This window comes from Corvus hawaiiensis, chromosome 7, assembly GCF_020740725.1.
Source record: "Corvus hawaiiensis isolate bCorHaw1 chromosome 7, bCorHaw1.pri.cur, whole genome shotgun sequence".
Taxonomy (NCBI): Eukaryota; Metazoa; Chordata; class Aves; order Passeriformes; family Corvidae; genus Corvus; species Corvus hawaiiensis.
The window spans coordinates 13,669,313-13,730,260 of record NC_063219.1 but is presented as its reverse complement, the minus strand read 5'-3'; the positions used below and the strand labels follow the sequence as shown (position 1 = coordinate 13,730,260).

Sequence of the window (60,948 nt, the reverse complement as noted above, 5' to 3'; positions counted from 1 at the left end):
TGCCAAAGCTTTCACAAATATAATCTGTTGACTCTACCTTGAAAAAGTCTATAACAATTGATTGCTTATAATTGTTGCTGCTAGAAAGTTGCTTTTATTTTCTCTTAAGAAGTTACAGACAGACCTTCAGTGTCTGCCTCTGCACTCCTCTACAGTGAGTCTTCATCTTAATGCTAATTTAATTAGCAAGTAGCAGAGCAGGGAACTCTGGCTGATGTTTTAGCCTTTCAGGTGCAGCTGCAGTTACATGGAAATTAGAAGTTAGAGCAGCCTCAGGGCTCTTTTTCTCTCTGTATGAGGACCAGAGCTCTTAAGACAATAAATGTGGCCCACAGGTATAATTTCCCCATAGCTACAACTGCTATACAAATACTATCCTGAGACCTAAAATCCTCTTTACTCCATCTACCCATCATGGTACTCATGTTCAAAGTACATCCAAGAATATGGTCAACCTCAATAGTATGTGTTATAATAGTCTCGGCCTTTTTCATTCTAACTTCTAAAGCTAGGGAACAAATAAAAAGAAGGGGGAAAGGCTGATAGAATTAACAGGGAATCCAAGTAAATAAAAATGATGTGTTTGTTATAAACGAGGCTGAGACTTTCTGAAAAGAAAAGCCAACTTGTTTATTTATTAACAGCTGAGAGCAGGAACCCAGGATAAGCCCAGGCTCCGCATGACAAGCCAGAGTAAACCAACACACAGACAGTTGGGACAGTGCGACCCACTGGGTGCTCCCTTCGACCCCAAGTTCCGCAGGAGGACCCCGGATAAAGTCCCAGGTCCGTTTTTATGCCCTTGGTCCGTTCACAATGGGTGGATTTTGGATCCTTCTGGTTGGCTCACTTCCAGGGGTTCTATTGGCCTTTATCAAGATGCATTTTTGTCCAATCATTTCCCGAGGGCGCAGAATGATTGGATAATCCTTTATCCAGTAGCGGTCCAAGATGTTGACATCACCTGCATGAGGTAATTTTCTAGTCCATCACATCATCACATCCCCAATTGCGTCTCCACCTGGTGCTCACACTCTGATATTACACCCGGACAGTCTTGCAATATCCTCAGTTAACATGCCCATTTATTCAACTATCAACTCCCCTCTTTTATATCTCATCCAAACAGTAACAACCAACACCCCGAAACCAATTCATTTATTACATGTTGGTGTTCATGCAGATGAACCTCTTAGGTGATAAAGGAACATAAGTTTGCCTTAGGCAGAGGAGCCTCTACAGTGTCACCTCTAAGAGAGTAACAGCTGGTTTTTGTACTTACTGCATCCTGTAAGAGTAAAGCCCAAACAATCAAGCTTTATGCAACTGTGTCACAAGATACCAAGGAGAAAAACTTAGCCACTCTGTATCCGAGTATACCCTGAAGAGGGCTGAAGTATCTTCTATTCCACAAATCAGACTGAGCTGCAAATCATCAACACTTAATGCTGGGAAAACTGTAATAACTTGTGCATAGGTATCTATGAAGTCAGTGCCATTGTAATGCCATCCCATCTTCAGCCCTTTGCAAGAGCCCCCTTGTCTGGCTTCCTTAACAGGATCTATATCCAGCAGGACATCATGTTTCTGGCAGCAATATTCCACTGAAGTATTGTGACTTGCATTTGAGTGATTTTGTGTCGTATCTCATATCCGCCTGTCTATATGGACCTTCCTATCCGATATGTTACCTTTTCCCCACCATGGCTACTCTGCCGGAGCACGTGGCCGGGCATCACGGCCCTCTCCCGGGCAGAGCTGCCCCAACAAGAACGCCAAGCCCGGCTTGCCAAAGCTCTGCACAGCAAGTAAGATTGCTTTGCCTCAGGCACTGGAGCAGTGGGAATGTCCATTTGCTGTTGCCCTGACACTTAAAGTAACTCACCAAGCATTACAGTGACAGCTGAGCTACTTCTGAGGAATAATGATTTGCTGAAATACAACTAAACAGGATAGAGGTGGTGCTCACTAGGATTAGAGGTCCACATGTCAAGAACTCTGAATGTAGAAATAGATGTAATGTAAATTAAAATTTGCTCTGATTATGCAAAGTTAACTAATATATTTAAGCTAGGTCAGTTCAAGTGTGGCTGTATTTCAGCCTCCAAAGACCCCAAATTCTGGCTGCTAATGTGCTGTCAGCTGCACTGTTACAGTGACAGATCCCTAGTGCAAAACAACGAGATGGCAAAAGAGTCAGTCAATACGTTTCACGATGTTACCTTGTGTTTTCAAGCCTCCTCCTGGGTGCTTTGGAAAATTTTGCTTGGAATACTACTTTGTGTATATATATATACACACACATAGTAACACGAGTGCTCCCTGTGTTACAGTTCCCCTGTATTCACAGGGATACGAGAGACAACTTATTTCCTCAGAGGAACTTGGGAAGATAAATCCAGTCACAACAGAGAGCTGCTCAGATATAGAAGAAATTGCAGCTACAGCATTTCATCATCTGAGTGTCTCTGAAAGCCATGTGTAATTTCCTAAGCAGATACATTCAGCCCTTCTAATTTTGCCAGTGATGGAAAAAGGTGCATTACAGTCATCAACAGCACTTTACTTTCCATCTGTGTTTCCTCAAGAATTGTACAAGGTATAGTGATTGATTCTGACTGCTCAAGCCATGGGCTCCCTCTAGCATCCAAAAGGATTAATGCAGTTGGTACCTTTGTCATCCTAAAGGAACAGAGAGCAAATACAAGGAAATACCAGAAAGACGAAGGAAGCCTGACTCTTTTCTTCTTTTTTGACAAAAAATAAACCAAAAGAAAAAAACCCCAAAACAACAAAACCAAACCTCAAAAACCAAAAACCAAACACCAAACCAAAATCCTTTAAGTTATTTATGTGCACATAGCTAAACACTGTCACCCTCAGAACGATGAGGCAAACACACTCACAGGACAGAAAAAGGCAGGCTCTTAGTTTACATCCTAATCCATGAAATACAGGTACAGATTGTACAAGTCCACTCTGGTTCTCAGCTTTCACAGAAGTGTATAAACTGGCACGATGGTGATTCTGGCCTTGAAGATGTGTTCATTGCTTAAATAATCATTGTCACCAGAAAGGAAATAAAAAGAGAAAAGAGAACTAACTTGGATAATAAATGGATGAACTAATCCTTTAGAGTACCTCAGCCGACAGTATGCAGGTTGGGCATTTAGAGATTCTCTAGTCACTACTTCCATTTTATAGCATTTGGGAGCAAAACAGGATTGTTCCAGTGGTGTTAGAGCTCCTCTTCCCCAGGAATACCTAAATGGTGTTCCTTGAGAAAATTATGTGAGTGAGAAAGGCATCTAAGGGCTATGGTTTAAATCTTCCAGAGTGTGTTGGCAAGTTTCCTTCCCCAGATCCAGGGAAAGAAGAAGAGATGTAACCAACAACTTTTTTGGTGGCATTTGGGAGTGGTTTTAGAGGTGACAAGCACAAACATGCTAAAGCCTGTATGTCTCTGCTCCACTAACTATAGTATTTCTGTTGTGCCCGGGGCCAGGAAGCCCCTCTCTATGGCACAGCAATTCTCTCAAAACACAGAGGGAGCAAAGAATGTCAGAGTGAGGCAAAACTTCTGACGAGAGAGGAAAGGTCAAATGGATTTGTTGCTACACATAGTTGCTGGCCAAAACTGCAAGCCAAACTAGTACATAGAAGCAACACCAGCTTCTATGGCACTCTTCACAAGAGTGCTCAGTAGTTAAGAGAGCTCCTTCTCCCATGTTCAGAAGAAAGCCACAACTCTGTAGTATGGGCAGGCATTGCAGATTTCAGTTGTTTGTGACATTCCCAATGACTCTGCGCTAGCGTCTGGTGTCCTGTCTTTGACATCCAAGTCTTGTCCTTGATACACATCACATGTCCATCAGTGCCACCAATATTCCTGAAAGATCAAGCACCTAATTAAATTCACTGCAAGGCTTCAGTTTTGAAGAGGCTGTTAATGCAAGAAGAATCTTTCTCTCTGTTTAATCCAAACTGGTCCAGTCTTGCTGGGAGGACCACAGACTTCATTCCAAGTTGCAGAATACAAGTTGCAGAATACACAGCACTGAAAGTCCAGGAATCTCTCCTTCTCCCTTCATACAATCTGAGATGCTTTAACTTCATGCACTCATGTTGTGGCTGGAGAGTCCCAGTTACCCACACACAAAACAGATCTGTTGTGGCTATTCTTAGAAAAGAACAGCATTGTGCTGAGCAGAAACACTGCACCCTCTGCCACACATGCCTACTGCCCAGGGCAGGGGGAAAGACAGAAAGGGTGAAGTGCAGGGAAATCAGCTGATGTAGAAAACCAGGTCAGGCCAGGCTGAGATAAGCACATGTATATCAGTGCTGATGTTCCAGAAATGGTACCTAATTATGTTGGTAATTGCTTAGCGCTCATCTACATTTAGAACTTTGGCACTGCCTCTCCCTTCATTCAGTGCTACCTTTTCTGATGTCTTACATGCACCGTCTCACAGACCCCCTGTCTATGACTGCAGGGGCCTCCCCACTGCAATCCCTCTCTCTCCATTTGCAGAACAAAGCAATCCCTGGATGCTGGCTAATACAAGCTGAAAATGAATTTTTGATGTCAGTTGAAGAAAAGAGTCACTAATGATTCACAATCCAGACCCTTCCCAAGAGTTTGGCTTTACAATTCACTGAAGACTGTCATTGATTACAGCTGCTAGTGATTTTATTACATTTCTTAACTTTCAGTATCTAATTAGCATAAATCCTCTAATTCTCCTATAATGCCAGCTTGAAAACAGCTTGGAGACTCTATTCTCTAATCAAAGGTAAAAAAAATCAAATTTCTGCGTACGTAATTTTAATGTAGACTTCAGTGCCTGCTCAGCACAGAAGCAGTAATACATGGTAACAGCCATGCTAAATGTTTAAAATTCTTTTAACATGCAAGCAAACCACCTTACACTTCAGGAAATACGAATTTTTTAATCACTGTCTTTGTCAAACTGCTGTACATTCTATAGTTTCTAAGGCCTTATTGAGCTGTCACATGAAAACAAGCTATTTGCTTTTCATAGGATGACTGAAAGCAGCTTTCTGCCAAGCTCTTTGTAGCAGTTACTGTTAACAAATTATGACATAGTTACATGTGTATTGGATGTGTGTGTGCACTGCATGAGGCTACACACACACACACACACACACAAATCTCAGGGGTTTTGCAGCCTCCAGAAGTAGAGTTACTTCCTAAATTTGCCATCTCTCGATGTGTACAGAGCAACCTGCTGCAGAAAGAACTGGCAACATTTACAAGAACATCTACTAATGTTTGGTGTCTGAGCAGGGTGCACTTATCCAACATCCATCTCTTCCCATAACCTGTTGGCCTAACTGGCATCATCCCTCCCAAAGCCAAGAACTAGGGAATGGATAGCCTGGGTCAGAATATATTCCTTCCAAACAGCCTGAAGAAGACTGGGAAATTATCTTCTCACTTCTAATGCTACAGAAGTAGCTGGATGACTTTGTGGAGTTCAACCAGATGCCATCACCAACCTCCCACCTCTGCTTTCTCTTGCAGTGCTGCTCATGAATTCCCCTAGAAATCTTTTGATCTAACATGGTAACACCTAAAAGAAAAACAGGGCTCACATCCATCTTCTATTTCATTCCTTGTTCTCTCATCTGCTGGATATAGGGATGGTGGCTGTGTCCCCAGCCAACACTCAATAACTGCAGCCATTGTTTTCCAAACAGCAGCACCCTCAGCCTATCTCTTCTGCTTGATTTGGTAGATGACAAAAATTTTTCAGCAGGGCAAAGACCTTCCAAGGAAGGAGTGGGCTCTTAATTATTATTGTCAGTTATCTACTGCCACTCAAACAAAAATCTGATAAAAGCCAGCAGAAAGAGTTTTGGATGCCCCATTCTGTGCTAATTCTCTACTCCTGTCTGACACTGCTTGTCCCTGTGTTAGTGATAATGTTATAAATGTGGATTAGAATGTCAAGATGTGCATTAGCAATGAGAACCCACCATAAAAAATCAAATAATTGCCTGCTTTCCTCATACAATATATTAAAATATCAGTTTACATAAATATGATAGAAAATTTAAAAATAAAACAAATTAAAAATCCCCCAAAATGGTATTTTTTGTCCCAGTGGTTTAAGTCAATATGAGCACTCCTTTCTGGCACAAATTAATCAGACTATTACCTATTACACTAGGTAGAAATAGTCACGTAAATATTATTTTCCCTCTGTCTCCCTTCTAATGGAAAACAGGAACTACAGATTTGAACAGAGATTCAATTTTTCAGCTTCTACTTTTAAAAAATGGAGCTTCAATTTTTGACTGCATCGTTTTTAGACTGCTTTCTCAAGCAACCCATTTAAACTGGGATGCGGTAAAATGACACTAAAAATTACCTTTAACTGAGTATGTGGCCCAACTAGAGACTTCTTTTCTGGCTTGGGCTGAACAGGAACAAATTTGTGTGTGTGCTGCTGAGAAGGTTTTGGAGGTTTGTGATAGCATGTGCTCAGGTCCACAATGCCAGCTTGGCAGCTCATGCTCCAGGATTTAAGAACATGTTCCATGGGCTTCTCAAAAGCAAGAGTTAGTTTTGGTGCACATTTTCTTTGTGGTACAGACTTTCCTAGATCTTTCTTCAGTATTTTCCACTGCTTCTCTTTTAGAAATTTCTGACACAGCTCATTGTCACCTAGAAGAGAGCTAAAGTACTTGGTTGTGAAATTGCACTTCTCATGTAGCCCAAAGTTAACCATTCATTCTAAAACAGCAAGAAGGAATCAGAGTCAGTGCTGGTCAAATAGTCAAGAACCTAGTTCAGTTCTTCCTCTGTGGGCAAGGATGGTAAACTCTGGCTGACCTGTGCAAAGGAAGTTCTGCTTCAGATATCAGCCTTGGTGAATGCTATGCTTCAACTATGGTAACATCAAAAAATTGTTCCCCTCATTCCTCAAAACGTCAGTACTCATCATATTATGCCAGCTTTGCCTTCTCAGCAGCCTTAAATAAATCCATCTCCAGAAGACAAGGTTTTATCTAGACAGCCAACTCTACTAACCTTTCTGTAAATCACTTAAGTAATGGGAAAGAAAATTTTTTCTGACTAAGTTAGTAAACAATACTACTTCAACACAGTGGAAACAGCATGCTACTGGAATATACTGACAAAAATTCCCTGGAAAAATTAAGTGACAGAAACTGGAAATCTGAAAAAAGCATCCAAATTGTACTATTACCAATCTGTAATATTATTAGCACTACCTGATCCTGGATCCTATAAAACTCGGCAAATAAGCTTAACATTATCTTTTGTTACCAGACAATGCTATAGAGAGAGAGAAAAAACCCCAAACCAACAACTTTTTATTCCTCAAATATCTCAAGACACTTACCAGTGTAAAAATTTTAAACATGCCAGCTGTTGCCTCTGTTTCTGGGTTTAAATGAAACATTTATCATGGACTCTTCTTTTTATCATCTCACTGGTATGTCAGCAGCAAGACACTGAATAATGAACGAAGTATTCTAGGCATCTCATAACAGAGCAGGAAGCATCACTGCCTCACACCACATGGCTATGATGCCAGTCAGACTTCTCTGGAAACCTTGTTTATCTTTGTAACATTATGCCCAAAAAGTGTGTTTCTCTGAGTGCAGAGGTGGCTCCAGCATCTCTTCTTTTTGGAAATTCTGGCCATTCAAAATTAAATACAATCCTGGTTTCCCTACTTGAAACCATTTTAGCTGCAGTCAAGAACCTACAGTCCATTTCAAAATAGTCATTTTATTGCTAACAAATGCTGACAACTTCAAAGAAATGGTAATTCATCAATTCCGAAACACAGATAAAAAGAGTGAATACAATGTGAAGTCTCTCTGAAATGTCTTGGTAATTATCAAGAATATTCAACTTTTACTATTTGTTAGAAAATATATGAAATATCATATCTTGCAATGAAGTACTTGTGTCTTATGCTCTAAGTATTAACTATTAACTTATTTTAACTTACTCTGCATAGGAGATCAAATAAAACAGACCCTACACTGGATACACAAAGGAACGAACACCAAGTAAAAGCTTGACAAAGCCAACAGAAACCAAAACCACCACAGACTGACGTTTTACAAAGTGCTTTATTTCCCAGTTATTTCTGCAATGGCTCATAAACATTATTTTTGTTTGCAAGATCAGAATAAACATCAGTGCACGACCAAAAGTATTAGCCTGTGGTTAATCTCTGGAAGATCTTACCTTACTAATGTTAATGATGCTGGCTGACTTTATGGTACATTTTGTTAGCACCTGTCCACAGGGAAACTTTTCCATTTTTGCAGTTACTAGCTAATCTCACTAGTGATCCCTCATTCTGCAAAGGAGTTCAGAAGTCTGAAATAAGAGGAGACACTTTTGTTCATGGATTAAACTAGATGAATGAAAACATTTCACTATGAAAACATCAATCTTTTTACAATTGCAACTGATGAACCCTAGGTCACAGCTCCTAAAGATGCTAAATTTGGTTCCAGTGTAGTCTGCCTTTTTTTTTTTTTAAAGATGTCAGATTCACTCTGCCTGATCCAAGGAAAAATCACAAGATTATGGAGTACTTCAGCACAAAAGACTTTTTGGTAGTTATGGAACACGGATAATCATGGACTTTTCCAGAGCAGCTGGTGGCTAAATGCAAAATGAGGAATTCCTTTCCTTTTTATAAAACTTCCAGAGAAAAGAGAATTGCCATATGTATTATTTCTATTATTTCTTTTCTGACATGGCCAGAGAAGTTTAATGAATAAATTATACAGCAAATAAACAGTAAGACAATAATCAACAGTGAGTGATATCATTGGAAGAAATTACTTGATGAAGTTACAATGACAGTGCAATTCTTTCTGAAGCTCATCTAATTATCAAAGAAGTCCTTTTCGCCCAACTCTTCATAAACAGTTTTATGGACAACTAACAATTCACCATGTTCCTTTTTTTTCTTTATGGTGAGATGTGAAGAGAGCGGAAGAAAAAAAAAGAGATTAATTTAGCTAACGTTAGGAAGCTATCCATCAATTTTGTATTCCAAACAGAGCCCCCAGTATAAACCAGTGTGTCATGTCACCTAGTACCCTGTCTAGATGCCCTTGGTGTCCAGTGCCAGGTATTTTCCAAAGGTGGTGTAAGAACATAGATATAAAACTTACCCTCTCAAGGAAGTTCCCTTCTTATTCAGGAAAATAATCTCTGAAACGCACAAGAATATAAATCTCATTCCCAAACTCTGTGTATTTCTTTTCCCAAAGTTAACAGCACTTTCACCAAAGATGCCACTCACTGCAAACCTTGCCCCACTCTGAAGCACTGCAAGACGTAACACCAGGAAGATGCCACACCCTTAACACCTGTAAGAACAGCTTTACCAAAGTAGATAAAGTAGAATCTACTGCTACAGCACCCTTGCCTCAGAATAATTCTCCCATGCTCAAAGCTGTAAAGATATGGCTCGTATTCTTTTCCAGCTGAAATGTAATGGATTACACATGTTCCTGAGTTAATTCTCCAGCTCAGAGCTACTCTAGTGAAGAGGTGAGTAAGCTGAACTTGAAAGGCCTAACCAGAATACATCCAGAAATGCAACTCCTGATTCAGACATGGTAAACTACTTCCTACACACAGAATGAATTCTTAAAAATCAAAATTTGATCAATTTTTTGTCTTACTTAAAAAATTGAAGGCAATAGTGACTTGCAGTGATCAAACAGAAATCAGGATTTTCTACCATGACTTGCATCCAGATGTAAATTTCAGTATTTGAATCAATATGAGGAAAACTAATTTATTGCCAATTAAAACAGATTACATCACTGAGAAACAAAGGAAAATTAAAAAAGCACATTCCCTTCATGTTGCCTTCTTTCCTCAGACTCAGCTTCACACTTTGAACCCCCAAATTCTCTGTCTCCCCTTGTCCAAGGCAGCACAGGGCAAAGTAGGGTCAGTCTGTAACAGCTTCTTCCTATCGCTCCATCACGTGTCCTCTCCACAGGCCACAGTCCTTCAGCAGAAGCCTGTTCTGGCATGGCTCCTCTTCATGGACTGCAGTTCCTTCAGGAAAATCTGCACCTGCTCTGGCATGTGATCCTCTGTGGTCTGCAGGGAAAATACCTGCTCCAGCACCTGAGGCAACTCCTCCCTCTCCTTCTTCTCTGACTTTGGTGCTCAGAGGACTGTTTCACCTTCTTCCTCACTCCTCTCTGCCATGCAGCATTTTGCCCATTCATACAGACACCTCCACAGAGGTGCCCCCAGCATCACTGACATGCTCAGCTGTGTCCTGTTGTGGGTCCACTGCAGAGCTGCCTGGAACCAGCTGTGTCCTGCACAGGGCCACCCACACCAGGGCACCTGAACTCAATACAAAAGCACAAACTAAAAGCTGGACATTAAGAACTTCCTGGGGCCATCTCCTGTGCTCTCTTTCTTGTGCCCGAAGAGTCATTTGTGGGGACACAGTGGGGCAGACCCACAGACTGATCTGGATTCACAACAGTAACTTTGTACTGATAATGTGCTGGTACACAAAGTGCAAGACACTGCTCTCATCAGCACAGTTCTGCAGTTGTGCTGGCCTGTGTGGAGATGCAGGTGCAGGAGCAGAACCTGTGGCAGGTGCTTCCTCTGAGGACTTCTGGAGTGAAAGGGGCAGTGGAGCTCACCCCAGTATTTCCCACTCCTTAAGCAAAACACAATGATATCTTACAGTTCAGTCATGTAAGAAATCAAACTCCAGCACAATAAAGCAGAGAGGAAATTAAACTCCAAAACATGGGAAACTGAGGATAGAGAAGTTTTTTAAGATCAGAAATTTGTTTCTGTGCTGCTCTGGGTATGAGAAAGAAGCAACAGAAGAAAAGCAGAAAAGTGGAAAATGAGAACATGTTAAAACGATTTCCCCACTCCCAAAAAGCAATAAGCATGAGTACGAGTGGTACGAGACAACAAAAAATAAGGCTAGGCCAGTGAGAGGTAATTTTATGGCTTGTATTATATACAAAGTTAGACCTACACTAGCACCTAACATGAAAAACCTGCACACCCACCAAATTATTGTGAGGATATTGATTTTAAACTGGTAAAGCCCTCTTTCCACAGATTATCTGTTCTCAGTAGAAGTAAGGTCAAGAAGGTTCCCACTTCCTCCATCTCCTTCCATGTACAGAACACCTCAGATGTGATAACAGCTTTGTCAACAGCCAAAAACATGGAGTTGTCAGACCAGTTTGCATTCAGAAGATAACTAGTGCACTGAAGATAAAAGCAAACATACAAAATTACCATTCTAGCTTTTATTAGATGTGAGCTCAGAGCATAAACAATAACAAAATCAACAATTAAAAAGTAGTATATTAAAAAAACATTTACCATCTAAACTGAGCCATTTCAGCCATAAGAAATTGCAATCTTGAGCTGTAACTTTGAGAACTTTCTATCTCCTGCAAGCAGCTTTTTGCAAACTTCTCTTCCTCTTCTGCTCTCTGCTCTGGTCTCTTGACAGTTATCTGGAGTACTCTCAGAGGTAAGTGATCCTGAGAAAACAGCCAATACATAGTGAACTAAGAGCTAAAAGTGGAAGACAAGGAGGAAACACCTGCACATTTCAGAAAACTGAACAGTGTCGTGGAAGAAATAAATAATTTCCAATTCTCTCTCACATTTAATTTTAGCTTTAAGAGAAATAGCTACACAGAAAAGTTAAATTTATGTAACTTAACAGTGACCTGACAAAGCAAAACTGAATTTAGATCTAAGATAGATTTTTTAGGCCAAACTTGTGATTAATTTGCAGATGCACTATTGAACTGTAGGTTGGCAGTGGGGAGAAACAGATTTGTTTTCTTCTCGCTGCTGACCAGTGTTTGTCAAGAAACATGTTTAAGAAAACATATTGTGTAAGGGCAGTGCTATGTAAAGAGCAAGAATGCCTACTTTTACCATGATATTCTTCAGTTGCTTACTCCTTCTACCAGCTCCTATTCCTAAATTAAGCATGCTTGAGGGTGACTATTCTAGGTGCTTGAGGGTGACTGTTCTAGGTGCTCCCAACTCTCTATATACAGCGTCCATCAAGTTTTTATACACAGGGACTTTATCTTCCCTTAAGCTGGAAAGCAGAATTCCATGAACCATTTTTCAAGAGATTAATATGAGCAGCTTTGCATCAGGTAGAAACACAAATGCAGCTGTTCTTGCAAGCTGGAAGGTTTTTCTTCTGCTCAAGTACTGCAGAACACAGGGGCATAGCGTCAGAATTTGTCCCTAGCTCAGACAGAGCTCAGATTAAGATCAAATTCACAACAGAAGGCTCTCAGTTTGTGAGACAATTGTTTTTGACACCACTGGTTTCACCAAACCAATGCAAATTCCATGCACAAAGAAAATTCATCGCATCTAGAACTGATGTGATACAGATGTTAATAAACAAAATATGGTTTGCAGATATTTTAACTGACATGCTGTCAAGTGACCAGGTAGATGATGCAAATGAAAAAGTGTCCTCACATGATGGGATAGGTCTTAACTATGGATTCTGGTGTTATAGGCAAGACTGATCTTGCCTTGTAAATCACTGAACACAGTGATTTACAGCACAGCTGGAAGATCATCTACAAAGGAAGAAAAGTGCCAAACCTTTCAGGCTCTGGGCATGGTGGTTTTGAGGGGTAGTTTGGAATGCTTCATGTTCTGGATAAAAAGAAAAAAAAATTGAAAAGGCTTTGGTTAATTTAGGTTATTAAAGGGTTAGAAATATACAACATTAGTATGTTAAAGCTTACTCTGTAAAAAGTACATATCTGAAAGGACTCTAGATAAAAGCTCTCTACTGTTTCTTTATAAAACAAGCTTTCATTTACTTTAAGAAAATGCACACAGACAATAAAAACGATCAGGAGGTGCCACTGGCCTACAGTTTCAGTATGACATGCAAAGATGGCAAGGTATGAATTAGTATTCATTACCATTTTGGGACACACTCATAACACTGAGATCTGTCCAAACACTAGGCATCTTGTCGAGCAGGTCAGAGAGAGTCAGCAATAATACTAATATTCTGGAAAGGAAGATTTACTTTTATTCTCTATTGGAAAATCCTCTTCCTCCCACCAAAGAAAGTGTATTACATAGAAGTCATGTCATCAAACTTTAATCTCCTCTGTTCCATTCCTGCAGGTCCTCTCATAAAATCTTACACACCTTCATGCTCTCCATGTCCCTTGCAGGCTTGTAGAACTTCTTGAGTGGGCAAGCAGAAAGAACAGCTATGTCAGCACACAAAGACAATCACTGTTTCTCAAGGGTGCTTTCAGGACTAGCACAGAGAATGTTAGTCTGGCACAAGGACACTCTGCCAACACACACCTCTCTGTTTCTGGCTCTCCTACTACCATCTGATTGCCACACTTAATTACATTTTAAATAGTATCTACAGACAGAGACTGTTCTCCAAAGTGCAGAAGCATTCCTATGATCTTTCCTGGAGCCACTGAATTGTCAACATTTGACCAAGGATAGAGCTGAAATTTTAACATTATTTTAGTGGCAGTTTATGCTGTATTGACACTGTCCTGCTATAGAAATCCAAGTACATTAGAAAAATGTCCAAATGGCAGATCCAGTAGCACGTAAGCTTTTGCTCTCTAGTTCCTTCCTAGTGAGGACCCAGAAATCAACTCTTATGAAAGCACTATACTACAAACAGGTTTTCATGATGAGCCTTATCAATCCCTATTAGAAAAATGATGAGGAAGAGTGAGAAATTTAATTTGCTTAGAACAGCATGCTCTTGTTTAAACAGGCAGAATGTCATTAACAGAAGCCAGTACATGCCAAATGACCAACTGAGCTGTGCTGCAGAGATGGTTGTAGTAAGAACATGAATTCCAATTATCCACATTAAAAGATCTGATTACATGTGCCTGAAAATAGCTGCATCATTTAACCACAGCTAAGTGTAATTAAAACTGTATTAAAGAACTATGTGCAAACAATTATAGTCCTGTCTCCATATGATTTTGCAGTACATACATATATATATATGGATATGTATTTTAAAACTATTAAGTATCCAAAGGTAACTTGCATAAAGAGGGTATCATATACGTGCTTGTTGCAAGGTTTCTTCTATCTAGCAGAGGCTAACAGACTACTGATGAGAATTGCTCCCACAGCTCCTATTGTCCAGGGAAGAGTCCTTAGGACAAGGATGCTCAGTACTTGTCCTCATAAAGCTTTCCATGCTTCTAAAACCCCTTCTGTACAAGAATAGGAGGGGTCCTAGATGACAAACATGCACTATTACTTTGTATGATACAGCAGTACTATTTCTGCCCACTCCTTTGAAGACTGTCCAGAAAACACATCATTCAGAAAATAAACGTGTCATTTGTCACGTGCATCAGAAATGGAATGGAATACTAATGTAAGAGCTTATATTGGAAAAAAAAAAAAAAAGGCATGTACATACACTCTTGTTATTTGCTGCCCCCTCCTTCTCCCCACAATTCATACCTCAGTTGCTGTTGTTGGATAGACCAGCTGGATAGCTTCTGACCTAAAAAAATCAACACCACCTGTTTTACACAAGGCTTGTTTCATTCATTAATGAGGTGCACTGTTGCTGGGAGAAGATAATTGTTACTGATGGAATAGGCTCTGAAGTCTATTCTATGAAAGCTTTGCTCAGAAAGGCAGGGCAAATCAAAGATGATTTTCTCATCACAGACCCATAAAGAGCAGTAACTTTCCCCAGCACCATCCTCAGCTATATCACACTTTCTATCCCTAATGGAACAGATTCCTCCTACCTAAACATCTGAGAATGTATCTGCTTGAATAGGCTTAAGAGAGAAAACTGTACATTTGCCAGCAGACAGACAACTTAACAGGCAGCTACCATCCACAGCCAGAATCAGGAATTCAAGTGGTATGAAAGAGGCCAACCCTAACAGCTGTCAGAAACCATCCTTTCCTCCTTGTTTTATCAAATCTTTTCCGTTGCTGTGAATGTAAATGGCCTGTGAAATGGGGCTCCTTCATATTCATTCCAGTAATGGTGATAAACCCCTAAGCAAGCAAGTAAAAAACCTTCAATTTAAAGTAACATATCTACTTATGATAGTGGGTAAAGAGGGAGAAAAACTGATGGGGCAAGGCTCACCAGTGTTTACCTGTGCAGTGAACGTAGCAGCTCCTTCAACAGTCCAACACTGAAACACTGAGAACTGCAGGGCCTGAGGGCATGGGATTTCTGTGGAAGCCTTAATAAGTGTGAAGAAAGAGACATTTGGGCAGATGCTGAGCTGCAGTCAGTGGGATGAGGAGAGCAGCAAGGTAATTCAGTTGGGAAGAAAAGGCTTGTTTTCCTTGGTAACAGGTAAAGAAAAAGTCTCTGGCCCTGAGCTAAAGCTCCAAGAGGAGTTTCTTCTTCATATTAGAAGCTAAGAAGGGGCACCTCAGACTATGGGGAGTCATTTATCTGCCTCCAGTACTCACCAAAACTCAAGCAGCTTTTTTATTTTGAAGGGCAGGACAGGCTTCCCTTTTCTTCCATACCTTTAAATTCCTACCATGAACTCACACTATCCACTACTGGCATAGAGATAGACTCAGGAACTGCACTAAACCTTTGGGCTCTCAACCCCAAAGACCCCCCCCACAGCACAGTCCCCATCAGCATTCCCAGCAGGACCCTTGCTTTTCAGGAACTTCTTCCACCTGGTCTCCCTGCAGTTATCCTACTTGTCCTCCATCATCCCTAAAATCCACTGCCCTGAAGGAGCTCTTGGATTTCTCCCCACGGGCCCCCATAACCACAAAACAGACCATTACTTTAAAAGAACAAGTTGTTAACATTTGAATAGGAATATTATACATTAAGTTACTATAGAAAAAAAAATATATATACACATACATATGCAGACATTTGTGCCTCTAAATTTTGTAGAAACTGCAATAATTTTGTACCACAAAAAGCACTCATTACCAGTACCGGTTTCCATCCAAGAGGCCTCCAGCCTTGAACAAGAGCTATGGATGTGTACCTTCTTACATCTTCTCTACGTTTTACCAAAAGGTTATTTTTGCATGCACATACAGAAGCACAGCTCTTCTTGTAAAGCAACAAATCACTCTTACAGACAACCAACAACAGGGATAACTGGAGAATCAGTTGTTAATTTACAGTACTGTTGAAGGTCAGGAATTCTAGGTTTGCAAAATAAGTGCTTGCACACAACTACCACAAGGAAACAAAATAAACATCAGAAGAACATCTACAATTCCAACACAAAGTAATAACCAACTACTTTGCATCAAGCTACATAGCTTATGCTGAAAAATCAGCCTTGAGTATTCTGTTTAACAACTTTAACCATTGAAAGTGGTAGCATTTACTTCTGATTTTTCTCATATACATAGCAGTCTTCTCTGTAAAATTTAGATGGATATTAGTGAGCAAAGGCATTAAATTGAATACAGAGACTGGACATGGGGGATGAGTTCATGTTCCTCCTTTAGCAACATGCACAAAACAAATGTAAACATACTCTTTGAAAAAGAAAGATTACATTAAATTACAAAAAACCAACACAGTAATAAACCGAAGTATGTATTTGGAAGACAAAGAACTGAAATTCTGTGAAAATGAAGAAAACTGAGGACAAAAATGTGAGTATTGGCTGAAGAATCATCTAAAATAAATTTTTCAATAAACAGAACTGCAAGTCTAATCCCCAGCTTTTAAAAACAACTAATTCTTTATTGCTTCTTTAAAATTCTTCCAACTTTTTCTTCTATTGTTTTCAGACTACCATACAAATCAGGATTGAATACAAAATTCATTTCAGAGCCTGCAATTCAAGATGGACTAAAAGAGTGTTTTCTCCAGCTGTGTGCACTAGGTCAAAACCAGAAATACCATCAGAAATACTGTTCGGCACAGGATGAGACTGTAGCTCATGGTGGAAAGAACAGGGTTAAAACCCAGAACTGTTAATGAGGGAACTAAGCAAGAACTGATGGAAATGTAACTTGTCTTTCCCTAAGCTTTTACTCCAATCACAAATGTATTGTCTGCTTTGAAGAGAACTAAAATGGAAATAACCTCTTGCTGGTAATCTTTAGCTGTAATTTATTCTTTTGGAAAGAAGCATTCTCAACAATGAGGAAAAAATCTCAAAAAAAGAGCAATATAGGGAAAGAGAGTATCATTTGGAATGCACTCATTTAAACTTTCAGAAAACTGATGGTGATGGATTATTGAATACAGCAAGGAGGTACCCATTCTGGTATGCAGTTTTTGAGTTGGAAAAGAGAAGGGGACTGCTGGCTGAGTACTCCAGAACTAAGACTGCAGCAGAGAACATCCATTTGGGAGATATCTTCACAATTAGCAAAACAACCAACCAAAAAACCAATGAACAATCAAATAAAACAAAACTAAAAACCCCAACCAAATAAAAAAAACCCACAGGTAAGTCTTGGGGGATTTTTTTCTAGCCAGAAATGAGTAAAGTTTACCACAAAACAAGTCAGTGTTGATACCAAATATGAGAGGCTCCAAAAAACTGGAGACTTTTTTGCACTCTTGCATGATAAAATACTGGCTCTTATTTAGTAAGAGCATGGTCCTGTTGGAAAATTCTAATGGGACCTAACCCAGAAACATGAGCTTTAAACAAATAGTGTTTCCAATGTTACTTAACCTCAGAGAAGTTAATATATGTTAAGACTAAGATACAGGATCTAACTAACAGATTTTGCACATAAAGGCATTTGGAACACAAGTTTAATGTAAGATTTCTGAAAGCTTTAGCTTTAAATACTCAAAAGAAAATGAAAAAATCATTTTAAATGACCACTATTTAGAAGATGTTTGTGAATGCTTGATTGTAAGTTAAATGTAACAATTTAAAAATGTTAATATTTTGGTTCATATAATATTCACACCACTTTCTTCTCTACATAAACTAATAATTTTCCTGGGGTTCTTTGCTTATTTGTTTTCAAGTCTGAAAAACAGAAAAGTCCTCACACTGAATTCTTCCACAGCATGCAGGAAAAAACCCCTAATTTTATGATCAGGCTCTCAACCACTTAGTAGGAACTAGTAACAGAAAGGCTCCTACTGCTGTATACAAACTACTCTGAATGTTGCTCTAGGAATTCAACACCTGAAGCAAACAATGCAATTGCTTAACTTGGTATCTATGTTGGCATCGGTTTCATTTCATTTACAGCTTTAAATTGATTCCAAGTTATTTGTAGGTGCAATTTTTTTTCTTAAAGAAACGTCTGTCACACATTACACAGCTCAGTGCTTGTCACTTATTACGGCTTTGATTTAAGTATTTCTGAAAGATAATTTTTATCACATTCAATTTTCTGAAGATTCCTAGTAAATATTTTAATTGTATGGACAACATTAGTCCTAGAATATGTCACTTTTGAAAAAGATGAGTTTGTTTTCTGAGTGTTATGGTGACAGCACACTTGGATATATTGCTTTGATTACTTCCTTTGTTTTCTTAGGCTTCTCTTTGTTAGGAATGTATCCAAAAGCCCTACATCACAAACAGCAGCAGGTTAAATCACATTTATCTGAGCTGATAGCTTTAAGTGCACAAAGCAAGAGGCAGATAAGCTGAAATGGCAGCATCAATCATTTTCCACGAGAAAGACTCCTGCATTTAGTTGTTATGACCAACTGCAAAGGAAGGCTGCATGCATCAATGAACCTCATTATAAAGCCAGAACTTAAGTTCAAAGATGTCAAAGTCAAAAACATTCACCATTACAATTCACACACTTTTCTTTATCATACAACCTTATGTTCACCTACCAACCTCACCTTTCTCCTCTCCTTGATCTTCACACCATTAACATTATGATCAGGTCAAAGTTGCATTTTCTTAAGCATCCATGTCCTTTATCACTTTGAAGTTTAGCATCCTGGACCATCCTTTTGTCACAAAACCATGGCCATACTGATCCACTTTGCTGTTGGATTCTGTGATCTTGGAGCTGACAGATTCTATGGTCTCTGTAGTGCAATAAGAGTCAAGGGTCTCAAGGAGAAAATGCAATCCCAGCATTGTGATCCACATTCTAAAGCTAAGGAATTAAAATGTGGAAGACCTTCAGAAACAATGAACAAAATGGGCCATTTGGACAGAATCCAAATTACTCAAAACTTGAAACAGAAGAGAGAGGTGGTGTTCCACAGGGCAACTGAATGACCTGGAGTTGGCAGTGAGCCACATCAGTCAAACCAAAACAGCTTTCTGTCAGAACTACTATAAAATATGCTTAGTCTGAATGTCATAATACAATTAAAAAAGAATGGCAGTACTTTGAGAGCACCTGCATTTCCTTCCAAGACATTTAGAGTTCTCCAATTTGAAAAATCCTCCCAGGCTTCACAGGTGAAGGCGAGGAACTATGGTGAGGAACCGTGGCAGTCTCTGATTTTATCTATTTTCCATAGACAATGCTTTTTCTCTTGGTTCTTGTTTAACTTGGCTCACACAGGTAACAACACCCTCTGTATTTTCTTCAGCTTAAAAACAAAACAAAAATCAAACATTGAAGTTCAAACTCCATTGACAATGCTTCAGCCCTAATAACTGTGCATTTAAAAGAAAAGTATTTCAGGAACTCAAGCTAATAGGTAAGGCACATAGGAAGTTTACTGCTTTTTAGCTGGTCAGCCAGTTGTGTCACCTACTGTGCTCTAAGCCATTGCAAGTTGACATGAACTTACTGGAGTAAGGCCCCCCTCAAGTAACAATATTTAAACCAATTTATAAAAAAAAGTTTGGAGATATAAAATCACTTTCACACAAAAGGTCTTTCCTCTTTCCCATGGAAAAATAAAGCTGCCATCTTAATTCTTGTTTTTGTTATGAGAGCCTTTTTTTTTGAAGGGGAATGAAGAAATAGGGGTGCTATTGCTGAAAAAATTGGCTCTAAAGCACGCTGGTTTACAGAATGACTTACACTTCAGGCACAATTGGCCACTTCTTTTGAGTAAAACAGGATTTCTTTAAAAATTCACTTACAAGAAACATTTGATAGGTTCTCTGAAATTCTTTTACTCTGCAAAAAAAAGAATTTCTCAGGAGAGAAGTCAAATTCAATTATAAAATGGAAAGCAACCAGTTACACAAACTTTTGAGTACAAGTAGAAAATGCCTTAAATTTAACTTTGACAATACTGTCACAGCAAAAGAATCCATTACTACCTTAACACATATAAGTTTCAGTATATTTCCTCAACTACCCTTAATTTATACTAAATTCTGTAATATTCTGAAAATGAAAATCTAAGAATACATGAAGAAATAAAAAGGAATAAAGTTTTGCTGACCTGCAAAAGTCATTGGTACTTATCGAGATGGTAATTACTGCTATGTCATTATGAAGGTGTAGCTATGATCTAGAACATCTTTACCTACATGTTCCTGCAGAACTACTCAAGATCCATATTTTTAGAAGTCACAGATGACATGAGAAAATAATACAGAAATAACAAAGCATTGCACACAAATGTTTCAGACTCTGGGTAGGTAAAAGACCATGTTGTGCTGATTTCTATGTGCTCCATATCTAATAGGTCTTCTTCGTCAAGAATTAACAACCAATCTGTGAGAATGCAAGCACCCATTCCCAATCAGTTCCTATGGCTGAGAACTCAAAGACTGTATTTATATTTGATAGCAATGGTTTTAAAGAGCCTTCCATTTTCACATAAAGCTATTTATGGTGTTTATTGTGTAGTTTTTAAAAACTGTTTTCAAACAGAAGTTTGAAATTCCCAGGATTACATACAAATTTATCTGATCACTTCTAAAACATACTGATGACTACAGAATACTATTAAAACATTATTGAAAATTTTCAGAGATCTGCGGGGATTGTGTAAACAAAGAAGTCTTCAAACCCCCCATATTTCTTTCCAAAGAGTTCTAACTAGATTCAATATCCATTATTTTCTATTCTTATTTCTCCCTAAAGAAATAATTTTGAAGATCATAATTACAGCTAAATACTAGGATTTCTGGCAAAAATACTGTGCTTAACATAGGAGTTGGTATTTGGTCAAAGAAACTGACTAGCATCTTTTTACAGCAAAAAATAAGTTTGGGGTTTTTTTGTGGGTTTTGTTAATTTATTTTGGTTTGTCATTTTTTTCCTTTGTTTTAACAGTAATAACTAATTAGAATTGTCTGAAAGAAGTCTGTGTTGAGTTCTCCACTATCAACACATTTATCTCCTATCTTCAAGATACACAGAACAAAATCCACTGTATTTTCTATATTTACATATTATTGAGAAAACTGCAACTTACTAAGTGCTGGATGGCTGTCCACAATCTGTACTGGAATAGTCTGTACATCTCCTAAGAGAATCTGATGGACTCCTCCTTCGAGGTTTCTGGAGTCATCCACCCCTCCAGCTGGTACCAGCTGGCCCATGGCAACCAGACTCTGATCAGAGCCAGGCAGAGTCCCAAAAGCAGGAGCAGCAGCACTACGCTGTGTTAGGCCAGCACCTGCTTGCAGGCTGTGCCCCTGACTAAGTGCTAGAGAATGGCTGGTTATTGCACTCCCTAGGGAATCCAGGAAACTCGAAGGGCTGGGAGGGGAATGGTTATTTACAGCTATCAGGGCCGTTGATCCGTTTGTTGAGGTAAATGTTGACTGCAGCTGTAATCCCTGTGAAAGAGAAGGCAGAAGTACCAACATACCAGTATTTACAGCAGAAGCAGCTTGCATTTAACAGCATGTATTGTATTTATTGGAACTAGATAGCCTCTGACTTTCTACTTATTATCTCTTTTGAACACTCAATCCTAGCAACTCTAGGCTCAAAATGTGCTTGAAAACAATTAAGACAACAAAATCCAGCAGCATTTAGAAGACTGCTGATGACCATAAAGCTCTAATTTTGGATTCATATGCAGTTTCAGATCACTCCCCAGTACTGCCCATTCCCACAAGAGATGGGTATTATAAGCTAAGCACGCTGCTTTAAATAAACTGGTGTGAGGTAGAGCCAGGCTGTCCTCAAAAAGAGAGGGAAACAGCAAGTAGAACAGAATCTTACTACAGACTGTACTTCTAGCAAAAAGATCATGCATTTTATTGGGTTTCAGGAAATATGAAGGCAGCTTTTCAAAGCAGTTAAGGAAGAAGGATAAGAGAGCCAGCTTTGAAGGGAGATAAGCTTTAGAAGAAGCTCTTTTAGCATGACATTCTTATCCCTCTCTCTTCAGCCCTTCAACCTGCAAGTTTACAGCTCTGAGCTAGGAGCAGTTTCAGGATTTTAAGGTATTTTCTTGAGAGGCTGGAGAAGGATTTAAAAGGAATAAACAAGACTGTCTCATCTCCCCACTGTTTTGCAGCATTTTCATTATAAAATGACTGGACTGTGTGGAAAATGAATAGGTACTTGGTTTGAGGTAGAAACCCACTACCTTTATCCTCTTGGTTTTGCCTTCACAAGGGACCCTACCTTCGAAGTGTCAAAAGATAGTAGTGGGATCCCCTGTACCACAGCTCTGTGCTAAATGTGATGTGCAAGAGCGACCAGACTAAGAGCTGACAGCTACCTCAAAGTCCGTGTTACCCAGCTATTGTCTGGCATCAGGTGAGAGGGAACTTGCTGTTCTCAGCTCGCCTTCAGCACTTCCAGCACAGCATGGTTGATGTTCTGTAAATGACTTGACTGTACCTGAAGTTGTGCAAATATCTTGGGCTGAAGTGAAGAGAGTGAAGACAACAGCTGAGCTGTTTCTGGTGTCAAGGACTCCCCACTCTGGTTGGATTCTGCTTTGGTGATGACTGACTCCCCTCCTGAGCTCCCTACAGTGTCAAAGTGAGGAAGCACACAGTTATGACAAATCTCTTCTGTTTAATAAAAGCCACCCCTGTGAACCAAACAAACTCCCTTCAATCTCAATACAGATATCCAGAAGACACATATATACATATATATATATGCTGTTCTCTTTGCAGAACTTGATGCTAAAGAAAGAAGACTGGGTATGACAAAAAGACAATACTGCAGGAAGATTGTATGTATCTGTACAGACCAAAAACCAGAGGCACCAATAAATCTGTTCCTGAGAGCAAAGTAATTGCACCCTACACCGTGCTTTGAATTTGCAGTTGTAACATAAAAGCTGAAACATTTCTAGCAAAGCAGCAAATAATTTGACAGTATCTACACCTCAGTAAGGGCTTAATAACAGACAGGTATCAAAAGAAAGGATTGTCTTCCAAAATAAAAACCTACACAGGAAATTTTCTGTCTCACCACTCCCTTAATATCTTTGTGAAATTAGCATAACTTCTATGCAATATCATCCAAAGTCCATTTATCTGGAGGTCTTTCAGCCTACAGATTACATCATATCCTCAAAATTCTTATTTAATGCAAGAATGATGGACTTCATTTCCTGAAGGTTTGTGAAAACTGGGATTTGCTTGTAGCGATTTCTGCAAGAAAACTTCTCATGAGATCATTCCATTTCCTGTCTGAGCCACCCAGAACACTTTGGTTAAGATTTATACAGATGCAAGCAGACATTGCTCAGCTTCTTACTTCTCAGTTTCACTGTTATGGAGGTAAAAGAAGAACTTGTCCTGTGAATGCAGATTAGTCTAGTGAATGCAAAAGATTTGAGAATGGTCAATGGCAAACACTATCAGAAAATCATAGAGAAAGTTTCCAGCAGTCTGAGTGGAGGTAGATTTTTCAACATACATACTGATCTGCAGACTCTTAACAATTGTAACTGACCGGAAGATACATATAAATCTATAAATCTTCTTGAATGCAAGTACTTCAAATATTTACACTCTTTTTAATATTATACAGAGATCCCTTATTTATATGTGAATGTTCACATGCAGGAAGAGATAGTAGTTCTCTCCCTAGGTCGTACTCTACAGCAACAAGCCTAGGAAAAAAGGTAATAGTTCAACTCCTCCTCTACCCACTACAAAGAAAGTTGTATCACAAGGAGATAGGGAGTTCTGCACAAACAAGTTCTGTTCTTGCCTGATTTCTTAAATGTATAGTTGTCTCCATCTGGCACAAGTTGAAATTAAAAAAAAAAACATATACAAAGAGAAGTCTGAAAAGTTAATGCTGTTCTCCCTTGCTACCTCTTCACAAACATTAATGAGAGCTCATTTTTAGGAAGTCAGGCTTCTTTTTTGTAATACAATTATAAACATGTGTTGAAATGTCTACAAACACATACCCACACATATAAGGAGAGAAGAGACATGCTGCAATTAGAGTTTCTGTTTATATTCACTGAGCTGGTTCACATGTGCAGAAAACTAAACAAATCCCATTCTTTTGCTTCCTGTAAAATTCAGTATGTCACTGGATGGATGTTTACACATTTGATAGGCTACTTTGTCTTAGAAAATTATCTGTGTAAAACAAAGAAAGCAAGAATTGGTCTCTTTCTGAATGTTCTCCAGCACTCCGTTCATACCAAAAGTCACCCCTGCTGAGCTCTATCACTGTTGAAGCTGTTGAAGGCACAACTATTCTGTGTCTCTCCATAAAAACACAGTAATGCCAATATTAACACAGGCACGCAAGCTTACGCACAGTAAGTCTGTTCACATTGCAAATTTCTTTTTTTCCTAAAAAACAAGACTTCCTTAAAAAAGAAGGACACTGTTCAAGCTGAGTCTAAACCTCTTGTTCTCTCACAGTTGTAAACACTGGAATTCCTCCCTAAAGCACCAAGCATACATAATGCTTTTCAGTTCAAATTAATCCATTGCAGCAGCAGCCAAAATAAGAGTTAAAAAATCCCAAACAAAACAGAGCCCAACCTTGGCCTTGTTTTAAACAGTAAATGCACTGGTGTATGGAACTGTTTCACATAAATCAGGTAGACCAAGTCATTTAGGAGAACTCATGCAGTGAGCCAAACCTCTGGGGGTTTATATTTCCTGCTACAACAAATAAGAAATTGGCCCACGTCACTCCCTGACCTAAGGGGAAAAGGACACAAATGCATCAGCAGGACTTCTTCAGCAAGAACCACAGGATAACTGTTGACACAAGTAAATCCTGAACATGACAACTGTGGCAGTGCCCCTTTGGTCCCTGTAGACTTCTCTGTCATCTGTCTAGAACAAAATGTACCCACCACCATGTATCAGTTAAATGCAGAAACCAGCTGGCTCTGCTACTGAGATTAAAAACATCTGCGAAGTCTGCAGCATCATCTGAACGTGTGCAAACCATTAGGCTCTTCCACCTCACTTCAATCATATCCCTGCTAAAAGCCACATATAGAGTTCTGATGAGTTTCACATCAAACCTGTTAAACAAAGGATGGGGAAAGCATCTACAAACATGAAGAAAAGTTATTTTGGTGTCACACTAGACAAAATGTCCTTGAAACAAGGGTGGGAAGGACAGAATAATCTAATTATTACCAGCCACCATAATCCAACAGAACATCTTAGCCTACGTGTAATTGTAACTATGTGGGTAGCAAGTAGATCTAGTTACAAACACCTGTATTTTGTCTTAGTACGTGCTTTGAAGTTGAAGTAATAATAGTAGCAACCCACTTTCAACAAAGGAAAAACAGCGTAATATCTTGAAAAAAAACAGTCCTTTGACCAAGAATGCATAAAAATAAGTTTATATAGAAATCTACCATATCTACATTCTAGTTTTGCCACAGACTGGGAAGAAGTTTAACTGTGGCTCAGCAATCACTGGGAAGAGATGATACTTGGGTGCCACATTAATAAAGAAGTTACATCACAAAGAACTGAAGAAACACATCTCTCAGCCCTGCTGACACTTAACACCCGTGTTTCTATTTCTATTCTAAGCATCAAGGAAAAATGGAAAGGAGTGCTCTCAATTCCAGCAACAGAAATATAATGTTTGTTGTTCAGGGCCTGATCCTAGCACTGGAACTCATCAAGCCAATGACTTTGTGAGAAGCAGGAGTCTCAATGTGCATCGAAGTCCCTTTCAGCAAGATATTTAAGCATATGTGTAGCATGAGACATGTGGGAACTCAAGTACCCAGCTGGATCCTGGGTGTTGTGTCCCCTGACAGACATATCTGTTCAGTAGTAACTTAATTCTCTCTAAACAGGTGTTATTAGCACCCTCATCCAAGGTAAAATGTTCTTTCCAGATAACCATCCCATTAGAATTTTTGGTAGCTTGAAGATACTAAATAAAAGGCAAATTTATAATTTTAATACTTCTGCCAACAACATCATGACTATGCTCATTTTTTCCACACATGCAGTCAAATAGTTAAAAAAAAGTAAACCCACATAGTTATAGCAAAATAATCCTTCTTAAGTTCACCTGAGCAACGGGACATGACAGCAACCTCCCTGGAAGGAAAGTGACTTTCTGTGACATAGCTAACAAAACACACTTAGAGACAGACAGGTTATACTTGCAGTCCTACCATCTGAAGGCGGTGAGGCAAACGCAACAGTCACTGTTTCTGTGAGGACATTCCCACTGTCTGTGGTCCATTGCAGCTGAAAGGAAAAATATCTCAGTTCTCAGAAAGGGTACAAGCTTGTCTACAGGAACACAGGCTCAATATAGGACTGATGGAAAAGTGTCTAAAACTACATTTTCTTATTTTCTTATAATTATGCATTTTTTGAGCTCTTGATTCACACACACACAAAAAAAACTACTGTAAAAGATTTTTAAACGTGCACTGTATCAGGAAGGTTAATCTGCTTTATCTGCTCATGACAGTTTAGTGACTTTAAAATAGAAAATAGTCAAACTATTTGGCTAACTAACAAGCACACTCACTCACCTGGGCTACAACAGTGTAGGGAGAGGGAAAAGACTGATGACACAGCATGATTTAACAGTGCTGTTTGTCAAAGCTGATTTTAAATCAGCAATTTCTGAACAGTCAGTCTCATAACTGAGAAAACTAGGATCACTGTGTACCCTTTATTACTCAATACATGGAAGAAAATTATGGAACAAGATTTAAGAATTACTGAGCATTTGGAAGACTCAACTCCAAGCTTACTTCACTTGCTATAAACTGCATTTATTACTATTTACACATCCAAAATGTATTGTAAGTCCTAATTTAGACTGCACCTGAGACACACTTTTTCCCCATTTTTCCAGCTACTGAAAAGTAGTAGTAACTTCTTCAAAACACAGACAGTGACAAAGTAATGAATAAAATTTTATGCCACATGTCAATTTTTCTACACCAGTGGCTTCCAGTTCATGCAGTCATCAAGAAGTGCTAGTACTGTGTAATTTGTCAATCAACTAACAGCAATCCAATGCTGATGAGATAAATACCGAATAAGGTCAGAAGGTTTTATTCACATTCAAGCCAATCTTGCTCAGCCAGAGATTCCACTGAAAATATTGCTGCTGGAAATATAAAGTCACAGAGAATTCTGGATGAAATACAGCTAAGCGGTAAAAATTAAGATTTCCAGTATTTAACTCCAAAATCCAAAAGGATACACAAAGGCCAACATACCGTTGCTGGGATACTTTCTGAATTATACACCATCTCTCCATTCCTTAGGGACTTCTGCACTTCATGAATGTGGTTCTTGATGTCATTCACAGTGGGGAAGAAGGACAGGTTATGTCTTTCTGGCACTTCATCAGGCGTGAATAATTCTCTTTCCACATACTTTCTGTCATATGTTAAAAGACATTTATTACCATATTTAAATATATTCTGCTATTTCCCGCTGTTAAGAGACACTGCTACATTCTCCCTCCCCTTGCTGCAATGACAAGACAAAAGCAAGCTAGATGATCTTCTGAGCCAGTTCCTTGTGCATCTGCTACAGAGTTTGGAATTTAAAACCTCCATTTATTCAAGTAACTTTACAGAGTACAGCAGCTCCTAGTGGCTAACTACAATGATATGGAGAGATATCAAAGGCTGGGAGAAACAGACTCATGACATCTGGGAAATAGATTCAGTAATGCATCAGCACTGCCCTTTAGCTGGAAACCAAATTAATCAAATGCAAAAGTAGATATAGTACTATAGACTGAGAGCATTGCAGACAGTTCTGTACCTTAGCTGCTTCCTCACTGCATAGACCTGCTCTATTCCCTGAGACACCAGTTCTCGGATCTTGTCTGCCACTTGAGGATGAAGTCGAGAAGGTAGAGTACTGTTCTCATCTCTAACAACTTCCTCCTCCTCCTCAGAAGACACAGAAAAATGGGAGGGCGAAGGAGGGAGGCAGGAAATTTCCATTTCATGATATTGGTGGGCTTGCTGAGTAGGTAACTGTACATACCACCTAGCAAGAAGGAGAGAGTTTATACACACAGTTCTCAAACAAAGGCGAAAAATTAGTGTCTTGGGGGAACAGTCTGACAACTACCAGCAACCTAGTCAGGGCAACTTAAGATTTTACAGCCCCTGAGACAGAAGATGTCTTTCAGAACTCAGGGCCCTCACACACCTTTCAATGCAAAATGAACTAGATCAAACTCCAAATTAATACAACTATTTCTATCAATTCCCTGCATGGAAACACCTGCTGAAGTTCCATAGCTTAGTGCTTAACACATTTACTGAATTAATACTTCAGTGCCACAGAAGTCTTACTGACACCGTGAATTTTTTTTTACTTTTAATAAGTGACTAAGTGAAAAAAAAAAAAAAAAGAAGACCAAGTAAAATACTGCTCTTTTCTGCTTCATTTGTGAAAATAAAGAAAAAAGTGGAAGTTTCACCTGAGGACTCCTCCAGCATCTATCAAGTTTTTCTTCAGCATGTTGAATGCTTTCTCCTGCTCCATTCTTATGATTTTCTTGTCAATTTTAGGGTCAGTAGGAACCCTGTATTCCGGAAACTTTTGAACCTTTTTAATATAGATCCTTCCAAGGAGGAATAAAAAAAATTCTCCATCAGTATACTTTGGCCTTGGGAGGGGAAAGGCAAAAATCCCACTTCATATCAGGCATTAATATGGAAATAGTTCAAGCAGAGCCATGTAGGGTGTGAGGAGTCTCTAAAAGAATGGTAAAATTCTTAAGGATGCAGACAGACACACTTCTGTTCTGGTCTGGAAGCCACTCAGCCAGAGTGATTTTACTCCTCAGCAAAAGCCCTCATCCCCCAGTATAGTAAAAGCACAACACCAATTGTGAGCAGGCTGCAGTTCACCCAGCTATGCAGAACTGAGCACATACAGACCTAGCTGCAACTATTCATCAAACACACTCTTAGCTCAGTAAAAACTGAACAATCACCCAGGAGAATGCTCAAGGGTGAGGAAAAAAAACCCAAAACATTAGTGTTGAAGGAGGAGAAAATCCCCAGTGAACAGGAAGAACTGTAACTCCTTCAGCACATAGGACACGTGCTAGACTAGGATGACTGACTGATAACAGAGCAATTAAAAGCCTGAAGAAGAAACAACTAATAAGATGACAAAGTTTTAGGAGCAGAAATAGTCACTAAAGGACACCACAACAACTCATGAATGCTCAGGTAGATAATGAATCCCACTTGTATTTCATTAGTGATGTACTGCTACTTTGCATCCAGGCAACCTACCAAATTTCAGCCTGATTCAGTCAAACGGGACAGCATTTTCCTCCTTACCTCTAAATAAGTATCAACCTCAAGTTATCAAGGAGATAAAGCTAAGAGAGCTACAGTGAGTATCAGCTACCACCCCAAACCAGTGCTCTGTCACGGCTCACAGAAAGAATGCTTTATAGATAATTCTCACCTTGCCGGACAAGTGGCTTTGTACAGCTGGCCAGAGGTGCTTTCCTGCTCACCAGCTTTTTTAGGCTGAAATCCTTTCCTCCTTGGCCCATATTGGCACTCCATTACAATGGCTCTGCTTCCTGGAAACAGGAAGTAATACACTCTGTTCAAGCAATCACTGAATTCATTACAGTGAAATACTAACCACAGAAGAGATGAGGGTTCTGAAGCAGTTACTTCTGTTTGCCATCAGACTCTTCAGAAGGCAGAGCCCTAGTAATACAGTGCAAATGCTTCTCTCCCAGCATGTAAGAACACATAGCACTTTAAACCATTTCTCAACCTTATTACACCTCACAGAACTTCTGCAACATATGTGAAGGCAAAATACTGGACTTTGCCCTGGTGAGCACCAATACTTTACAAGATGAGAAGTCTTGCAAGTTACCAAAAGAACACAATACTGGTAATAAACACAACAAGCAGAACCCCCAAAACAACAGAGAAAACCCCCGGCTGAAATCAAAGGTGTGATGGTTCTGGTTGGGATAGAATTAACTTTCTTCACAGTAGCCAATGTGAGGCTGTGTTTTGGATTTGTGCTGGAAACTGCTGATAACACAGGGATGTTTAGTTACTGCAGAGCAGGGCTTACACAGGGTCAAGGTCTTTTCTGCCTCTCATCCCACCCCAACAAGGAGGAGGCTGAGGGACACAAGAAACTGGGAGGGGACACAGCTGGGACAGCTGACCCAAAATGACCAAAGTCATATTCCATACCATATGGCATCATGTGCAGCATATAGAGCCAAGGGAAGCAGGAGGAAGAGGGGGACATTCAAAGTTAGAGTGTCTTCCCAAGTAACCATTACAAATGATGGTGTCCTGCTGTCCTGGGGATGGGAAGTTGTGAGTGAATCCTGATTTTGATTTACTTGTGTGTGTGGATTTTCCTTTACCTTTTAAATAGTCTCTATCTCAACCCATGAGTTTTCTCATGTTTACCCTTCCAATTCTCTCTCCCATCCCACTGGAGGAATAAGTGAGCAGCTCTGTGGTAATTTCCAGCTGGGGTCAAACCACAAGATAAGGTCAGCAGCCATTTCCAGCCTCCTGGCTTAGATCAACACTTCAGACCCTGCTGTCCCATAAAAGCTCAGCCTTGCAGTTAAGAAGTCATAACTGCTAAATAACAGTTTTAGCACAGCACACCCACGCAAAGCCAGACAGGCTTAAATAAATACTGTTTTGCTCTGAACTCGAATTAAGTGACTTCTTCCAGTCAGATCTCTAACAAAAGGGATTGACAAGTAAAGCACTGAAGTGGTCAAGAAAGGAACATCTTCCAAATTTCTTCCACGTCACATTTAGTTATCTTTTATTTATAGTTCGTGTACTCCAGCATGCAGGCAAGGAGCTGCCTATGCCACAAGTGATAAACCCAAAAACTTTTAAAGTATTATAACAGCAACATAATGTGTTTCCATAAGATACCAAATGATCTAGATGAAACTAAAGATGTCTGATATGCATGTTCAGGAAAAGAAAGGGTATGTTGCTTTGATTTTATTCTTAGTTTTCTTTTATCTCACAGTTTATGGCTGAAGCTTTAAAACTGGTGCTAACATTTCCCTTTTTCAGTAACTTTCAAGAAAAAAAAAGAAAAAACCCCAAACATAACCTACATTCCTGTCACTCATTTTCTCTATGCAGCAATTAAAGCCCGTTCATTTTATATCCAAATTAAACTTAGTAATTTCACATACGCACCGCATGAGCTAAATATGTAATTACCAAGCTGTGAAGTTTGCACGTACATTTCAAAAAAACCCCAACACCAAAAGTCTCTCTGCTGAGGTCTGTTGATGTTTATGTTGTTTGTTTGGCCTTTTGAATTTATTTATTACTTTAAAGGTTGCAATTTGAATAGTTTATTGATTCCAGTGGAACAAACTCTTCCAAAGGTATTCAAGTTAAATCAAACAAGCTCTTATCCTTGTGAGAACTTTCATGTCCTAATAGAGCAAGATGGGACCTCCGCCTAAAGACCTCATCACAAGAACCCCCATCAAATGGTACTTAGCTAATTTCTAAAGGACAAAAGGAAATCATCACAACAAAACATAAAAAAGGAAACAAACTCCTTCAGACGCTCACAGCAGTGTCCCAGCTGCTCCCTTTTTATGTTTGTGTCTTGACCTTATCAAAACTAAGGAACAACATGAAGCTGCTTCTTTATGGCCAGTTGGGAGCTGATGTTGAAATTTTGAAAGTAGTTATTAAAATAAAAGTTAGTTACCTGCATTGACAAAGGGGATCCCATCATATGGGACATACTGAGATTTCCACATCAACCGTGTGGCAGGTTTGGCTGGGCTTGGAGACTGGCGCGTCCCCCACACACTTTGTGTTTGCTGCTTGTGTAGCGTGAGAACACTCTCTAACTCTGTCTCGCTCACACAATAGCCGCGGTACGAGTCCCCAATTCTCTGCATAGAAAGGACGGGAAATAATAGGATTATTCACCCACCTGACTGCTGAACATTACACAAAAAAACAAAAGCAGTCAGGGACTCCGGCAGGTGAGAACATAGGCCCAGATTTTTGCATTCCATGATTTTTGTCCCCACAGTAGTATCCTCATAAAGAGATTTACTACAGGATCTAACACAAGAGCAGTCCCCACTGAGGTCACGAGTTTGTCAGCCATCCAAGACCCTAAGAACACAAAGAACCCCTGAAAAGGTTACAGTCACACACACTACAACTTTGATTTCCAGAGGACAACTTCACTTCTGAGGTTTACCCCCAACACACACTTCAGTGGCAGTCACTGACTAGACAAATTAGTATTAGATGAAGTTTTTCACTTGACTGCCATAGAGAATCTCTGAATCACTAATAATTGTCTCTGCATCTACTGCAACACATGCACACTGCACCAAGCTGGAGCAGAATGCACCCGCCCACAGCACCAGTAACTGTCTCGCCTACTTAGTGCACTAACTTTGAACTGAACGTCTCACACAGCATCCCTCCCAACCTTCGAGGCACTCTTGATTCTCAACATTACACAACATAATATACCAGATTTGCCACGTGCAAACTGATGAGGATGTCAATGAACTCTGCTAATGTCTGGGCAACTCCACAAAAACTGCATCTAACTTGACTCAAAGTAGTTACCCAGCTACTCAGTGCCATCACAGTTGGTTCAGTGCTGGTCTACCAGGGCCAGCCAGCAAGCAACAAAATTACTGGGACAGAGAAGAACTTTCCATCAAAACCCAGAATTCCATGCTTGCTTCTGTTCATATGCAGCTCAGGGTCAGGCTGTAACCAACTGTAACAGCCACAGTAGTTTGCCAGCTCAATCTTACAGTGTATCTGTGGGATAAACACACGGTGAATGAGTACTAAGGTCTGATAGATTTATTTTGCCACCTTCAGTGAAAGAACAGCCAGATGTTTAACTAATACTGACAGCAAAAGGAGCAATGGTGTCTCTCCAAGATTAGTACACAGATACCTTAGTGACAACTGCTTAAAACCAGCCTCATGCCTTTCTAAGAAAAACAGAAGGTCTGTGGTTAGCAAGACCTAAAGTCAACGAAGAACCAGTGAAGATCTTGTGAATGAACTGGGCCAGCACAGTGCTGCTGATAGTGCAAGGCCAGACGCAGAGGGTCGTGTGTGCACCAGGTGTGAGTCACTGAGACATGAGCTGCTCACACCTCAGAGCTCGCTGCTCTGCAGGCACTGCTGCAGCAGCTAACCAAGTCAGCACAGGCTCCACTCACGGCTGTGGGGAGCAAGAGACATTGGCAACTGTTTAGCCAGAAGTTATAAATAACACTTCTGTCCAAAACTTGATCTGAAAAATTCAGGAGAAGCAAAGCAGCCTGAGAAGTACCAGAACTTTGTTCTTTCCAGAAACCTGGGACACTGCCTTTCAGAAGAGGGATTACAGCACCACTGTACATAATAAGTACTGCACAACCCAGATGTGATTTTTTTCCCGTATCTTATACCTGTCACTATAAATAGGTCACTGACCTTATTCTAGAGAGATAAGAAGACTGATAAAACTGTTCTGCCAGAAAAGCAGCAAAAGTTACGGCACTCTCTCCTATTCTGGCTTTACTTTTGCACAAGTTAGATCATTTCCCCTAAATTGGTGGGAGAGGAGGAGGAGGAGAAGAAAACCATAAAGCATGTAAGATTCCTGCTTTCTACAAGCAGGGAAAAAACAGACAAATGAGACTATCTTCTTCAGACAAATAAATTAACCTTATTTTGTATAGTTAATTAATGCAGTTTTCAACAACATTTTATTTCAGTATGCTGATACATGCAGGAAATGCATTCTGATTGGACCACTGAAAACTAAATAGGTTATTGAAAGTAACTGGTTTGAAATTAACTCTCTAACAAGTAATTACCTTGAAGTAATTGCATTCTCTCCAGCCCTTTAACTCCAAGGTTCAAGCCAAAAAACAGGAGCAATTCCTTCCCTCTCTCCTGGCCTTGCCTCAGCAAAGGTACATACAAGCTTACCCTAAAGTACACACACCAAGACTGCAGTTTTCCTCAAGGAAACTAACAGCAGCAGGGTAGCAGAGGCATTTTGCAGCCCAGACACAGCAAGTGTAAGCTGAACATTTCAAGGCAGTAGGGAACTGACACCAAACACAGAGCTTGGTGGTAATTTGGATGACTGCAGCTTTTACTGCTGTTTGCCCGCAGTACTAACTGCTGAAGGAGTCACCGCCCTTCGGAGTGCAGCGGCTTCACCTGCTGACATCTTGTGTGAGTCACAGAGACCTCAACACTGTTTTAAGTTTGTTTCAGTTCCGGCAGACAAGTGAAAGAGTAGAGTTGTGAGCTGATGTATTCACCGGCATCTCTCCAAACTGGATCTCCAAATTCAGTAGGACCCTTCAATTCTGTTACTAGTAACAAAAGATTTTGACACCTAAAAGATAAACAACACCTCAAAATCCCAGTGTCTCCAGTCTGTGCCCCAAAAAAGGCACATACATCCCAGCTCTCTCCAGTGGATCAGGGAGGATTAGCACATACAAGCAACAGTTCTGCTGAGCAGCAGAGGGAAATGTGTCCTCAGAACACATTCAAACAGACATTACTTCTATTTCCTTTTCTTTAAAAATAAGATCTTTTCTGTAAATGCTGCTGTGAATTTTAAAGCACAGCAGGTGAAATTTCTTGTAATAGATAGACAAAGCAGATCCTAAGTCCTCCAATAATACAATACCAATAATAAATGATTCAAATAAGCCACATTGATGTTAAGACAGGAAAGAATATACCACATAGTGCTAAAAACACTGTGAACTTTATCAACTAACTGGCCAACTGAATTAAGAAATTGATTCTATAAAAATGGTGTTTCCACCATGGAAAAATTCATGCTATTAATTTTCTGACTTCTTAACACTTATGTGGACATAAGAGTGGACAGTACCATTTGTATTAAATAAATGGCATAACACAAGAGAAATAGATGAATATATTTATTTTAAAAATTGTTTCTAAGTAGATTGAGAGAAATTCAATTTCTAGGTCCCTCAAACTGCAACTTCTAGTTATCAATGGCCAAGCCAATAGGAAGAAAAAAAAAAGAAGTGGTAGAAATATCAAAAGAGATTAAGCAGCTAGAGAGTATGAGCTTTCCTTCTAAAAAGTATTAAGAGAAAGTAAAATAAACATCTATCAGGAAGAGTCTGATAGTAGGAGGAAGGGGTAGTTGATCTCTCAGGAAACTTCCCATCTCCCCTGCCTTCCTGTTAAGTGACTTATGATGCATTCTAGCTGCTGATAGTATCCTAGTCATCTGGACAGTTCTGCAGACACCTAACAATACGCAAATAGAGGAAGAGTTCTGTTTAGGTCAAAAACCATCACACAGAATAAAGACTGAGCATTTTTTAACAAAAGAGAAAACAAACACATGTAACCTAACCTGCTGGGACCAAAAAAAAAAAAAAAAAAAAAAAAAAATCAGCAAGAATATCTAAAATAGGAATCCTTAGTAAAATATTGATATTAGGGTGCATTAAGTCTCAGACTTAACACTGGCCAGTCATATGGATTTTGATTTCTATGGGATAACACAAACCAATATGAACAGCTGCAGAAGTCAGCAAAGTTTGCACGGTAGCTCAGGAGCAAACTCTACCATGGCGCACAATGGCTCTTCCCAGCACTACAAGGTATCAGGTTTTCAGCAGCACTTTTTTTACTTCAGGAGCTGGTAATGGTCAGTTATTCTAAAATTCTCAAATTAGAAAGGGATTTCACAGCATTTTATGTGTTTAACTGTGCTAGCAGTCCCGGTGCTATATACCAGGAAGCTTGAACACTTCTACAGCCATGACTTATTCCTTTCACAGAATAGGACCATTATCTTAGAGCTAGATGATAAAACACCAAGTCAGAATTCTTTGTGGCCCACCTCACAGCTCCTGAGACGGCGCGCCCATGCAGGTGTGTTTAGTGGCAATGGTTGAAGAGGGATAGGAAAAGGATTTTCCACTACCCTGAAAAAAACAAAAAAAAATAGAAGTTTATACAGACATTCAGAAAAGCTACAATTTAGACTAAACTACAGGTAACATCAAATCAGTGTATTACGTATAACCCTAGAGCATATGATCAAACTATGGATATTTTACCAATATGCCTTAAAAACCTGTGGTTCATTTTCTTCATATTCTATTTCACTGTTAAAATAATTTACAGTGAATCAAAGTATTAAAAAAACCCACTGTTTTCTACATTCAACTTCTCCAAACATTCAGTATTCTTAGTACTGTTACCTGACAACAGTAGACAAAACATGGTGAAATAGACCAGCTGATTGTCTTGATAATTTTCTTATGCAAAATGATGGTAAAATGCTGAAGATTAAAACCAATATCGAACACTTGTTGCATGCTGCACATTTTAATTTACTTTAAATTACTGAAAAACAGTTCCAGTAACTATTTAAACCTAGTTTCTCCATTCCCTAAATTCTGGGGCAGAAACAATGATAACTCACTGCTTACTACTCCAAAACAAGTGTATTGCCCCCTGTCTACACAAATATATCTCACTTCCAAGATGATTTTTCTGACATGCACAGACTGTGTTCACACATCACACATTCACAAACTTCTCTCTTTGTTTTACATGTTTCTTGAATATATATAATTTCTGTTTTAGTGAGATTACTCTGATCTTTTCTACTACTTGATTTCTAAAGAGCATAAACCAATGCAAACCCAGCTTGCAGTCCACAGAGCAAATGCCTTCTTTGGGAGTTTTTTGTTGTTGTCACTTTTCATTGTTGCTGTTCCTTTATTTGGTTGGGTTGAGGTTGTGAGGATTTTTTGAAGTAAAAAGGAATTCCAGAGTATTCAGAATTAAAACAGTAGGCAACATTTAGCATGGGGAGAGATTTGGGTGGATATCAAGTGAAGAATACCTAACAACTAACAAACTTTGGAAACTTAGCTGATCAATCTGCCTAAGCATTTCACCAACACACACCATTAGCAGCAGCTTTCTCATATTTTATCAGAGGACACTGAAGAAGTTATCCAGAGAACAAAGATTAGGCTCTCAAAGTTAATGACAGCTATTGAAAACTCCATCTAAAAAATTCACCTCTACAAGTAACTGTTCTTGTGGAAGCATGGTTTGTATAGGTTTTAGTACATTCATCCAAGAAACTCTACTCCCTCAAACATCAACTTTCCCTGCAGTTCCTTCACTTGGTCACTTTCAACTCCAGGCAGGCAGTAACAGTATCTGTTTAAAGTCATTTCAGTAATTGGCATTGATTTACTTTAAATGTCCACCTATTGCTGTGGTCAGAATATATCTCTGGAATACAGGTACTTGAACTGCTTTCCCTACTGCGCCGGCACAAACAAAAGCTGCCTGGAAACACAGTTAGCTACACATCACTCACTAACACTGTGGGTTCATAACCTCTGTTCCATGGTAATTTTGTGATAACCACTGCAAAAACAAACTGCAAGAAAAAAAGGCAGTGGTAGCATTGGATCAAAGTGATTGTTCATCCTTTTAACCCCTGACCTACCTGGTAGTTGTTTTTTTCGATACAGTGAGAGATGCCTGTGGATGTAGAATGTAACTGCTTGCACTGTCTGCTATAGAAGCCACCACCACAGTCTGCAGATTCCCATCACCACACTTCTCTTCCGAAATATCTTTATAAAAATAAAGCAGCTTCTTGGTTAATAACTGAATGTAGCATGGGGAAAAACAAGCTGTGATTAAACTTTGTGTGCTGTTAAAGCAAGCCTTTTGACATAGGAAAGAAGTTTTATAGGTGATAAAGTAATCTAATCGTTGTGAATCAGTGCTCAAACTCCTGGCACAAATATGAAGATACACTTGATAAGGTTGCTTATATTTAAGGACTCTGATAGCCGTGCTACTGCTTATGAATCCTTCCACAACAAAGCAAATAATCAGAACAACTTGCAAATTACTCTGCTTCCAGGAATCCACATACGATTGCCCAAGTATTTTGTTCAGCTGCAAGTCACATACTGCTTGCTTTTAAAATAAGAAAAAATGAGATAATGATACTGCTTTGTACTTAGAAAAGAACACTTAAACAAGAAAAACAGGCCTCTTGTAATTGAATCTGACATGCTGTTAGAACAAATGTTTTAGCCTTTCTTGGTAATAGGGAGCAATCCACAAGCCAAAAATTGCTCCTAAATTGAAGGCTGTGTGTACAGTTAAACAAAAACATAATGGAAAACTGTGAAAGCAGACGTTCAATATTTTGGTCTCAACATAAACACACAAGGTCTCTTTAGATGAAGGATTTTTGCCCTTCAATTATGAAAGCTTCCTTCCCTCATCCAGAGAGTGGTAAGCTATTAACACAGTACAGAAATGGATCCACAGGAAAGCTCTATAAGAAGATTCATAAGTGTGCACTCGGATTAATACCACTCTGGCTCAAAGCACAGGCTCCTCCTACAGAGACGTGCCCTTAAGACACTACAGGCTACTCTGAAGTCTGCACCCTTCCATGCATTACCACCATGTGCAGACAAGTGAAACGGGCTGACAGGCCATTCTCCTTCCTCTTTCACCTCCACAGTAAACTGCTGACCAGTCTTCCTAACTGTCTTTTAAAGACCAAATAACTGCAAAATCTTTTACTCAGTATGTCACAAAAAGAACCAAACAAAACAAACAAAAAAAAATCCCACAAATGACACCTGTATCACTGTTGTAGAACATGTATTCAAATACTGGGATAGCAAACCCCATGTTGAATGAAAAATGGAAATGCAAAACTGCTATTTAGTACTGGAAGTTAGTGCTTTCAAAGAGCAGCAGCAATTGTTTGGTAACTAAAGGCTCACAGTTGACTTTAAAGTAATGTAAGAGTCTGCTGTAACCAAACTTGGTCTTACCCCTGCAAGAGCTGGACAGGGAGGGAAGGTTGAGCATTAGGGCAGGAACAAGCCTTTCAATGCAAGGTCATGAAACGATATTGCAACCCTAAATGATCACGACTTGAACCTCAAATCTTTCTTCTATCCACCCAGCACCAGGACTCTAGTCTTACTGTGAGCTATCATTCCACAGGAACACTCAACCAGTGCTCAAATTTTGAGAATTTTATAGAGAGAATGAAAAACAGTTTAAAAAACATTTGAGAGTTTAACAAAATGTGACCACCTCATTCTCAGTCTTACTCTGTGAACGCAAACTAGTACACAGTGTTCTGCCATCCAGCAAGGATTGCAGATGAATAATCAATGCTTTCAGATTTCAGTACGTCCATTTTCTAGAGAAAACCTGAAAAGTTGCACTTCCAGTTGTGCACATGCTTAAAATGTGACAGTTAACACATTCCAATGAATGGAAAGTTACATCTCGTTTTCCTTGACTGGGAACTGGATTTCTACCTAAGTGATTCATTCCTGGCTTCACAAAAGATGCATCATCACCAGTGATCTCTGGAACAGAAGATTTAATGTTCTTCTGGCCTGTCTGCACTACAGGAATTAACGACTTCATTCAAAATGAAGTAAACAAATAGTGAAAATTTGAAGCTGATAGGACAGCCAATGGCACAAATATCCTTATTAATGGTAAATAAGGCAAGAAACAACTCTGTGCTTGATATGCCAATCTACCCACCACATGCCCTTCAGAAAGGTGGTATAATAGCTCTTCTTCAATAAGGCTTTGCCCAACAGAAAGTGTGGTGTGTGAGGCACCAGATTCATAATCAGAAAGCAGAATCTGGGTGTATTTTGTCTTAAAACTGACCAAGGAAAGGAAACAAGGTGCTTAAAAAAGACCATGCAGGATGTGCTTACTCACAGGAGCACAAACCCTCAAGTCCCACAGGTTAAACTCACCCTGCGTGCTGGTCACATCCAGAAGCTGACCTGGGGGAATAATCACTTGGGTCACTCCTGGCTGGGCAGAAGGAATGACATGCAGCACCTGTCCATTTTCTGACTGGCTGGCAACAATCATCTGTAAGGCAGTCACAGAGAAGCATGAATGGCATTAGTTTGTATGGTGATCATGCAGCACGACTGGGTTTGATTATTACCAGAACAGGAAATATTTTGCTTAGAATTAGGGCCTGTATATTTACTTGATTTTACATAATAAAAAAACTGTCTCTTTATTGTCCATTTCTTAAAATCAATTTCCCCTTTTAAAATAGCCCTTTAATTAAGGAAAGAATAAAACCACACAACCTTACCCGATTCTACAATGAATTACACATTTATTTGAAACTTACAACACTGTTATTAAAACTATCAAACACCTGAAAGCCATTCATAGCTGGATTCACTGTAACCCCATTCATGGACTAGCAGAACTACTCATAACGTAAAAATTTTGACCTTTACTCCTAAGAAACTGACCTCTATGGGCAGCACTTCATGCAAAAGCAGAGGAGAAGAAAAGCTCCAGGACTTAAAAAAAAAATACAAATTATATCACCTTGGATTCTGAAAAACTTAAACAACTCCTTATGGTATATTTACCCATAATTACAAAGGACTCTGGGTGAGAGAGTTACGTTTTTTACAAAATAGATGTTACAAATTACAAAGCAACATTTTAAGAAAATTATTTGAGGGCTGGGGGAAATGTGAGATGTAATGACTTAGCTTACTGCTAATGTTCTGATTTCCCAAAAAAAAACCAGAGTGACTTATCCAGGGAACATAGAGAAAACAGCAGCAGCAGAAGTACAAGATCTTATCACACTACAGCATCCAGGCTTGATACTGACAGAAGACATCTGCCGTTGTTTAATAAAATTAGTAATGGCTGCAGACAGAATGTGCCTACCTGAAGAAGGGCAACTGGAGCATGAACTGTACCACTGAAAAGCTCCACCTTGTTGCTAGAGATAAAGTCTGAATCAGCTGTTGCTACAACAAAGCACCACATAAGAGAGTTCTTCAAAGAGCTCCCTCATCTGTGAACACAGCCCCAGCCCTGCCTGCAGACACACTCACCATGGGTGCACTGGGCCCTCCCAGGGGCTGCAGCTCACAGAGGGGCTGCCTGGGCTGCTCTGCCAGCTGGAATTCCTCTGCACAATGGGACCGTGGCTGGGGCGGCCGCGCCGGCACAGCCAATGGTGGAGAACTGCCCGAGAGAGGCACTGTGATGGGCAGGGCTGTGGGAGAGTCGTTCTGGCCAAACAACGGATCCCTGGAATCCATGCACGTTAGTTGCTTTCACAGAGGAAAAACAGTAAAATGTACTTTGAGTAGCAACCTCTATGAAGAAAAAAAAAACAAACAACAAAACAAGAAAGAGAAAAGAACATTTAAAACCAGTGTGCTATACAGTATACTCAGAGGGAACTCTTGTCCTTCTGATCAAGAGGCCAACACTAGCAGCTCTGCTGCTGTTCTCCATTTCCATGCTGAAAAAGTATTCATATTCCTGCTTCCTAGAATGAAGCCTCTCTACCAAGGCAAAAGAAAATCCCTTTTGCTCAAAATCTGCTTCCCAAAACCACTTATCACTTTAAAATGTCTCAAGTCTGCCCAGAAACTGAGAAGACTTACACCAAAACCAAAACTGTAAAATATTCACCAACTTAATTTGACTTCAAAAGAAATCCCAGATACTATTCCACTTGGCCTTTCCATACGTGCATTTAGCTATGAAGAAAAAATCTCTACACACTTTTTACATTCTTTACCACCACAGAAACACAAGCAACACAACCTCCAATTCAAGGCCAAGAATGGTGCAGCACAAGGCCAAGAACCAGACAAAATCTTTTAAAAATAGAGCTTATCCTCATCAAATTTGCAGAACCAAAGTCTTAAAGTACCTCCCATTTTCATTAAATTTAAGTGCATAGGCACAAATATTTGTGTTGTTGAAACTCTGACAACACAAACATTAAGCATGTAAAAATAATGGAAAAATAGGCAGTCCCTGTGTACAATAACATGTCAGACTGTCACCTGGCCAGTGCAAGAAGGGCTGCAATTTGTTGTATCTCTTGCAGCAACTGCACAAACAACTCTGTCATTTTTGTGACAAAAATTAATACACTACAAATCAAAGAATGAGGAAAAATGTTTCTAAATTTTATATAAAAGTCAGATTTGATCTAAATAACTTCATCAAAAATTCTGCAGGTATAAATTTTCTGTGCTGAAACTGTCTGCTGTGAACTACACCAGAAAAGCAGCAACAAACAAATGGCACTTGTTGTGTTAAAGACATTGTGCAGACACCATAAGCACACAAATCACTACCTGAGTGACATTTTATGTTAGAAGAACATTCTGCAGAAGAGCATTCATGCACAGAAATCTCCTTGAATAGAAATATCTGGCAATATCTGATAAAAAATACATGGAAGACTCCTCTCCCCCAATACCTACACACATCCTTTGTCCCTGGACTCTTTGTTGGTGACATTTGGTCACTAAGCAATGTGACCTCATTTTCACCTGTTCTGAACCTCTCCTACTCCAACACGTTATAAAGTATTCTTTTTTTTAAAGGGTTGACAAAATAAAACATGCATTTCTTCAGCACTGTAACAGGACATAATTACTGAAGGTTGTCATTACATGTAACATCTGGGTATGCATCAGTTCAAAACTGAATGGCACAGGAATCCAAGGGAAGGATGTACATTCTTAAAAGACATGATGTATTACTCTAAAGGCAAGAAAAGACCCCTGCACTGATGAAATAGCATATTTTAAACTCATCAGAGTGGATGTAAAGGAAGCATCTAAAAGGACAAAGCATTTGTACCTCACCTGAAAAACCTGATCGTTTGTTTCTGAGTCTTCTGTACCATGACAGCTGCCTATGAACAAATCGTTAGATCCTTCCATAGCAATGCCATGGTCAGCTCCACTTTCTTCCATTACAAGGTGACCTGAAAAGGTTATAAAAGGTTATTTTTGCCTTCTGCCAAGAGATTGCCATAGGTGTTGTCTTTAGGTCTTACAAATTTAGTGTTACAAGTTCTAATGCTGTTGCAAGATAACAGCTAAGTTCTCAAGAAATCCTTGCCTCCTTATCACTTTATTACTCACTGCAGAAAAATTTCAGCATGTTGCTCCAGGAGTACAGCTTAGCCTTTTATATGAGACAATTTGCTTGATTTGTCATTGCATACACAGATACAAAACACACATACACCCTCCCATCATTTTCATCTGAATATGTCCAAAAGCACTGAACTAACAACCACACACATCTAGAAAATACTTGATATTTAAGCACATGCCAGCAGTGCTTTATAAATATATTAGTCACCTTCTTACACAATCACCAGACAGAATTTGCATTATGCAACTCTGTCATGCAGACATCTTGAAGTAAATCAATTTGTTTTAAAGGCTTATAAGACAACATATAAATGAAATAAAATTACTATTGTTAGTCTACAGTAGTATGCTTCGGGCAGAAAAAAACACCAGATATGTGAAACAAAATTTGGCACTAATCACATGATGAAATTCAAAAAGACAGAGCTCCCGGCATTTTAGAAATCTACCTCCTATCCCAAAGAAAGCTTCAAGATGCTCAGTTGCCCACTACAACCCTTCAGGTAGACAGATAGTATTGGACAGTGAACTGTCACAGCCACATGATAATGCTCTCATGCACACAACACACCCTTTAAAGCAGCGACCAATCCCAAATATTCACAAGCAACAGGACAAAACGACAATTAACTTGGTCCCTACCTAACGAGAGTATACATATACTAGACTACACACATAACATACCCAACTGAATAGAAGAAAACTTAAGTCCTGACATTTGGGAGGAAGGAGGGGGAAGGGTGGTCAGGATTTTTCCCTTCAGTATTTATTTTAAAGACAGGCTGCATTACATTAGCACATGACTCCTACCAGCTGTATCTTCTTCACCACACCACGCAAATAAATTCCTCAAGATGGACCTTCTTGGCTGTGGTATTTCAACTGTTTACAGCTTTAGTAAGGAGACTGTAACAGGCTAGAGGGTAACTTCAAAAGAACTGTACAACTCTTAAAGCACAGATTTATTCTGCTTTGCAAAGATATAAAGGACACAGGCAAAGTAAATCCACATCTCCTTGGCTTTTGAAGCTGAATAAAGCATCCTGCTGATACAAACAACATTGAGAAGTTAAGCTGCTCATATGCTCAATATATTAATACTTTAATCTAAAGCAGATTTATTTTTCCATTCAATTTTCAAGTGATGACACTCCAGACCAAGTTCCAAATGAAGTTACCTCATGTTTACCAAGTACTTTTGAGCTTCGGATCTGAGAACAACTATAAGATGTTTCAGTTAAAATGTCTGAAGCATCTTAGCAGCAAATGAAAACAAAACCCAGAACACTAGATTTCATCATCACTCAACCACTTCCTCTCAGTTCAAAGATGCAGAGAACACATGACAGTTTTGCAAAAGCAGCACATTTAGTTCTTTGAGATAAACTGAGTTTGTTCCAGAGATACTGATGACACGGACTCTGAGCATGCTGGAACCCGACAACAGAACACAAGGACAGCTCTATGGGGACAGACCAATGACCCAAGCAGCCCAACATCCTGTATCTAACAATGATTAATAACAAAGCTCAGGAAAAAAAATCCAGCAGTATGGTAAATACACGGTGATATTTATCCAGCTTCCTTTCATAAGCAGCCCAGAAATATCTGAAGTTTCATATTTGTGTTTAAAATAATTCCTGTGGTACAATTTTGCCCCATGATTTTGTCTAATCACTGCTGTAACCCAGGCAAACCACTGGCACACACATCACTTGAAAAATCGACTTCATGGTTTAACTATCCAGTTTCATTAACCTAAGTCCTTGTGTGCAACCACAAAAAATTATTATTTTTTGTCTTAAAGAAATATGCTTCTACAGAGGTGTACAAATACATACACAGTTAACAAATCCTACACTCATATAAATATTGCTAGCCAATTCCTCAAACAGGAAAGTTAAATCCTGTACATTTATGTATAGGTATGGATGTTTTGTCATTAAATAACACATAAGTATCTCTTCATAAACACTAAGTGAGCACCACAAAAATTCCCACTGCTGTATTACACATTTAACAGTGGGCTGAAGGAGGAATGTGGAAGTTTAATGTCAGTATAAAGTAGGAGCAAGAGCTGCATCCTCAGAGCACACAAGCAGCTCTCTATACCTCAGATTTAGCTTTAACACAACTCCACCCAAACCACTTTACGGGCTGCTTCCCGACTAAAGCACTCAAGGGCCATTTCCAAATCATGGGTTAGCGTATTTTAACGCCACAGGTCAACTTCCTTCACCCTGACTACATTTGGGAAGAACTTTCCTCAAAATAAAGGGAAATCTATGGCCATTGTTGTCCTTGGTTCACCTCTACAAAGAGAGCAAGCAGGCACAGAAACTGCTAGCGCAGGCGAACACAAGTAACCACCATGAGCACACCATGCAGGGTGTTGATTATACTTAACAGCACATACATACAGTTGAATGCTTCACCATCAATCTCTTTTGGGTCTTCTGCGAAATGTCTCAGAGGTTTTATAAGAAGACTTAAGATAATTGCACAGCTTACTACTATGAAAACACACTCTCTGCAAGAGCTCCCTCTGAGGGCATTTCTCTACAACCATCCACAGTGGCACAAATTCACAAGGGCATGAATTACAGTAAAACATATCAGGGAGGAAATTAGGGCAGAGTGATACTCTCCAGTAAAGGAGTTACACTTAACTTTGCTAACTTGCACCAGGTTTGAGATTTAGCGTATCTCTATCATGGAAGAGCAGGCAGATGCGGTTAAGAATACACAGAAGATCTGGGCACTCCCACTTATAAGGTTTCTCAAGCCATTTTTTTCTAGACCTGTGTCAATTTCAATGCACCTGTGTCAATTTCACTGACAAACAATGTCAGGTCTTTGAAGCATGCTTAAGAAATAGATGAGATTTCAGAGTCTCACGAAACAGCAACATTCAACACCCGCCCGCCCCAACAGGGGAGTCACCACCCAGGGAAATCCCAACTGATCCCCTGAGGCCACGAAGGACTGTCAAACAAGTGGGGGAGGAAAAAAAAAAAGATGTGTGCACAACGCAAGCACAACAGCAGCTCCTCACACAAGCAGCCGTCTCCCAAAACACCAAACTCACTTACAGCTTCTTTTAAAGTCCACCGCGCGTTGGGTTTATTACTTCTAGTAGGCAGTTTATTGTGGGTGTGTCGCTTGACACGCGGAGAAACACAACCCGAGTGACTCCACGCGGAGAGCGCCACTCCAGCGACCCTGGGCGCCCCACGAGGCACTGCCCCGCTCGGGCACAGCCGGGCAGCGCGGGCGGCCCCCCTCAGGAGCCGGCACAGGAACCGCTCCGGCACCAGCGAGGGACTCCCGGAACGCACCGCCCGCTCCCTGAGGAGCGCGGAGGGCGCCTCAGCCCGCGCCCGTCGCGCCCGTCGGCGCCACAGCCCCGCGGCAGGGGCGGCGGAACGCGCCGGCCGGGGCCGCGTCCCGGCGGCCCGGGGGGAAATGCCGGAGGCTCGTTACTCCACCTGCGCTCGGCTCCCGCAGCCGCGCCGCCATGCGCGCCTCCGCTCCGCGCACGCGCGCCCGCCCTCAGCGCGGAGCGGGGCGGGGGCGCGCGGGGGGCGCCGGGAAGGCGGCGGCGCGCGGCCTCTCGGGAGCGCGGCGGGCGCGCGGCACGCGGGCGGTGCGCGGTCCCGCGGGGGGGGCTCGGCCGGGGCGCGTCGCGACACGTGGTCGGTGCCGGTATCGGCGACAGCAGCGGCGGCGGCGATGGCGCAGCTCACGGCGCGGTTCCGCACCGAGAACCGCAGGTGAGGGGCCTCCCCTCCCTCCCGGGCCGAGGGTGGGATCGGGAGCGGGTGGCGCAGTAGCGGTAACGGCGCGCTGTGCCCGCAGGTTCGCCGTGGAGGATGTGCCCTTCTCGGTGCCCGCGGCCTCCGAGACCACCGACCTCAGCCACCTCATCAACAAGCTGCTGGCGGCAGGGCACGGTAGGTCTCGCGGCGGGGGCGGCCCCTCGGAGCCCGGCGTCCCTCGTGTGCGGCCGGGCCGGGCCCGGCCCCGCGTGGGCTGTCACAGCCGGGCGGCACCCGCAGGCCCTCGGCGGGGACGGCGACAGCCCGAGCCGGCCCTGCCCCGCTGTTTTGGCCTGGCTGCCTATAGTAAGGCACTCCTGGAACTTGATCTGAAGCGCTGCGGGTACTGGGGCTGCTGGGCATTCCCAGGAGAAATGCTCCGAAGGCTGGAATACTGTGTGTGCCCGGCGCCACAGGCCAGGCTGCCACAGCAGATGGGAATGGAAGCGTTCCCAAAACCTGGCACAAGATCTAATGAAACCAAAGGTTTGGGTTTTATGACAGCCTTTAATAAAACGTCAGCCATTCTGTCAGTGCTGAAATGGGCTGACTGACTTGAGAGATTATCTGGGGAAAGGCACTCGTGCAATGCTGTTGGAAAATCCCATTTTCCGTAAGAAACTGGGTCAGTGGTATCATACCCTGCTTCTTGAGGCTTTTGCAAGTTGCTTTTGACCCATGAAATTGCAAACAATCTGGAATAGAAAACGAATGCACAGTGCAGTGCTTCTGCCAAAATGCAGGGCCTTTGTCATTTATGCCATTACAAAGGGAGAAATATGAACCAAAAATTCTTAGGATTTTCCTACTGCTGCCACAAATACAGGGCTCTAGCTGGTGGTAACAAGTGGCAAGATCCATACAGAACAGTCAGGAAGCACCACTGGGGTTTGATTATGCATAGCTACAAAGAAAATATAGTAAGAGGCAAACAGCTCTTTGAACCCCAACAGCAAATTTTCCTTCCTCTCAACTTAAATAATCCTGTGGAAGTAATGGGCTGCCCCCTTAAAACTGGGAGAAGAAAGCAAGGGGTTGAGTTTTTGGTTCTTGTTGTCATTTGTTTTGGGCTTTTGGTCTTGTTTTGGGGAGGGTTATTTATGTTTGGGTCTTTTTTTAACCTCTTCCTGGCTCCATTTTCCTGAACCAGTCTCAAAATGATGCCATTCGTGATGGTATCAAATAAATAGTGACACCTGAACGTTGATTTTTCCCTGATTCGTTTCAGCGGATCACAAGTATGTGGAATTTGACTTCCTTATCAATGGCCAGTTCTTGCGATTGCCGTTGGTCACACACATGGAAATGGAAAATATTTCCACAGTAAGTCATACTCAGTTTCTCCCCTTCTAGGACAGTGGAACAGACTTAGCCAGTTTACTTCAATCTGATTTAGGTATTGCACTGTCAGCTAGGTAGATTTGCTTGTTCAGTTTTATTTCTTGTCTGACCACTTTTCCAGGAGAATTCCATGTATTTTTGAATCCATTATGAGTGTGATTAGAGTGATTAGAGACAGGGCAGTGCAAGGAACATAGTTATCCAATCTGTTGTCTGTATACAGTTCAGAGGGGAAATTCTTGTCTTACTCAGTTCATCATTAATATATATTTTTGTCTCTTATGGTGGGGGATAATGGGGAAGATTAATATTACCTCTAGAAAATGTTGCAAAGTGTTTTAGACACTTTAGTTTTGTACTAGTAAATATAGAAGAAGAGGAATGTAAGAAGAGTGAAATCACTTGGTTTTGCTTCCAGCTTGCTATTAATAGTAATTTGATAAAAATATGGAAAGCAATATAATGCACACTTTTTTTTCGAAATACTTTAGTTCTACTGATGTGACTTGGATACCAAGACCTTTGCTCAATAAACTTGCATATTTGTACCACACTACAGTTAAATTTTACTGTTATTGATTAAAAAAAACACACTACATCACTAAATAAGTATTTTGTCTGTGAGCTCAGGAAGAAGTGGTGGAAATAGAGTACGTGGAGAAATACATGGCCCCTCAGCCAGAAGAATGCATATTCCATGATGACTGGATCAGTTCTGTTCAAGCCACTGAAGAATGGTACCACACTAAGCTAATTCTAAGTTTTGTCTTGCTTATTCGTGTTCCTCCATGGTGTTAAATGGAGTGCTGTTCTCTCTTTAATAATCCCTTGGCTGGGTTTTTCTCTCCTCTTTGCTTTGTTTCTTTTTTTTTTAACCTGTCAAGTCACTCAGCTACTTGCTTTTGTAAGCAGTTCACTGACAGTGACTTTAACACAGGTAGAAAACAGCTAGAGACACTGAACAGGAGATACTGCTTATACAAATGAACAAAAGAAATGCTGTTTAGTATCCTTTCTCTTAAAGGAAAGCAAGTTTTCCTCATCTCTCTTTTTTGCTTAAACCCATGACTTCCAATGTGACGCCCATTAGCAACAAATAGAATAGCATACCTTTCTGCAGAGATTTTCCTTAAAAAAAGCCAGAGAGCCATAATTGTCTTTTTCTACTGTGTTTTCACATTCATTTTCCAATCAACTAGGTGATGTTCATATATTAAGTAGAGGTTTGAAAATGCTTTGAGAACCTCTGGCAACATACTACAAACAACAAATAAAGTTTTAAATTATGTAAATAATATAAGTCCACTCAGGTCTCACCTACCAGAACATGCAGTATTCTCACTGCTTGTTTTTCTGGCCTGTACTCCTGGCCTCCCAGTTGCAAGGCTTTAATGAAGCTTTGCTCCGTAGCAAAAAGATTTTTTTACTCTTTCAAGCTATTTTTTTAAAACAGCTATTGTGCTAATATTTTTCCAAGTTTCTGGTTGAGGCTTTATTTCATAAAAACATTTGTTGGTCTTAAAGACAATGATGCTTAAAATGCTGTACCCTGTAGGATATTAACTGGCTGCTACGATCAGACTGCTTGGATCTGGTCTGTGGAAGGAAAATCCATCATGACAATAGCTGGGCATACAGAAGTGGTGAAGGATGTGGCGTGGGTGAAGCAAGGTCAGTATATATAGCAGGGACATAGTAGTAGTTTGATATACTGGGGGAGAAATGCTGGCATTCCTTAACCACAAATATTTAATTATCTAAATGTAATTATTTCAGTCTCTATCAGTGGTGTCAGAAATGAAGTCATGGTGTGCATAAAATACTTCTTTAACAGTAATGAGTATAGTTACTTTAAGATGGTTGTTGTCTATCCACCTTGCAGTCTCCATTTGCAAATACTGGTGTATATAGTTATATTAATTGTACTTGCAGGGTAACATGATGTAGACTGAAATACATACGAGTTTCTGTCTATCTGCTATTTCTTCTAGGATTAGAATAATTATTTATAAAGACTTTGGAAAGCTGAGCTGGGCGTGAGTGTAACTTTTTTCTACCTCAGATAGTTTATCGTGCCTGTTACTCAGCGCTTCCATGGACCAAACTGTCCTGCTCTGGGAGTGGAACGTGGAGAAAAACAAAGTGAAAGCCCTTCACTGCTGCAGGGGACACGCTGGCAGTGTCGAGTCTGTGGCTGTTGATTGTACAAGAACCAAAGTGAGTGACTCCTCCTGGAAAGGAACCTTTGTGATTTGGGATTTAGCAGCCTGTACCTCAAAAATCCTCTTTTTGTCCCTGCATGGGTATTCATCATCATGATTTTATGACACACTGATAATTTTCCAGTCTTGTTATAAGTGGTGGTTATTTAGAATTAGGTGTGTTATATCAGTGCTAAGCTTTAGAATCACAGAATCATTTAGTTTGGAAAACAAGTTAAATTTTAATGTATATTTTACTTTAAATGCATGCTAATTTTGTGCTATAATAAATATTTTCAAATTTGACCTACATTTTTGCGGTGGTTGTGGTGGGAAAAAAATTTCCAGAGTACTTGGAAAAAGCAGGTGGTGAAGAGGTTCTTTCCCTTCACCCAGGAATTCAACAGTTATGAGCACTCCCACCAAAGGTGGAGTCAGTGCTCCCAGCTCGACTCACTATCCGACAGGTTAAAGTAAACGTTTTGGTGTTGAAGGAAATAGATATTTTGTAGATATTTTTCCTACAAAGAAAGTAAAAAGAATAATCTCTTCCAAGGTCTCTCTGGATCAACATTTAACAAAATGTTTCTGTTCACACAGTTCTGCAGTGGATCCTGGGATAAGATGTTAAAGATCTGGTCTGCAGGTAAGATGTAAGTTTGTAGGGCTATACATCACTGTGCTGAGTTACTGGTTTGGTTAATTACATGATTTTAGATCTGGTTATCACCTGCATGATGGTTGTAGGCACCACAGATACGGGGATTTGTTTAATTACTTACATGGAGATGGAATTCAAAAACCTCTAGCTCAAGTCTGCCTGTCTTTTGTCACAGTACCTACAGATGAGGAGGATGAAATGGAAGAAGCAGCTAACAGACCACGGAAAAAGCAGAAAACTGAACAGCTGGGACTAACAAGGGTAAGATGAACTCCAGGTTTGTCCAGGATTTTTCTTTAGAAGTGTAGCCACAATGAATAATTTCTCTTTGCTAAAGGTGACTTTAAAATTTCTGCTGGTATGTCTCAGGATAATCGGACATTTTCATTTGTTGAAATAATAGATTTTTTTGATGATAACTCACTCAAATCTGTCACCATTAAATTCTAGACTCCCCTGGCAACCCTCTCTGGCCACACAGAAGCCATCTCCTCTGTGCTGTGGTCAGATGCTGAAGAAATTTGCAGCGCATCATGGGACCACACCATTAAACTCTGGGATGCTGAGACTGGAGATCTCAAATCAACTTTGGTGAGATCATTGTACTCTGTCTGTAGATTCAGCTGCAGTCCAGCTCACAGGAAAAAAAAAAAGCTGTGTAAAATTGTAGCTCCTCTCTTACAGTTATTATTTTCTTTACTGACAGACAGGAAACAAAGTGTTTAATTCTGTCTCCTACTCACCCCTGTGTCGACGTCTTGCATCAGGGAGCACTGACAGACATATCAGACTATGGGATCCTCGCAGCAAAGGTGAGCTAAAACATGCATGGTCTCTTTAGTTCTTCAAAATCAGAACTTTGTCCTGTTGAGAGACATCTCACAAACTCTTCTGGTCCCTCTGCTTGAAACTAGCCCTTTGGGGCTTTTATTAAATACAAAGGTTACATCTATTTTCTGTATTCTGGTGCAAGACTCGTTTTAATTTCTTACCTAATAATTTAGAAATCTAACTGGGCTTAGCTTTTCCTTTATTTGTAAACTTACTAATAAATGTGCAACTGTGCAGTTGCAGAACAAAATTTTTTTTGGTAAGGTTCAGACTTAGGCTAGTCTGATAATCATTAAAGTGAAATAGTAGTCACTTGGACATGGTACTGTGTATCATAAACAGATGGAATTGTGGATATTATGACTGAGCCTATACCAGATTTATTTTCATAAACACATTTCATAGAATGGTCTGGGTTGGAAGGGACCTTAAAGATCATCTAGTTCCAACCCTCCTGCCCTGGGCAGGGCCTCCTTCCACTAGAGCAGATTGCTCAGAGCACCACCCAGCCTGGCCTTGAACACATCTTTGTTCTTTCTTTAAAAAGAAAGTTTAGTGACAAGAAAATACATTTTGAGGGGTTTGGAGTGGGTTTCTTTTTTGTTTGGTTGGGTTTGTTTCTTTGGGTTTTTTTCTTCCCCAGAACTTGTGTGGCTTACAGTTTTGTTCACTTTAAATAAAGTTCACTTAACTTGAACTGCAATCACACTGGATTTTGTGCACATCTTAAAAGTGCTGGTTTCAGCATCTGTGTTTTTTCCTCTTTCTATTCAGATGGCTCCTTGGTTCTCCTGTCTCTGACTTCTCACACAGGCTGGGTGACATCTGTGAAGTGGTCACCTACCCACGAGCATCAGCTGATCTCTGGTTCTCTGGACAACATTGTGAAGCTTTGGGACACAAGGAGGTAAAATAAACCTGTGTTTCTTGCTGTTCAAAGGCATGTAAGCTTACAGGGTGAGCTACCCCTCATGAAATGGCAAAAGCAGTCAGAGACATTCATTGGAAACCCCTGTGACATTTGTGAAAATCCTCTAGGTTTTGGAAGTCAACCATATAATGAAAGGAAGAAAAATACTTCTAGTCTACCAGAGGGCTGGAAAACACACACAGCTGAGCAGCATCTACATGTGGAAGAAGGAAATTATAACAAATTCTTCCTAACAACTGATTGAATTTCAGTCTCAAAGTTGTTTGCAAGCAGATGAAAAATGTTGCTGCTTTTCTCTTTGGGGATGTAGGAGAGGATAATACCAATGTGATCGGCTCTGGAGAAAGCAGAGGAGTACAGACATGGTCGATGTCTGTACTCTCAAAGTGTTTGTAACTGCTTGACCACATCTGTTTGATAGCACTGTGATAGCATTTCTTCCTGGGACCAGTTGTTGTTTGTGATTGCTCACCTAACTTCAAACCTGTTTTTCACCAGTTGCAAAGCTCCTCTGTATGACTTGGCTGCTCATGAAGACAAGGTTTTGTGTGTGGACTGGACAGAAGCAGGGGTAAGAATCTGAAGAGCAAGTTACTCGATTTATATGCATGGTGTTTAAGAACGGAGCTAAAAGCAGTCATGGATTGTTTCCTTATGCTCAAAGCTAGAAGAGAACAGGCAGTTGTAGTTGTGCTGTCTGGGTGGTGTCACTTTGTGTGTCCCCGCACTCTGCAAAGGGCCATGGTGGGAGCTGAAGCCCTGTAGCATTAACTGAGCATTATATTGATGTTCCAAACTAGGAGAGACAAGAACAGCACTGCACCTTACTCAGAAAACACATGTTCCACAGTACTGCTGTCTGCCATTGGGACTAAAGCAGCAGCATGAAGGAACAGCTGGGGCATGGCAGTCAGTACATGTAGAAGGGGGAAACTATATAATCCTCTATAGCAAGCTGTTCTGCTACTGTTGTGGTACACACGTATTTAAAATTACCAAAAAACCCCATTCTGTGAATGTTCAAGATTCTCAGTAAAAGTCAGGAAAAGCTTAAGCAACTTCCCTACAAAAATTTCACTTCTAATTTTAATAGGAGAGTAAGGGACAAAGTTGCTTCTGCACCTTGATTCTGGGTTTTAGTCATGCATTAACAGTTCATTATTCACTACTACCTTTTAAAAAGGAAAGAAAAATTGAGTCCTTAACTTTTGTGTACTTACTTTGCTTAATTGTGATATTAATCCCAGTTTCCTTCTTTCATCAGTTGTTACTGAGTGGAGGAGCAGACAACAAACTGTATTGCTACAGATACCCAGCTACAGTCTCTGATATTGGGGCATGAAGGTCAACAGCCAGAAGACTTTTTTTTTAAAAACAAAGATTTTTGCAGCAGTTGCTCTCTATTAGCATCTCTACACAATCAACTTCCGAAGAAAGGAGGAGTTTGTTGCTCAGAGAGCTGTTTCTGGTTTTGTATTGGTAACCTATATCCATATTTGTCACAGAAAAACAGCAAAGCCCAAATGGGATTAATGTGAAAGGTCATTTCCTCCCTTTTTGATGGCTTTGAATTAATGTCTTTTAAATGACTATTTGTATAGCCCTTTTAATAAGAACTAAACTGTTTACTGATACTTACAGAAAAACTACTCACTGACTAAATTATTTTTTGAGTTTACCTGCTTTCCATTGGAAAAAAAAATAAAGCTTTTATCAACAGTTCATTGGTTTACTGTGTCATTTCAGATAAAAATGAGATTTCAGCTCTCCTCAGTCTGGGTGTTGGCAGTTCTTATTATTTGGTCCTTAATTAACGAACCCAGGCTTCTTTCTAGGATGAAGACTTGGTATGTTTGCAGTGTAAATAGCACGATATAGAGGAACTTGACAGATTTACTGGCAGATGAAATATTCCGTATTTTAGTAGCTCATAAATAAGGGCTGTAGATTATAAGAATGCCAGCCTTGTACCACAGTACTTGTTGTGTTGCAGTACAACTAATGTGGTGTCTTGGTCCTAAAAGCATGTTTGTAGAAACAAGTGATGGATCACAAACAGAATGCAGAAGAAGTAATTTGTTCTTGGAAAAAGCAGATACAAAAAGTTGCAGTAGCTTTTAGGTTGATAGAGAGGATAAGAGCTATTCAAACATGCTCAGTTTCTCTGCTGGTGGTTTTGCTTTGAGTTCAGCATTTAAATGAAAAAGCTGTTGCTGCCACTTGTTAGATGACATATATGTGATGTTAAAGCAGCACACTGGTAAACTGCATGGAAACCACACTTGAATATCCTCACCAGTGTCTTGGCTTTTGATCAGTGTAAGACCTGTCCAGCACAAACAAGTCAAATGCTTGAATTAATAATTTTTCTTTGAAGAGTGAGAACTCTGACCTCCAGGTTCATAATATGTATTATTATATATAGACTATATATATAATACATATATAGTTCTGAGTAAGGAGTTTTAAGAAATACCAAAGAGCAAAACTGGTGAAAATGGCAAAGGACAGGGGAAGGATCTCTGATCCCTTTGCTCTGCAAGTGAAGTACTGCAACTAATAACTTACATGCATATGTCTAAAGATTCATGAATGCAAGATAAGTAACCTTAATATGGTTTTCTTGCCTTCCCAGAAAGATTTACAAAACAGTTTTTAAAAAGACCGTGTCACTTGAAGTGTCAGCTTATCTTAGACTAATATTATTTAGACTTAAGAAAACCCAGCTGGCATTAGTTGTTTCAGTTTCAAACAGTGAATCCATTAGATCTACTATCACCTGTAATAAATACACAGATTGTATCTGAAAAAGTAGGTTTTGATGGACCACAGTTAAAAGCAGGAGCATTTTTACACCCTCCTCTTATTTGGAAAAGTACTGTGGCAAAATAACAGACCAAGAAGGAACTAAGTAAACCATATTAACATGAAGTGATACCGGTGTAAGTACACTGTATTTTTGGAATATATCTGTATTACCACAGTCCATGAATTATCCTGAAACCAATGCTTTTTACATTTGGCTGACAGTTCTTTGGATAATCTATAATCCTAAATAAAATGTTTAATGAGACTTTCAAACATGCAGTCCTTTTGTTTAAAATGATTGTGTGAAATTACAGTGGTCAACATGAGTTGATTTTAAAACTGCAGAAGAGCTGAATCAAAAACACGGTAATGCACAATCAAGGTGCTGATGGTGACTCTACTCACAAAAATTAGGTTTTTTCCTCCCCTAAAAACCATTTCTGCATATTCCTAGTACCCTAGTAGCATAATACAAAACAGTGAAGAATCTTTATGTACTAATTGCTAGTTTTACTTAAACATAAAAGTGATACTACAAGTGAGGGGAATAAAGACAATAATCAGCTACTGCAAGATTGACCTACATTTGGTTTTTTATTGATGGGAGGTGGGGGTTGGTTTGTTTTTGAGAGGCTGTGCAATACACATTGTTCTATTTCTATCTTTTCATTCTGCACTGACACCTGGCATAAACTGTTCACTAGCACACATGTGCTGCCTCTAAATAGAGTTCAAACACCACCATGCATTAAGACACACATTAAAAGCATTAGTTTAAGACAAGGGTTCACCTGCTTGGTCCTTGGCTTAGTGTCACACTTGCATTTTCTGTTCACGTGTTTCCTTTTATCCAGCTGGTTCTTTCAGCTTTCTTCTTGCTTTGAGACTTTCATCTTTGCTTCTGGATGGTTGCCATCCCTTTCCTACAGCCAGCCCTGGCAGAGCACTGTTTTTTCTCTTTTGTTGGCATTTGGTTTATTTTTTTAGTCTCAGTCTTCTCTCAGCTAGGAGATTGAATTAAGGGAAAAACAAGGGAAGGGGGAAGGAAAGAGTAAATGTTGCAGTGACACACTACCTGAGCAGGTGTGTGTGGATAATGTGGATATATGAGTTCGGGCCAACAGTGCAGATCTCCAGCCAGTGCTGCTCTGCTTATCCCTTTCAACACTCAGTCCAGAGCCCAGGGTGAGGTTTGTCCTTAGTGAAGATAAACTTACTGAAGTTTAATTTAGTTTTGTATAGGCTGATAAATTTCCAGGATAAACTCAACATACTCCTCTAGATTTTAGCATGCATACCTTAGGAAACAGATCTAACCACATATGCTTAAAGTGACTTCTACAATTGAAACAAAAATATTTCACAGAGATTGGAAGGAAACACAGAGAAAGGAATACACTTCTAATGAAAACCTCATATCTCAGGAGTTTTCTCCTGCATTTTCTGACATTTCTGCAACAGAAAGCACTAGATAGGCACATGCACAGATTCCCCAAAGGAAAAAGACAAACTTTTGTTACACTCTTAAAAGTTGATTTAAATCTTGTTAATTATCAGCTTGTTACTTAAATGTGGATATAACTTGAAGAATTCCAGAATTTTTAAGGTTTTTCTCATTACTGAATTAATGGAGGGTACAAACTTATCTCCAAAATTGTGTGATGATAAACATGATTCTTAAAAAAGCAAACAACCCCTCCAAACAACAACAAACAAAAGTCCCAAACAAGTGGTGGATGTGATTTAGGCTGATCTGCTCCATGACCTCACTGAAATTTCAGCATGTGCTCTTTTCCCTTGATGTGGGGAAGGCAAAATGTTTTATCAGATAAAAACTTAATGAGAACTAGGTCAACACACTTCAGATTTCTACTCTCTGTCATAATGGGGCTGCCAAGCTGGCCCTCACACACCCCAGTCCAGGGGTAAATGCAGTTTATGGATTATCACCCTGCTTGAATTTGAGAAGCACAAGGCTACAGTGAGCTGCACAGATATTTCATTAGCAAACAACAAGTTGTAGTAGCTTACACTGCAATTTATATGCCAAAAAAAGCCCAATCAAGTTTGAATCACCAATTTTGTTTGATGTAAGGTCATTGGCAGAGATCTCAAATTACAGGCAAAACTCGGGTTAAAATTAATTGTTATGAAAACCAATTTAAATTGTCCTGTAAATTGCATGAAATAAGTGGTTTTTAAGTTGCCAGTGAGAAGCTGGCTAAGTCTGGTCTAGGAAAGACAGCTGCTCAGTCTGGATGAGTCTATCGAGCCATCCAAATCAAGACATGTACTGTATGGAATACTGAAAATGTAATTCAAGCCACAAAAATGTAAATTTCTGTACCAATTTCAATATTCATACTTGAAACTTCAAAATGTTGATTTTCCATGTCTTTGCAATTTATTCCATTGGACACCTAGCAGCCTGTGACCAACGGGGGATCTCTGTACAAGTTTAAAATACTGTAGAACTAAATAAACATTGAAATAAATGCTCTGTGATTAGTACTGACACTTTCAGCCTATAATGTATCATTTAAGCAAAGAAATTTCTCCAAATGTTTGAAATGACCTCTGGATGCAAACCAGAACTCACAGAAACAGAATAGAAAGCTGTATGGAGAAACACGATAAACCAATTATAGTAAAACATTGCAATAATCTATATTGCTTAACCAAAAGGGTCCCCCTCATCACACTTCCTACTATCTATGGTCTTTAAATTTAGAATAGGGAAGTAGTGATCTTCAGTCAGACCACAGCTGTTCTAAACTGCATGTGAAAGACAGCTGAAATCCCTTGGAAGAGCCTGCAGGAAATGCTCAGTGAATTAATTCCTCTCCTTTAACTCTCTCTCTATCCCAGTTCTTGAAAACTGTTCAAGTCTGTTACACACACATGCACAAACCAGAAGTCTCTCATGGATTTCTGCTCTCAAGACAGGTCAAAACAACAGCTGACAAAGTGCAGAAGAATGAAGATGAGTATGTGGTAACATCTGATGCAGAGCTGGATGTCAAATTAATGATAAACCTAGGGACCATGAGCAGAGTCAGTATGAATCGATAGGTAGAATATGAATACATGAAAATGGATCATTCTCCCTACCAATAACAAGTACTAGTTACTTTCAACAGGGCAGCCTCAGTCTCCTGTATCATTTAAAAAGCCCAAAAAATGGCATCAAGTGTTAGAACAACATTACTGTTTTCTGAAGCTGTTCAGCACCAGAGAGGAAGACCATCTCAAGGCATTTTCCACTCTTGGTGTCACCACCATATCTGCACACACATCCCTGCACACACTTACATTTGGTGGAACAGCTTAGCAGATCTGAGCTCACTGCAGTAACCAATCTGGCAGCCAGGCTGAGAATTCTTTGTCATATGGACTTGTTTGGGAATTGGGAGGATGACAACAACAAATAAGCTACACTCTCCTTTTTTAAAGCACTTGCAGCATTGAAGGCTGCTGGGTGACATGAATTCCTCATTTGTGTGATTCCAAGCCTTTGGCACACCGCTGATTGAACAGTGGATGCAGACACCCAGAACCATCTGCTCAAAACACAGACTTTGAACCAAAGCCTGAAAGGTGTGGCATGAGCGTGCACTAGTGGGAAGTGTTGCTCATACTGTAATGCTTGGGATTCACAACAAACATGTTTTCTAATCTCCCCTGTTAAAGCCACTAATTTGTTTTCTAATTTAAAGAGCAGAAATTTCCATCTCTCTCCCATTCTTTTCATCTCAGGTTTTGCACCAGCTTTAGCCCAAGTGTGCAAAGGTTTGTGCAAATTTGAAAAAACTTTTTGATCTTAAAAGAAAAAAAAATGGTCAAAATTTGACAGAATTTCCCTGAGTTCCACTGGAGAGATCTTATCTCTCAGGTCTTGGATTGGTAGTTTGTTATTCTGGTGGACTCTGAGCATAGGATGAGGTGTTAGAATTTGCTGGAAGTAGTTTTTTAATACTTGGAGTAGGGATCAAGAATACTTCTTGGTGTTACACAAAAGATATTGTTTCCATCTTACATCAACATGCAAATGGTCCTCTTGATATAAGCACAGCATTTGAAAGAACCATGGATTTAACAATCATAATGTTTTGCCTTTAGGTTTAAGAGCATACAGAGACCTTCAGTGGATATTCTCTGCTGCTTCTCAGAACAGTACTTATCTCCTGCAGCTACAATACCGAACAAAGTGTTCCCTAGATCTAAACAGCACAAATTTAAACAGATCCTGGTTTCAGTTCACCTGCTCTAATTCCAGTTAATACAGTGAAGCCCATCCAAATCAATGGCATTAATACAGATTTACAGAGGAACTTACATGCAGCCTACCTGCATGTAATTTACAATAATCAGATCTTATATCTTAATGTAGCTGAAAACCGAGTCAGAACCAGCCTCCAAAAAAATCGAATACTCCATGTCAGTGAAGCCTTTTCTGACAGGAAATAAATAAGATTTGTCTTCATAGTAACTAAGCTTTGGACAGAACAGTGAGGGGGAGGAGATGATGCTTTTTCTCCCCTTCTAATCCAACCTATTTAAACAGAGGAATCAAAGCAACAGATGTTTAGTATGGCACTGGCGCCACAGAATCCGGCATGAACTCACCAAAGATAAGGAGACTACAGTTTCCTTATTTCAGTTTTCCAGTCTCTAGGCTTCTGTGATTTAAATGTGCAAGTCCAAATGGTCCTGTTAAAAAGAAGCCATGACTTTTGCAGGGAGAGCAGTTTCCAAGCTGTGCACCACCCCACCATGCTGAACCTCTGCAGTATCTATAGGTATTGCTTGCTACATGTAAACAGAGGATTATGAGACAAATCAGACCAGGTCATTCTTGAGAATAATAATATTATACTACATACCAGAGAAGTTCTGTTTTAATGAAAGAAATCTCT

General features: G+C 39.9%; 2 protein-coding genes across 15 annotated transcripts; one reads left to right on the top strand and one right to left on the bottom strand.

The window, feature by feature from the left end:
* Nucleotides 1-8,117: 8,117 nt before the first annotated feature.
* Nucleotides 8,118-46,971, bottom strand: CARF (calcium responsive transcription factor). 14 transcript variants are annotated; one of them, XM_048308944.1, is made up of 18 exons: nt 46,930-46,971; nt 43,145-43,266; nt 41,363-41,584; nt 40,238-40,358; nt 37,921-38,050; nt 36,286-36,370; nt 32,110-32,299; nt 29,830-29,950; nt 28,826-28,969; nt 28,156-28,386; nt 27,600-27,762; nt 26,532-26,607; nt 22,784-22,914; nt 21,399-21,765; nt 18,900-19,607; nt 14,561-15,309; nt 12,683-13,285; nt 11,536-11,580 (listed from the first exon to the last, which is right to left on the bottom strand). In XM_048308944.1, exons 1-15 carry the CDS (start codon nt 46,958-46,960, stop codon nt 19,519-19,521), a joined length of 2,223 nt encoding a protein of 740 aa, XP_048164901.1. In that variant the 5' UTR covers nt 46,961-46,971; the 3' UTR covers nt 11,536-11,580; nt 12,683-13,285; nt 14,561-15,309; nt 18,900-19,518. The 14 variants fall into 14 exon arrangements, with proteins under 14 accessions (XP_048164907.1, XP_048164901.1, XP_048164902.1 ...); XM_048308945.1 differs by lacking the exon at nt 46,930-46,971 and adding an exon at nt 46,534-46,860; XM_048308937.1 differs by lacking the exon at nt 46,930-46,971 and adding an exon at nt 44,126-44,144 and having other exon boundaries at nt 14,561-14,603.
* A 123-nt stretch (nt 46,972-47,094) lies between these two features.
* On the top strand, nt 47,095-54,946 carry WDR12 (WD repeat domain 12). Its single transcript, XM_048309960.1, has 13 exons — nt 47,095-47,214; nt 47,300-47,394; nt 48,488-48,582; nt 49,231-49,337; nt 50,156-50,271; nt 50,663-50,817; nt 51,402-51,447; nt 51,638-51,723; nt 51,913-52,053; nt 52,169-52,274; nt 53,068-53,200; nt 53,723-53,795; nt 54,489-54,946. The coding sequence occupies exons 1-13, from the start codon at nt 47,174-47,176 to the stop codon at nt 54,564-54,566; spliced, it is 1,272 nt and encodes a 423-aa protein (XP_048165917.1). The 5' UTR covers nt 47,095-47,173; the 3' UTR covers nt 54,567-54,946.
* The last annotated feature ends 6,002 nt before the right edge of the window (nt 54,947-60,948 follow it).

What these genes read in the sequence shown, in the direction of transcription:
- WDR12 (XM_048309960.1), top strand. Translation starts at nt 47,174, where the DNA reads ATGGCGCAGCTCACGGCGCGGTTCCGCACCGAGAACCGCAG. An exon ending in GAGATCTCAAATCAACTTTG is followed by an intron (nt 52,054 to 52,168) that starts GTGAGATCATTG and finishes CTTTACTGACAG; the next exon opens with ACAGGAAACAAAGTGTTTAA. An exon ending in ATGGGATCCTCGCAGCAAAG is followed by an intron (nt 52,275 to 53,067) that starts GTGAGCTAAAAC and finishes CTTTCTATTCAG; the next exon opens with ATGGCTCCTTGGTTCTCCTG.
- CARF (XM_048308944.1), bottom strand. Translation starts at nt 46,960, where the DNA reads ATGGCGGCGCGGCTGCGGGAGCCGAGCGCAG. An exon ending in GAGGGCCCAGTGCACCCATG is followed by an intron (nt 40,359 to 41,362) that starts GTGAGTGTGTCT and finishes ACTGCCTTACAG; the next exon opens with ATGATTGTTGCCAGCCAGTC. An exon ending in CAGAAAGTATCCCAGCAACG is followed by an intron (nt 26,608 to 27,599) that starts GTATGTTGGCCT and finishes TTTTCCTTTCAG; the next exon opens with CTGCAATGGACCACAGACAG.